We start from the raw sequence: 71510 nt of genomic DNA on the forward strand, positions 1-71510 counted from the left end.
AGGACAGGACCTTGGTGGACAAATCTCTGGATGTCTGAATATGTCAGCACAAGCAGACAAGGTGGGGAAGACACCTGAACTGAGAGCAGGAGGGGACCCATATCCTGGTGGGGAGAGTTGCTGGAGCTGCTCGAGAGGATTTAAACTCATCTGGCAGGGGTGTGGGACCCCAAACAATCGTAAGGCCAGAAAGAAATTTGAGGTTGGTACAGATGTTCAAGAGAGCAATATAAATAGACAAGGCAGGCAATAACATAGCAGGCAATGAGGGAAAATTTATGAATTAAACTGCATTTATTTCAATGCGAAGGGCCGGACAGATAAGGCAGATGAACCCAGAGCATGGATGGGAACATGGGACTGGGATGTTGTAGGTATTACAGAAATACAGCTGAGGGAGTGACAGGACCAGCAGCTCAATGCTCCAGGGGCAGATGCTGCAGGAAGGATAGAACAGGAGGCAAAACAGGGGGAGAGCTGGTGGTTTTGATTGGGGGGAAAATCCCCGCAGTACCTAGAGGGAGTATTCATGCAGGATCGCCCAGTTAAGCAATATTGGTGGGACTGAGAAATAGAAATTGGTCATCAGTTTGCTACGGTCGGACTACAGCGATAGGCAATGGGAGATGGAGGAGCAAATATGTCAGGAGATCTCAGATATTAGAATAATAGGGTTGTAACGGTAGGGATCTTAACCTTTCCAAACCTGGACTGGGATTGCTACTGCATTAAGCATTTGGATGGAAGGAATTTGTTCAGTGTGTTCCAGAAACTCCCAGTCATTATGTAAATGGCCCAACTGGAGAATGGGGCTAAACCTGACCTCCCCTTGGGAAACAAGGTCGGGAACGGGACTGAGGTGTTAGTTGGGGAGCACTTTGGAAAGTCACCACAATTGTATTAGTTGAAAATAGCGATGGAAAAGGACAGGCCTGTTCCACAAGTTCAAGTTATACAATGGAGCAAGATAGGATTAGACAGGAATATTTAAAGTAGATCTGGGGAGGCCATTTGCAGGTAAAGGGAAGTCTGGCAAGGAGGAATATCTTAAAAACGAGATAAAAGGAGGGTTCACCGACAGCATGTTCCTGTTAGTGTGCAGCTCGATGCTGACAGAATTAGGAAACACTGGCTGAGTTTCGAGGCTCTGGTCAAGAAAAAAAGGGGACACATGTCAGATATAACTGGCTGACTCAAGGGAATCCCCTCAGGAGCATCGGGGATGTAGAAATACACTTAAGATGGAAATCAGGAATGCAAAAAGGGAACATGAGAAAACTTTTTCTGCCAAAGTTAAGGAGAATTGAAAGAGATTCTACAAGTGTATTAAGAGCGAAAAAAGAGCAAGGGACAAAACCAGTATCCTCAATGATTAATGAAGCCAACGATGTGTGAAATTATAAGATTCTAAACAAATATTTCACTTTGGAACTTACTTTGGATAAAGACTTGGGAGCTCAGGGAACTAAACAGTGTTTGGTCCGATTACTATTGGAACACTGTCTGCAATTCTGGTCTCAATGCCACAGGAAGGATGTTGTGGAACATGAGAGGGATCAGAAAAAATGACCAAGGATGTTGCCAGGGTTGGAGGGTTTGCGCTACAGGGAAAAGCCTGAATAAGCTGGGGCTGAACTCACTTGAAGATGGGAAGCTGAGAAGTTAACTGATAAAGGTGTTTAAAATCATGATGATCATTGATAGGGTCAATATCAAGAACTTTTCCCCAGGCTGAGGGATTCCCAACTGACAGGAGATAGCTTTAAAATGCGAGAGGAACTTTTTAAAGGGACCTAAAGGACAATTGGTTCCTGCAGAGTGTATGGAATAAGCTGCCCGAGGAAATAGTGGAGGATGATAGAAATACATTTAAAAGGCATGTGGATGGGTGTATGAGTAGGAAGGGTTTAGAGGGATATTGGCGAAATTGTGGCAAATGTGACTAGATACGTCATGCAGGAGTTGGTCCGAAGGATCTGTTTCCATGCTGTACATCTCTATGAGCCAATGTCTTGAAATGAGTCCACATTATCGAAAAGGAGGTGCTGGAAGTTTTAAAACACCAAGGTAGATAAATCCCCAGGACCTGATCAAATGTAGCTCAGGACATTGTGGGAAGCTGGTGAAGACATTGTAGGGCCCCTAGCAGAGATATTTGTACCATGTGTGACAGGCAGGTAGACTGGAAGGTGGAATTGTGGACAGTGAAGAAGGTTTTCTGAGATTACAAAGGGATCCTGATGATATGTGTGAATGGCTGAAAAACTGTAGATGGAGTTCAATCTGAATAAATGTGAGGGAATACATTCGGTACAACAAACACGGGCAGGGCTTATACAATTAATGGTAGGTCCTTCGGGAGTGTTGTAGAACTCAGGGTTCAGGTACATAATTCTTTGAAGTTTGCAACATGGAGAGACAGGGTGGTTAATAAAAAACTTGCTTACCACACTTGCTTTCATTGCTCAATCCTTTGGTCCTCTTCTGGAATACTGTGCCCAGTTCGGGTCACGCAGTTATAGGAAGGATGTTATTAAGCTGGAGAGGGTTCAGAGGAGATTTATTGGGATGTGGATGGTTATGGAGGGTATCAGTTATAAAGAAAGGTTGGTATTATTTCATTGAAACCTGAATGTTGACAGATGACCTCACATGAGTTTATAAAATAATGAGGGGAATAGATAGAGTTAATGGGAGTTGTCTTTTCCCATGGTCAGGGGAGTTTCAAGACAAGGCACATTTTAAAAAAAAGTACATGGGGTCACATTGTCACACAGAGGATGGGATGCGTGTGGAATGAACTTCCCAAGGAAGGGATGAATGTGGGGACAATTACAATGTTAAAAGATATTTGGATTAGTACAGGAATAGGAAAGGTTTGAAGGAATATGATCCAGGAACAGGCAGGTAGGACAAGATCAGTTTTAGAGTATGGTTAGCATTAACCAAACAATGCGGTCTGACTCTCTGACTATGATTATAATGTTGTGTCATTAATTAAGAAAGGCTGCAAGAGGAAGCCAGGGAACTACAGACTGATGACCAGACATCAGGGTGGGTCAGTTGTTGGAGGTTATTCTGAGAGGTAGGACTTACATGCATTTGGAAATACAAGGACTGATTACGAACAGCCAGCATGGCTTTGTGCGTGGGATAACATGTCTCACAAACTTGACTGGAGTTTGTTCAAGATGTGACGAAGAAGATAGATGAAGGCAGAGCAACAGACATTGTTTCTGGCTTCAGCAAACCATTGGTCAGGGTGTAGCATGATACATTGGTTCGTAAAGGTAGATCACAAGGGATCAGGGAGAGCTAGCCAGCAATGGGATATACAATGGGATGACAGTGGGAGACAGAGGGTGGTGGTAGAGGGTTGTTGTTTAGACTGGAGGCCTCTGACCAGCAATGTGCTGTGAGGATTGGTGCTGGGACCACTGTTGTTCATCATTTATATCAACATTTTGAGTTAAAATAAAAGAGTCCCTGTTATAATGTTTGTGGATACAAAGATAAGTAGAAGAGTGGGCAGGGAATATAGTTCTTGAAGGGGACGGTAATCAACTGGGCCAGAGGGTTAAGGAATGAAAGATGGAGTTTAATTCAGGTGTTGAATTTAGTTCAGTCAAACCAAGAGGACTAATGCAGTTAATGGTAGGGACTTGGGCAGTGTTATCGAACAGAGAGAGACCAAGGGGTGAAATTACATTGTTCCTTGGAAGTGACATCACAGGGGGACAGGGTGGGAAAAGCAGCATTTGGCACACTTGTCTTCATTGGTCAGAGCATTGAACACGAGTTGGAGATATTGGTAACATTGTCGTCAATATTTCTCCTGAGCAGAGGCGGCCACGGGGTGACCTTATAAAACAATGTTTATGAAACAATGTAGGGCCTAAGTACGGTGAATAGCCAAGGGTAGGTGAGTCCAAAGCTAGAGGCATAAACGTGGGGTGAGAGAGCAAGGATTTAAAGAGGGAGCTGAGGGGCAACATTTTCCACAGAAGATGGTGCATAGACGGAATGGACTGCCAGAGGAAATGGTAGAAACAAGTACAATTACAACATGGAAAAGACACTTGGGCAGGTACGTGGAGAGGGGAAGGTTTGAAGGGATTTGGAGAGAAAGTGAGGTCTGCAGATGCTAGAGATCAGAGCTGAAAATGTGTTGCTGGAAAAGCGCAGCAGGTCAGGCAGCATCCAAGGAACAGGAAATTCGACGTTTTGAGCATAAGCCCTTCATTCCTGATGAAGGACTTATGCCCGAACCGTTGAATTTCCTGTTCCTTGGATGCTGCCTGACTTGAAGGGATTTGAGCCAAACACAGGCAAACGCGACTCATTCCATTTCGGAAACCTCAGCCGAAAGGTCATGCCGCACAGAAACAGACCCGATGTTTCTAGTTATTGGAGGAGGAGACTACCGAGACAAGGCATGTTGTAGAGACTGAAGCAAGTTACAGCGATATGGATGGTCATCTGGACTGGAGGTTTCAAATATGTGAAGTAATTGATGAGAGGGGAGGAGGTGACAGAGATAGGAACTGTTATTGGTGTTAGAATGATTGAAGACACTGGTCCACAAGACAAGCCATCGATACAGTGTTGGAGAGGGAATAGGGAACAGAAAGACCCAGGAAACATTACTACCCTCTCATGGGAGGCCTGCTTTCCCTTCTGTTGTCCTGATGTTCACCAAGACAGCACAGGCCTGGATTGAAAAACTGGGAACTCCCGATGCTGTCCCAATACAACAAAACTTAAAGTAAAGGTGGTACTTGAGCCTGGGGTGTGTCAGTACTGTGCTCCTTTCCAGCATTATATCTATCTCATGTCCTGTTAGCTGATGTATAGAGCCCTCTCACTGCTCTCTGCGCTGAGTGATCTTATCTGGCGGCAGAATTTATTCAAGGCTCCCGACCTTTGTCTCTCTGGCTGACCAACCATCTTCCCAACCAGCAGTTGTCAAGTCTATTGAGTCAGGAACTCCCTGGGTACCTGTAGAAGACACAGAAATAGGCAGAATGGGAAATTAGACTGATGCTGTGAGGGTTACACATGTAGAATGGCACTGAGCCCACAGAGATCTGGAAAATCCCAGTCTCCAATCCTGGCCTGTGCTGCTTCATCTCTCTAGAGTGGAGAATTCTGTTGGCTCAGGATTTGGAGTAGCTACAAGAGTGAGAGATGGTGACAGGGGCAGCAATTAGAACCACACAATGAGGGAAACCACATAGAGTCATAGAGATGTACAGCATGGAAACTGACCCTTCGGTCCAACCCGTCCATACCGACTAGATATTCCTACTCAATCTAGTGCCACCTGCCAGCACCCGCCCCATATCCCTCCAATACCTTCCTATTCATATATCCATCCAAATGCCTCTTAAATGTTGCAATTGTACCAGCCTCCACCACATCATCTGGCAGCTTATTCCATACACATACCACTCTCTGTGTGAAAATGTTGCCCCTTGGGTCTCTTTTATACCTTTCCCCTCTCACCCTAAACCTATGCCCTCTAGTTCTGGACTCCCCAGCGCCAGGGAAAAGACTTTGCCTATTTATCCTATCCATGCCCATGGAGCGACACTGAGTGATATTACCAGAGTACAGGATCAAACACTTGTGCTGGGATGCCCAACCTGTGAGAAGGTGAAGTGATGGCCTAGTGGCATTATTGTGAGACAATTTATCCAGAAACTCAGCAAATGTTCTCTGGACACAGGTTCAAATCCCACCATTGTAAATGATTGAATGTGAATTAAATGTTTCATGTCTTTAGTGAAGTAATCTAAGATGGGACTGGGATATCACAGGGATTACAGAACAACAGCTGAGGGAGGGACAGGACAGGCAGCTCAATGCCCCAGGGGACAGATGCTGCAGGAAGGACAGAAGGGGAGCTGAGAGAGGAGGAGAGCTGCTGGTTGTGATTGGGGTGAAACATCACAGCAGGGACTGAGAGAGGAGATTCCTGCGGGACCGCCCAGTGACGCTGTGTTCATGGAATTCATCAGTAACAATGGGGCTTCCCTTTCCTCTGATTGTTCTACAGACCCCGAGAGCCCCGCCCTCCTGCACCTTGACCTTCTCAAAATGGCGGCCTAGAGCTCTCCCTCTTCCCTCAAACAAATGGCGGCCGTGACCCTGGGCCGCTTCCCCGATCAGAGACCGCCACCTCCTTCCCCGGGCCTGGAGGGGCTTTTTCGGTTTTATTTTACCTCTATCCGGGACTTGTGAATTCTCTCCGCTCCTTTCTCCCAGCGAGGCTCCCACACACCGGCTCTGAGCGCCGCTCTCTGAAGCCGATCGCAGCCGCTGCCGGAGAAAGCAGCTCCATGTCTCTCTCTGTCCTGATCAGTGTGACACTGCGCACGCGCTACATAGGCACCAAACTGCGCATGTGTCTGAGATTATCGGTGAGTTTATAGAGAATATTCATATCTGCACAGAATCATGGGTGAAATATTTGTCATTAACAAATTTATTGTCGAGATAGAGACATAGAAATGTCTAGCATGCAAGCAGATTGTTTGGTCTAACTTAACCATACTGGCCAGGTTTGTAAATTATCAATTGTTCTGGGAGTGTGAAAATAAGTTTCTTACTCTAGTTGTGTGAATCGATTGGAAATATGTACGTTATCAGATTTAAATTTCAACTACATCTTAAAATCTCACATTGATTTTTGAGAGAGGTTTAATGCCCCACCATAGAGTGAGAATGATCACAATCATGCAAAACAGGTTGCTTCCTGACCAATTATTCCCCGAGAATGCATTGGCCCCGCTCCTCACTCACTCTGGTTGGCGGACGGGCCTCTGTTCGGTTCTTCAGTTCCGCCCCTTCCTCCCAATTGCAGAGTTGATTCATTCGGAACTCAGCAAGCTGAAGGACAGGGGAAGTGAGAACTGATGTTTTGTGTTGTGGTGAAAATATCCCGAATCTTGGACGGAGAGACCTGAGTTCAATTTGCAGCTGGTGCAAGTGTGTGTAATAACAACTTTGAACAGGTTCATAGGGAAAAACAAGGGAAGTCAGGAACAGATTAAAAACAATAGAAAATGCATACAATGTCGTAGGGCTCTCAATGCGAGATGATTTTAATCTTTACCAAGTATTTCAGGACCCCAGTGGGTCCCAGTACAGACTGTTCCACTCCTTAGTGCACAGCCAGATACCACGATCGTGGGGTAAAGTGTTGTGGTGGGATATGGAGGTGCTTTTCTGCAACACACTCAGTTTTGGAGGTGAAAATAGATGAGAAGGAGCAGGGTTTTGTATGGAGTTACCTGTTCCCCTCCTGTTGCAGCATCTTATTATTGCCCTAGCTCTACCTTGTACATGTTTGGTAGAGAACAGTGACATTTCGTAAGCCCACAATACAAGATCCGTCACTCTGTTTAGGACAGCAGAAATCTCTTGTAGCACAATAGTCATAGAACAATACAGCACAGAACAGGCCCTTCGGTCCGTGATGTTGCGCCAACCTGGGAACTATTCTCAGCTCGTGCCCGTATACTATTCTAAAATCACCCATGTGCTTATCTAAGGATTGTTTAAATCTTCCTGATGTGGCTGAGTTGTCTACATTAGCAGGTAGTACATTCCACGCCCTTACCACTGTCTGAGTAAAGAACCTGCCTCTGACATCTGTCTTAAATCTATCACTCCTCATTTGCTCTTATGCCCCCTCATGCACACTGACATCATCATCCTAGAAAAAGACTTCCACTGTCTACCCTATCTAAGCCTCTGATCATCTTGTATTTCTCTATCAAATCCCCTCTGAGCCTTCTTCTTGCCAAGGAGAATAGGTTCAAGTCTCTCAGCCTTTCCTCATAAGACCTTCCCTCCAGACTAGGCACCATCCTGGTTAATTTCCTCTGCACCTTTTCCAATTCCTCCACGTCCTTCCCGAAAAATGGGCACTAGAACTGCACACAATATTCCAAGTATGGCCGCACCAGCATTTTGTATATTTGCAGCATGATATTGCGGCTCTGGAACTCAATTACTCTATGAATAAAACTTAACACACCGCATGCCATCTTAACAGTACTATCCACCTGGGTGGCAACTTTCAGAGATCCATGTACATGGACTCCAACATCCCTCTGCACATCCACACTACAAAGAATCTTTCCATTGACCCAGTACTCTGCCTTCCGGTTATTCTTCTCAAAGTGCATCACCTCATATTTAGCTGCATTGAACTCCATTTGCCACCTCTCAGCCCAAGTCTGCAGTTTTTCCATTTCCCCCTGCAACCTGTAACACTCTTCTGCACTGTCCACTACTCCACCGACTTTAGTGTCATCAGCAAATTTACTAATCCATCCACCTATGCCTGCATCTAAGTCATTTCTAAAAAATGACAAACAGCTGTGGTCCCAAAACAGATCTTTGTGGCACACCACTAGTAACTGGACTCCAGTTGAATATTTTCCATCAACCACTACTCGCTGCCTTCCTTTAGAAAGCCAGGTTCTAATCCACACTGCTAAACCACCCTCAATTCCATGCCTCTGCATTTTCTCCAACAGCCTACCATGTGGAACCTTATCAAAGACTTTACTGAAGTCCATGTATACCACGTCAATTGCCCTACCCTCATCTACATGCTTGGTTACCTCCTCAAAAAACTCTGAGGTTCACAAGACACGAACTGCCCTTGATGAAACCATGTTGATTATCTGAAACTAAATTGTTGTTTGCAAGATGATTATAAATCTTATCTCTTATAATCCTTTCCAAAACCCTTCCTACAACAGAAGTCAGACTCACTGGTGTATAATTATCTGAGTAATCTCTACTGCCCTTCTTGAACAAAGGCACAACACTTGGAATTCTCCAGTCCTGTGGTACCAAATCTGTAGACAATGACGACTCAAATATCAAAGCCAAATGCTCTGATCTATCTTCCCAGTGAATCCTCGAATAAGTCCCATCCGGCCTAGGGGACTTGTCTACTTTCACTCCTCCTAGGATTGATAACACCTGTTTCTAACTAATCTCGATCCTTTCTAGTCTTAAATATCGTACCACATTCTTCTCCTCTACAATATTCTCCTTTTCCTGAGTGAAAACCAATGAGAAATGTTCGTTAGCACCTCTCCAATCTCCACAGGGTACACACTCAACTTCCCACTTCTGTCTTTGATTGGACCGATTCCTACCCTAATCATCATTTTATTCCTCACATACCTATAGAAAGCTTTAGGGTTCTACTTTATTCTATTTGCTAAAGACTGCTCGTGTCCTCTCTTTGCTCTTCATAACTCTCTCTTTAAATCCTTCCTAGCTGATCTGTAACTCTCCATCTCCTCATCTGAATCATCTTGCCTCATCAACACATAAGCCTTCTTCTTCTTCACAAGAGATGCAATTTCTGTAGTAAACTACGGTTCCCTTATCTTATCACTTCCTCCCTGCCTGACAGGGACATACCTGTCAAGGACATGCAATATCTGTTCCTTAAACCAGCTCCACATTTTCATTGTCTGCATCCCCTGCATTTTGCTACCCCATTCTATGCATCCTAATTCTTGCCTAATTGCTTTAATTGTCCTTGCCCCATTGATAACTCTTGCCTGTGGCATGCACCTGTCCCTTTCCATCGCTAAACTAAACGTATCTGAATTGTGGTCACTCGCTCCAAAGTGCTCACCTAAAACTAAATCAAACATCTGGTCTGGTTCATTACCAAGCACCAGATCCAATATGGCCTCCCCTGTTGTTGGCCCTTCGACATACTGTGTCAGGAAACCCTCCTGTACACACTGGACAAAAATTGATCATCCAACGTACTAGAGTTATAGCATTCCCAGTCAATGTTGGGGAAGCTGAAGTCCCCCATAATGCCCACCCTGGTACTTTTGCTCTTACCCAGAATAATTTTGCTAATCCTCTCTTCCACTTCCCTGGAACTCTGTGGAGGCCTATAAAAAACTCCAAGCAGTGTGTCCTCTCCTCTCCTGATTCTAACCTCAGCCCACACTACCTCAGGAGGCGAGTCCTCATCAAAAGTACTCTCAGCCACCGTTATACTATCCTTGACTAATATGACTTGCATGAACCCATTGCAGTGCTTCAAACTCCATGAGGCAGCTATACTCTCTATGACAGACAGACTCAGTCTGGAACCTCCTCTGTCCTTAAGACCTTATACACTGCCTGCACTCCTCCATTTCCCCTTTGCATGTTCCCTTTCCAACCCACCCCACCTGCATCACTCCAATTGGAGCTGTCAAGAGCAGCAATCTGTCAAATAGCCTCCCTAATCTTTTCTATCCTCCTTTAAGATTTTTTTTTAATCATTCTCTTTAATCAATGTTTTGATCATCCATGAAGCACCTTAGGAGATTTGCCATTGTGAAAGATTCCATACAATGCAAGTAGTTGTTGTTTTTTGCCGTACATTAGGAGAAACAGGAATGATGCATTCAAAATTCTACCAAGATAGTCACTGATAGGTGTAGTGTGCAGGCCACCAAATAATAACATCACATTGGGATGGGCAATAAACAAAGAAATAACTAATGCCTGTAAAAATTGTACGGTTATTATCATGGGTGATTTTAATCTACATGTAAATTGGTCAAACCAGCTCAGTCAGGATAGCTTTGAGGAGTTCATTAAATGTATCTGTGATATTTTACTTGAAGAGTATGAAATGGATCTACAAGGGAGCAAGCTATCCAAGATCTGGCCCTCTGCAATGAGACAGAAATAATTAGTGATCTCAGAGTTAGGGATCCTCTCGGAAGAAGTGATCACTGTATAGTTGAATTTAATACATATGGAGAGTGTGAAGATAAAATCTAATACCTGGGTCCTGTGCTTGGACATGGGGAACTACAATAGAATGAGGGAGAACCTGGATAATGTAGACTGGAAACAAAGATTTTATGGTGGGACAGTTGATGAGCAGTGGAGGATTTTCAAAGACATTTTACAAAGTCCTCAGCAAAGGTATATTCCAGAGAAGGACTGTAAGAAAAGGTGTTCTCTGCGATGGGTATCTAAGGAAAGTGATCAAATTGAAAGGCATACAAAGTGGCCAAAACCAGCATGAAACTAGAACTGGGAAAACTTTAAAGGTCAACAGAAAGCCACAGAAGAGCTACAAAGAAATATAAGATAGAACATGAGAAAAATAAACTAGCACAGACTACAAAGACAGATAGCAAACGTTTCTATAAACATACATAATGAGAAAAGAGTGGCTAAAGTAAATGTTGGTCCTTCGGAAAAAGAGAAGGAGCATTTAGTTATGGGATGTCACAGTGGAAGACATAATATCTTTCCAGTAAATAACAAAGAGACAAAGGTAGGTGAGGATTTGGAAGCTATAATTATTACAGAACAGCTAGTTTTGGACTGTTGGAGGTAATTGAGCTAATAATAGAAAATTCTCTTGGCCGTGACAGAATGTATCCCAGGAGAAATAGCAAATGCACTGACAGTAATTTTCCAAAATTCACTGGACTTTGTGGCAGTCCCAGCAGATTGGAAAGCAGCAAAAGTGACACCACTATTTTTAATAGGAGGTGGACAAAAGATGGGTAATTATACCCTAGATAGCTTCTTCTCTGTAGTGGGAAAGATGTTTTGATCTATTATCAAGGAAGAAATAGCAGGGACTCGATAGAAATTATCCCATTGGTCATGCTTAACAAATCTTTTGGAATTCTATGAAGACATTTCGAGCAAGGTGGACAACGGGAAACCAGTGGATACTGTGTACCTGGATTTCCAAAAGACCTTCAACAAGGTGCTGTTCAAGAGGCTGTTGCATAATATAAGGGGGCATGGCATTAGGGGTATAGTATTAGCATGGATAGAAGATTGGTTGACTAACAGGAAGCAAAGTCTGGGGATAAATGCATATTATCCTGGCTGGCAATCAGTGACTAGTGGTGTGCCTCAGGGATCAGTGTTGGGACTGCGAATCTTTAGAATTGATACAGATGATTTGGAGTTGGGGACCACATGTAGGGTGTCAAAGTTTGCATATGACACTAAGATGAGTAGCAGGACAAAGTGTGTGGAGGACTGTGAAACTTTGCAGAGGAACATAGATACATTGATTGAGTGGGCAATGGTCGGTCATATGGAATATAATGTTCATAAATATAATGTCATACTGTTTGGTTGGAGTAAATTAAAAACAGATTATTACTTGAATTTTAAAAAGTTGCATTATTTGCTAAGCAGAGGTACCTGAGTATCCTTCTGCATGAAGGTTGGTCACCAGGTATAACAATCAATTCAGAAAGCAAATGCAATTTTGTCCTTCTTTGCTGAAGGGATTGTGTTTAAAAGCAGAAGTTATGTTCCAGCTGTATTGGGTGCTGGTGAGACCACACCTGGAGTACTCCATGTAGTTTTTATCTCCTTCGTTGAGAAAGGATGTACTGGTACTAGAGTGGGTGTAGAGGAGGTTAACAAGGTTGATTTCAGAGTTGAGGGGGTTGGTTTAACAGAAACTGAGTAGATTGGGATTATACTCATTGGAATTCAGAAGAATGGAAACATATAAAATAATGAATGAAATGGATAAAATAGAAGTAGAGAGGATGTTTCCACTGGCAGGTGAATCTAGGACAAGATGGCATCACCTCAAGATTAGAGGCAGCAAATTTAGGACTGAATTGAGAAGGAACTTCTTAACCTCAATGGAATTCATTGCCCAGGGAAGTAGTTGATGCTAGTTCAGTAAACGTTTTTAAAGCTAAGGTAGCTTTTTTCAAAAAAGAAATAATTAATTAAAGAATACGGTGAGAACATGGGTAAATGGTTCTGCGTCCACGAAATGATCAGCCATGATCGTATTGAATGGCAGAGCAAGCTCAAAGGGCAGGATGGCTTTCTCCTGTTCCTAGTTCTTATGTTATACATTCCTCCCTCACTCGAGGCTTGGAGGTGCTGGTGTTGGATTAGGATGGACAAAATTAAAATTCACAGAACAACAGGTTTATTTGGAAGCACTAGCGCTGCTGCTGCTTCATCAGGTGGTTGTGTGTTTTTAACTTTGTCCCTCACTGTTGTAACTTATGAACAACAAAAGCCACGAAGCAGTGCGCATGCTCCAGCCAACAACGGTTCCAGGATAATTGATGTCAGCGGCGGACCAATGGAAGAACAGGGGCGGGGCTGGAGGACCTGCGGGGCTGTTGGCCCTCCGACCAATCAGAGTGAATGAGAGGCGGGACTTGATTATACCACGTGATCATCCTCGCGGACAGCGCGGCTGTGCGGGCGGAGAGCAGTCGGTAAGGAAAGAAATAAACAGCAGGAAGCGGGAGGGAAATGGTGTTGGTCTGGGCTGAGAGGTTTTGCGAACATTTGGTGCACATCGGAAAATACTAATTTGAAACTTACAGTCTCGTTTTGGCAGTAAACGGGAAAATGCCTCATTTCGCGATTGACTCGAGTCAGTGCCGCCATCTTTATTCGGGGCAACGATTCACTGGACACGTGCAGCCGCCATCTTTGTAGGGGGCAAAGTTCAGAGGGGTGTATGTGCAGCTCTCCCTGATAGAGAGTCATAGGGCAGGATTTACACAGAGCACATTCACACCCAGGGAAATGGATTTTTGTTTTTCTGTGGAATTGTTCTGTCATTCATTTAAATGATTTGGATATGAATAGAGGCGATACAGTTAGTAAGTTTGCAGGTGACACCAAAATTGTTGGTATGGTGGTCAGTGATAAAGGTTGTTTCAGAATACAATGGGATATTGATCAGATGGGCCAATGGGCTGGGGAATGGCAGATAGGGTTTAATTTAGATAAATGTGAGTTGCAGCATTTTAGAAAAGCAAATCCGAGCAGGACTCACACACTGAATTGTAAGGTCTTGGAGAGTCTTGCTGAACAAAGAGACCTTGGAATGCAGGTTCACAGTTCCTTGAAAGTAGAGTCACAGGTCGATAGGATAGTGAAGAAGACATTTGGTATGCTTTCCTTTGTTGGTCAGAGCGTTGAGTACAGGAGCTGGACAGGACATTGGTTAGGCCACTTTTGGAATATTGTGTGCAATTCTGGTCTCCCTATTATCAGAAGGAGGCACTTAAACTTGAAAGGTTTGAGAATTGATTTTCAAGGATGTTGCCAGGGTTGGAGGATTTGAGTTGCAGGGAGAGGCATAATAGCGGGGGCGATTTTCCCTGGAGTGTCATAGGCTGAGGTGTAATTTTGAAGAGATTTATATAATCGTGAGGGGCATGGATAGCGTAAATAGACAAGGTGTTTACCCTGGGGTGGTGGAGCCCAGAACTAGAGGATATAGGTTAAGGGTGAGAGGGGAAAATTCAACAGGGACCTAAAGGGCAACAAAAATTGTAACATTTCAAAGGCAGTTGAATAGGAAGGGTTCAGAGGGATGCCGGCCAAGTGCTGGCAAATGGGAATAGATTAGGTTCGAATATTTGGTTGGCATAGATGGGTTGTACTGAAGAGTCTGTTTCGGTGCTAGACATCTCTGACTGTGGGATCATAAAACTGCTCCGATTCGCCTCTGAGCACCTTGATGTCCACTTGTTCACTATCTAGCTTCCTCAGTCTCTGAGTGTATTTTTGCTCTGTTTAGTATTTTACTATTATGTTCACAGACCTTTCAGTAAATGAATTGTCCACTGCTGCCTGGCTCCTGACCATATTACAGACGAGGTAGTACTGGATGTGTTGAATCATATCGAGGTGGATAAATCCCTGGGACCTGTTAAGGTGTATCCCAGACATTTGTGGAAAGCTAGGAATGTGATAGCAGTGCCCCTCCCTGAGATGTTTATATTGTCATTGGTGACAGGTGAGGTGCTGGAAGGCATGTGCCATTATTTAAAAAGGTGGTAAGGAAAGGCCAGGGAACAAGAGAACAGTGAGCCTGAAGTCAGTGGCAGGCAAGTTGTTGGAAGGGATTCTGAGGGACAGGATTTACATGTATTTGGAAAGACGAGGAATGATTAGGGATAGATAGCATGGCTTTGTGTGTGGGAAATTCTCTCTCTAACTTGATTGAGTTTTTTTTTGAAGATGTGACAAAGATGATTGATGAAGGCAGATTGTGGACGTTGTCTATATGGACACTGAACGATGTTCCACAAAGCAGACTGGTTAGCAAGGTAAGATAACATGAAATGTTGAGAGAACTAGCCATTTGGATACAAAACTGGCTTGAAGGTAGGAGGCAGAGGGTGGTGCAGAGGGTTGATTTGTGGACTGGAGGCCTGTGAGCAGCAGCGTGTTGCAGGAATGGATATTGGGTCCTTAAATAATTGACTTGGATGTGAATATGAGATATGGTCAGTAGGTTTACAGAAGACACCAAAATTGGAGGTGTAGTGGACAATGAAGAAGGTTAGTTCAGAATACAACAGGATCTTGACCAGATGGGCCATTGGGGCGAGGAATGGCAGACTGGGTTCAATTTAGACAAATGTAAGCTGTTGGATTTTGGAAAGGCAAATCAGGGCAGGACTTATACACTTAATGGTAAAGTCCTTGGGAATGTTGCTGAACATAGAGACCATGGAATGCAGGTTCATTGTTTCTTGAAAGTAGAGTCATAGATAGGCAGACTAGTGAAGGTGGGGTTTGGTATGCTTATATTTATTGGTCAATGCATTGAGTACAGAAGCTGGGATGTCAAATTGTGGCTGGACAGGACATTGATTAAGCCATTTCAGGAATTATGTTTTAAGTTCGAAATCCCCTGTTCTGGGAAGGATGTTGTGAATCTTGAAAGAGTTCAGACAAGACTTACAAAGACTTTGCTAGGATTGGAGGATTTGGGCTACAGGGAGAGGCTGAATAGGCCAGGGTTAATTTCCCTGGAGAGTCAAAGACTGAGAGGTGACTTCATGGGGATTTATAAAATCATGAGGGGCATGGATACGGTGAACAGCCAGGGTCTTTTCCCCCCAGTTAGGTGGGTTCAAAACAATCGCATGGGCTTAAGTTGAGAGGGCAAAGATTTAAAACGGATCTAAGGGGCAAAGTTTTCAAGCTGTGTGTGGTGTGTGTGTGGAATGAGCTGCCAGATGAAGTAGTGGAGGCTGATACAATTACAACATTTGAAAGGCATCTGATTGGGTACATGGACAGGAAGGGTTTCAAGTGATACGGACCAATCGCTGGCAAATGGGGCTCCAGTTGTTGAGGATTCCTAGTTGGCATGGACAAATTGGACCAAAGGTCTGTTTCTGTGCTGTACATCTCTATGACACTAATAAATGAAAATAAGATGTGTTCCTCTTTTGTGGAGAGCTAGCAGAAGCACAGATAATTGTTCTTGGAGCTGAGAAGGTTAAGCAGTGATTTTGATCAGCGGCAAATTTGTTTCTAAGATATTTAATTTGCAGAGAGAGGGGAATTGTTAACAATGTCACAATTTTAGTAACTATTTTCAGGTAATTGGCAAATAATAAGTGAATATGTGAACATTATGTTCTTCAGTAAGTTCTGAGCATCTGGAATAGTCTGAATGGCAGCTGGACAGACTCAGCAATTATTCATAAACAGATTTGGAATTTTACCTTTTAAGGGAAGATTTGGGGTGCTATGGGCAAATGGGAAGGGAATTGGGACAGATTTGCAGCATTTCTAGAGGGAGAGAGTACAGCCCCAATGGGCTGAATAGCCCCCAGCCCCTGTGCTCTGTGATACTGTCCCATTCACTGTGAATGATGAAGCTCATCCCAGGCAGAGAGAGGGAGGAGCCCACCAATCATCCGGGGCCCATTGTGAGGTGAGTGATGTCAGCGCAGGCCAATAGGGCAGAGGGCAGTACTGGAGGACCAGGTCGTACGAGTTTGTCCTCCAACCAATCGGAGTGAATGAGGGCATCCTCAAGGTTGGAACTAAAGAAAGGCACATATCGCAGAGATTTGAGAAACTGGAGGACGTGTGATAGGGAGCGTTCTGTGGCTAGTGAGGAATTATATAAATAAGGAAGAGTTGTGAGGATGGTTTAGGTGACATTGATCAGGCGAGTTGAGGATGGAGGAATTTAGGGATCGTGAGGATTAGAGTCATAATGTTATACAGCAAGGAAACAGGCCCTGTGGTCCAACCAGTCCATGCCGACCATAATTCCAAACTGAACTAATTGTACCTGCCTCCGCTTGGACCACATCCATCCAAATATTTCCTATTTATGTACTTATCTGAATGTCTTTTCAATATTGTAATTGTACTCACAGCTACCACTTCCTCTGGAAGTTCATTCCACACGTGTATCTTTTTTATTAAAACCTTCATGTATTTTCTCAAATCTTTCTCATTTCTTCTCAAAATGAATGCACCCGAGTTTTGAATCCCCTCTCCCCCGGCTATTCACCCTGTCTACACTCTTTCTAATTTTATAAACCTCGAATAAGCTCACGCCTCAACCTCGTGCACGCCAGTGAAAAAATTCCCAGCCTATCCAGCCTCTCCTTAGAACACAATCCCTCCATTCATGGCAACATGCTGGTAAATCTCTTCTGAACCTGCTCCAATTTAATAATCTCCTTCCTATAACACCACAACCAGAACTGGACAGAGTATTCCAGAAGAGGCCTCCCCAACATCTTGTACATCCCCAACATAACGTCCCAACTCCTGTACTCCAAGGTCTGAACAATAAAGGTAAGTGTGCTTAGCACCTTATTAACCACCCTGTCTACATGTAACACAAACTTCAAAGACGTGAAGCCCTCGGTCTCTCTGTTCCCATATCACTACTCAGGGCCCTACCTTTATTGAGAGTAAGTCCTGCCCTCGTCTGTTTTGTCAGGTTGTTATATTTTGCATTTATTCCAATCCAAAAAAATTGCGTATAAAGGCAGTAGGGGTATAATTAAGAGGGAAATCAGGAAGCAAAAAAGGGACGTGAGATAGCTTTGGCGAATAGGTTTAAGAATAATCCGAAGGGCTTCTATAAATACATGAAGAAAAAAAGGCTAACTAGGGAGAAAATAGAGACCCTCCAAGATCAGCAAGACAGCCATTGTGTGGAGCTGCAGGCGATGGGCGAGATAGGAAACCAGTGTTTTGCATCAGTGTTTACTGTGAAGAATTACATGGGAGATATAGAATGTGGGGAAATAAATGGTGACATCTTGAAAAATGTCCATATTACAGAGGAGGAGGAGATGCTGGATGAGTGGCTAAGGAGCTGGTGCAGGGGAAAAGGATTCACATTTTTTTTGGATCATTGTGATCTCCTCTGGAGTAGAGTTGACCTGCATAAGAAGGATGGATTGTACCTGAATTGGAAGGTGTTAACATCCAGACAGGGAGATATTAGTGATACTCGGGAGGCATTAAACCAGTGAGGGAGTGGGTGTAAACCCAATAAGATAGTGAGGAAAGAGTATGTCTGAGACTGGTACAGTTCAGAAGTCAAATAGTCAAGGCAGGCAAGGGCAAGGCACAGAATGAAGTCGGACTGAGCAGTTGCACTGCATTTACTTCAATAGAAGAGGCCTGACAGGGAAGGCAGATGAGCTCAGGGTATGGTTTTGAACATGGCACTGGGATATTATAGCAACTACAGAGGTATCACTCAGGGATGGATAGGACTGGCAGCTTAATGTTCCAGGGTATAGATGCTATAGGAAGAATAGAAAGGGGGACAAGAGAGGAGGGGGAGTAGCATTTTTGATTCAGGATAGCATTATGTTTTTGCTTAGGGAAGATATTGCTGGGAGTACGCCCATTGAAGTTAGTTCGTTGGAACTGGGAAATAAGAAAGGGATGACCACCTTATTGGGGTATTCTGCATGGATTTTGTCTGAGTTCTCTGGTTTCCTCCCACAGTCCAAAGATGTGCAGGATAGGTTGGATTATCCAGGCTGAATTGTCCACAGTGTTCAGGGATGTGCAGGTTGGGTGGATTGTCCAGGCTGAATTGTCCGTAATGTTCAGGCATGTGTAGGTTGTGTGGCCCTCGGAAATGCAATGTTACTGGGGGAGGTGAGGAGGCTCTCAGGGTCAGTATCAGTGTGATGGGCTGAATGACCTGCTTCCACACTGTTGGGATTCTCTGATAATTCTACTAGTTTTAAAATAGTTACAGAAAATAATAGACCAGATATACATGTTAAGGTTCTGAATTGGACAAAGGCTGATTTTGATGGCACGAGGCAAGAACTTTCACCTGGCCCCTCCAGCCTGCTCTACCATTCAATAAGATCAGGGCTGATCTTTTCATGGCCTCAGCTCCACGTTCCCGATCTCCCACCATAACCCTTAATTCCTTTCCTGTTCACAAATCTACATTTTGCCTGAAAGGCATTCAAATGCTGCAGTCAGCAGGGAACGCCACAGATTCACAACCCTTTAGCTGAAGAAGCTCCTCCTGATCTCAGTCCTAAATCTGCTCCCCCTTATTTTGAGGCTCTGGAGTTGGACCCGTCCCCATTGGAAATAGCCTCCCTGCTTCTGTCTTATCTCCTCCCCTCATAATTTTATTTGTTTCCTATCCAACGTCCCATTCTTCTAAATTACAATGAGTATAGAACATGTTTTCTCAATCTCTCCACATACACCAACCCTCTCAACTCCCAACTCAAACTAGTGACCCTCCTCTGCACTCCCTCTAGTGCCAGTACATCCTTGCTAATGTAAGGGGATCAAACCTGTACACAGTACTCCAGGTGTGGCCTCCCCAGCCCCCTGTACAGCTGCAGCATAACCATCCCTCTGGCAATGAAGGACAATATTCCCTTCACTGCCTTAATTACCTGCTGTACCTGCAAACCAGCTTCCTGTGATTCATGCACAAGGACACCCAGCTCCCTCTGCACAGCAGCCTGCTGCAATATTTCACCATTTCATCATCCAGTTTGCTGTTAGTCCGACCCAAATGGATGACCTCACGTTTCCCAACATTGAACTCCATCTGCCAGATCCTTACCCACTCACTTAATTGATCTGTATCCCTGTGCAGACTTACAATGGACTCTGCAGACATTGCTTTACTCGTCTTTGTATCAAATGTGAACTCTGACACCGTACACTTGGTCCTCAATTCCAAAACATTTGTGTAAATTGCAAACAGTTGTAGTGTCAACACTAATCCAAACACCCGTTTATCCCCATTATTTATTATGTTGGTGAACCGATCCTGTATCAATGATAATTACCCATAATGCTGTGCATCTTTACCTTATACAGCAGCCTTTTGTGTGGCAACGTATCGAATACCTTCTGGAAATCCAGGTACACCACATCCACCGGTTCCCCCTTGTCCAACGCGCTCAAATAATTCCAGTAAATCCATTAAAAGTGACCTGCCTTTCATGAATCCATGCTGTGTCTGCGAAATGAGACAATTTCTACCCAGATATCTCACCACTACTTCCTTGAGAGATTCAAGCATTTTCTCCACTGCAGAAGTTAAGCTAACAGGTCCTTTTTGAAAAATAGTGGCACCAATTTGCAGCTTCCAGTCTGTCAAAACCATCCCAGAATCCAACAAATTTTAGTGAATTATCACGAGTTTGTTATTCTTCCCCCCCATCTACTTTAGTCCCTCGAATGCATTCCATCAGGGCCAGGAGACCCAGCTACCTTGAGGCTGTTATCTTTCCCAACATTGCCTCTTTACTGGGAATGATTGTTTCTCTGTCCTCATCTGCTATTGCCTCCACAGGCCTGCAACAATGAGAGTATATAGACAGTATGTTCCTGTTAAGGCCAAGGCTGGTAGGTGTAGGGAATGCTGCCTGTCGAAAGAAATTGAGGGCCTGGTCAGGAAAATGAAGGAGGCATTTGGCAGGTACAGAGAGCTGTGTTTGTGAGAATCCCTAGAGGAGTATAGGGGCAGTAGGAGTATACTCGAGGTAAACCAGGAGGGCAAAAAGGGGATATGAGATAGCTTTCGGAAATAGGTTTAAGGAGAATCCAAAGTGATTGTACAAACACACTAAGGACAAACGAGTAACCAGGCAGAGAATAGGTACCCGCAAAAATCAAGGCTGTCTGTGGAACCGCAGGAGGTGAGAGAGGTTCTGTATGAGTGGAGAGGTTTTACAAACACAATGTGCGCATCGGAAAACACATATTTTGTAACATCCCAGTCTCGTGTTTTCAGTAAATGGGGAATTGCCTCAGTGTGGCTGCAGGTATGTGTACGCGTCACCATCTTTATTCGGGGCAAGAATTCACTGGATACATGCGGAACTGCCAGCTTTGTAGGGGGCAAGGTGCAGCCAGGCGCATGTGCAGCCTTTCTGTGGTACAGAGTCATTGGGCAGGATTTACAGAGCACATTCAAACTCAGAGAAATGGATGTTTATTTCTGGATTTGTTTTGTCATTCATTTAAATGATTTGGTATCGTAAATGAGTTTGCAGGTCATACAAAATTGGAGATATTGTGGATAATGAAGAAGGTTACCTCAGATTACAATGAGATATTGATCAGATGGGGTTTAATTTAGATAAATGTGAGGTGCTGCATTTTGGAAAAGCAAATCAGTGCAGGACTTATACACTGAATGGCCAGGCCCTGGAGACGTTTGCGGAACAAAGAGACCTTGGACTGCAGGTTCATAGTTTCTTGCAAGTCAAGTTGCAGGCAGATAGGATGGTGAAGAAGGTGTTCAGTTTATATTCCTTTATTGGTTCGAGCATTGAGTACAGGATGTGGGAGGTCATGTTGCTGTACAGGGCATTCGTTAGGCCACGTTTGGAATATTGTGTGCAGTTCTGGCCTGCCTCCTATCAGAAGGGTGCTGTGAAACTTGAAAGGTTTCAAAAAAGACTTCCAAGAATGTTGTTAGTGTTGGAGGATTTGAGGTTGGAGGGTGGGGCTGTTTTCCCTGGAGTGCCATAGGCTGAGCTGTGATGTTATGGAGGTTTATACAATCATGAGGGGCATGAATAGAGTAAATGAACAAGGTGTTTTCCTTGGAGTGATGGTGTCCAGAAGTAGAGGGCATTGCTTTAGGGTGAACAAATAAAATTTCAAAGGGGCCTCGAGGACAACTCTTTCATGCAGTGGGTGGAATGAGCTGCCAGAGGAAGTGGTGGAGGCTAGTACAAATAAACATGTTAAAGGCATCTAAATAGACACATGATATGATTAGGAAGCGTTTATAGGGATGTGGGCCAAGTGCTGGCAAATGGGAATGGATTAGGTTCGGATACCTGGTTGGCATGGATGAGTTACACCGAAGGGTCTGTGTCGGTGCTATACATCTCTGACTGTGGGATCATAACAGCTTATACTGCTCTGCTCCATCTCTGGGCTCCCTCATGACCACTTTGTCAATATCTAGCTTCCTCAGTCTCGAACAATGGGTGTATTTTTGGTCTGTTTAGTATTTTCCTATTACTTTTACAGACATTTCTGTAAGTTAATTTTTCACTGCCGCCCAGCCCCTGACCGTGTGCTGCTTATTATTTTTTTTCTGGAAAATCTTTGACAGTCAAGAATTCTTTTTTCCAATGAGCAAGTGTATTTTCCTTACATTTCTGACTATAAATTCTGCACTATTTTCATTCCCTGTAATCCGTTTTGCACTCCCTGAAACATCAACTGTGTTTCTCCTTCCACAGATCCCAGTGATTAATGCCAAAGCCCTGTTGCCTGGGGAGAGGGTGATGTTTGACTTTCTTGTACAGCTGCAGTTTGTGTGGTGAAGGTGTTCCCACAATGTGGTTGGGTAAGAGACATTACAGATTATTCATTACAGCAACAGTGATGATTTGAAGATAATGTCCAAATCAAGAACAGTTTGTAGTTTCATTATCATGCTTATAATTTGACAAAAATGTTATTGGGAACTTTAGACATAAGGCCAGAGAAGGATGATATTAGGTCAGCTGACCAAAAGCATTGCCAAAAAGCAGGTTTTGAGGAATGTCTTAAAGGGAGAAAGCAGACCTGTGGCTGCGGATTTCAGACCTTGTTGCTTTGGCAACTGTAAAAGCAGCCACACAGGTGAGGTAATGAATTAACAGATCATTGTGAATCTCTCGAACAGAATGGGTTGTCGAGGTCTCAAAGGGTGTGAGATACAGCGAGCTAGGGATGGTCACAACCAAAAATTACATCAAGGGTGGGAATTTTAAATTGAGGGATGTGGGCCGGATGCTGGCAGGTGAGACTAGATCAGGTTGGGATATCTGGTCGGCGTGGACGGGTTGGATTGAAGGGTCTGTTTCCATGCTGTACATCTCTGTGGCTCTCTGTTGTTGGTTATGAATAGGAGCCTTTTGATGGATCAACAAGCTTTGGTATGAGGGAGTACTTGGGCAGCAGAGATTTAGGTTTTCTTGAGATTACAGGGAGGTTGAATGTGGGAAGCTGGTCAGGAGTGTGTTTGGATAATGGAGTCTGGAGATAACACAAGGGGGATGAGAGTATATGAGCTGAGACAAGAGTAGAATCAGCTAGAAATAGTGGTGTTGGAGTGGGACTGGGCTGTCCCCCTCACCTCACCTCTGGGATTCAGCTGGTTGTCAGGTTGTGAATCAGGCGGTAACACAATCGGGAGCTGAGTGGCCCTGGTGGAGCCTAAAATGAGTGTCACTCAGCTGGCTGTTGCTGAGCAGCTGCTGCTTGGTAGCCCTGTTGATGACATCTTCCATCACTTGACTGCTGATCGAGTGTGGACTGAGGGGTGGAAATTGGCTGGGTTGGATTGCCCTGTGTTTTTGTGTTGAACATGCCAGGGCAATGTTCCACATTGTCGGGTAGATGCCAGTGCTGGAGCGGTACGTGGCTTGGTGGGTGGCAAGTTCTGGAGCACAAGCCATCAGTATTATTGCCAGGATATTGGCAGGGCCCGTAGCCTTTGCACTACTTAACCATTTCTATTCAGTTTGAATAACATCAAGAATTGGCTTAAAACTCACATCTGTGATGTTAGAAACCACTGGAGAAGGCTGAGATGGTTCATCCCACTTTGCACTTCTGGCTGCAGATTGCTGCAAATGCTGTTATCTTATCTGGTCCTTGTACTGCTGGAGGAGCCTCACATATAAGGGTGGGGATATCAGTGATGCTTCCTCCAATGAGTTGTGAACGGTGATGGACAATTAAACAACTGGGTGTGGCAGAACTGCAGAGTTCTGATCTGATCTATTGGTTGTGGGATCACTTAGCTCTGTTGCTTGGTGCTGATGCTGTTTGAAATGCAGATGGTCCTGTTTAGTAGCTTCACCAGGTTGGCCCGTCATTTTTAGGTATGCCTGGTGCTGCTCATGGCATGCCCTCCTTTCCTGTTCATTGTGATGGGTGAGTGCGGGATGTACAAACCCATGAGATTACAGATTGTGCTGGAGTACAGTTCTGCTGCTGTTGATGTCCCACAGTACCTCAGAGAGATCCAATTTGAGATCCTACATCTCTTCAAACTCTGTCCCATTTAGAACGGTGATAGTGTCACTCAACACAATGGAAGTTTTTCTTAACTTTAAGCCAAGACTTGTGTCTCCAAAAGGAATGTGTGATGGTCGCTCTTACATCTGTCCATGACAGTATCGGTATCTGCAGCTGGTCAATTCATAACAATGAGATAAAGTATGTTTTTCCCTCTTGGTTCCCTCACCACCCACTGCAGACTCAGTTGAACAGCTGTGTCCTTTAGGACCTGACCAGCTCAGTCAGTAATTCTGTTGCAGAGCTAGTCTCGATTGTGGACATTGAAATCCTGTACCCAGAGTACGTTTGACACCATTTTACTTCCTCAGTGCTGCCTCCAAATGTTGTTCAATATGAAGGAGAAGTGATTCATCAGCCAAGGGAGGATGGTACGTGGTAATCAGCAGGAGCCATGAGATTTCCTGGTGTCCGGAGTCAATGCTGAGTACTCCCAGGGCAAATCCTCCCTGTCTGTGCCACCACCTCTGCCTGGTCTGTCCTGCTGGTGGGACAGGACATATCCAGAGATTTCAGGAGAAAGTGAAGACTGCAGATGCTGGAGATCAGAGTCGAGAGTGTGGTGCTGGAAAAGCACAGCAGGTCAGACTGATGAAGGGCTTAGGCTCAAAACATCAATTCTCCTTCTCCTCGGATGCTGCCTGACCTGTTGTGCTTTCCATCACAACACTCTCAATATCTTGGGATGGTGATGGTGGTATCTGGTCATTGTCTGTAAGGGTTGATTTCACGAGTATGAGTATGTCAGGCTGTTCCTTGATTGGTCTGTGAGACAGCTCTGCACATTTTGGCACCAAACTCCATATGTTAGTCTGGAGGACATTGCACCATCGAGACGGCTGATTCTGTGGTTGTATTTTCTGGTGCCCTGTTAGATGCCGAGTGGTCCATCTAGTTTCATTCCTTTGTTGAGACTTTGCAGTGATTAATACAGTGAGTAGCTTGCTGGGCCACTGTCGGGTTGGCAGGATTTTTTTCGCCATTGACAATCGTTCCATGGAGATTAGGAGATTCCTAATTCCGGTTATTTTTTTCTTGAATTCAGATTCCGCCATCTGCCAAGTTGGGATTCGAACTAGGACTTCAGTCGTTTGTTTTAATATTTTGAATAAAAGTTAAATACATTAGGTTTGTTCACTCACTTTAAACATCACTTACCCAGGTTTTGTTTCTTTGTGAAACACTGTCCATCATCCTGTCTCCTCCATCCTTCCCTCCAACAAGAGTTTGGAGCACATGGAGTTTGTCTGTCAGTAAGACTGAGATAATCTGATCTGCAGCCCCTCACCCTAATCTCATTAAACCAAAGACTTTCCAACTCTTTTTTTTCCTCCTCCTCCTCATCAGTCCCCCTCACCGATTCACAGATATTGTTCCTTGTTCAGTCTTTTCTGATTATGTCCTTCTCTCCCAAAATCCTGCTCCATTTCCACTCTCCCTTTCCTTTTTGAATTCCTTGCATTTGGTGTCCCTCCTGGATCTATCCTTGGTCCCTTCTGTATCTCACGTACACACAGCCAGGAGGTGACATTGTGCAAAAGCACCATGTTGGGTTTCACATGTACACTGACGATGCGCTGCTCTCCCTCCCCGTCATCCCTCTCCATTACTCCACTGTTACTCAGTTATCAAACTGCTTACCACATTCCCACTACTCGATTAGGTGCAGTTTCCTCCAATGAAGCATTGTAATGGTTAAACCTGTTGCGTGACAAATTTCTTTCCCTGACTGCTGAGCCTCTCCCTCTCGCTGGGAACTACACTCTTTACAGCATTGCAGTTATATCTGACGCGAAGCTGACCTTCTGATCAGACATCTACACAATCCCAAACACCAGGAATTCCAATCTCTTGAACGTTGCTTGTCTACTCCTCACCCCAGCTCCATTGCTACTGAAGCCCCTTACCCGTGTCTGTGTTGCCTTAAACTTGATGAATCCGAAACAGAACCCTTGATTCTGTGACTGACTCAGAATCTGGTTTCAGACTCCCCTCTCAGTACTTACCCTCAGACACATCAGTATTTATTCTGTCAAACCCCTTAAGAATCTGGTGGTGTGGTCTGATTGTAGCTGGTGGAAATGGCAGGGGATGATGTGTTGTATCTGGGTGGAAGGTAAGGACTTTGGGGGGGGGGGGCAGTGGTTCTATCCTTGTTGCAGTTGGAGGTGTGGGTTTCAAAGGCAGAGGTGCGTGAAGTGGAGGAGATAAAGTGGATGGTATTGACCACATGGGAGGGGAAATTGCAGTCCTTGAAATATGGGCCATTTGGTATGTTCTGGCCTCGCTGGAACACTGCAGTAAACATGAGAACTTATGTGTTAAAGTGGCAGGCAGCTGGAAGCTCAGGGTCTGTTTTTGCAGCAGAACGTCGATCATCAGTCGCCATTTCCACCACCTCCACTGAGATGCTGCCACACACAGGTTCCTGTCCCCTCCATTAACAGCTATGCACCCTCCCAGTCAGATTGTAATCCACTCCTTTTGTCTTTCCAAATGTTCCAGTCTCTCTCTGGGTTCTGTCCCTGCCTATTATTTAGTCTCTAACCCCTATCTCCTGCCGTACAAAGATCTGCAGGTTAGTTGAATTGGCCAAGCTAAATTTCCCATAATGCTCAGGGATGTGTAGGTGAGGTGCATTAGTCAGTAGAAATATACAGTAATAGGGTAGGGGAATGGGTCTGGGTGGGATACCATTCGGAGGGTAGACTTTTGGGGCCGAATGGCCTGTTTCCACACTGCCAGGATTCTAATGTTCCCAGCTCCCATCGGTTCTGAGGAAGGGCCACTGGACAGATTCCTGTTCCCAGATGCTGCCAGACCTGCTGAGCTTTCCCAGCACCTCCTGCTTGTTGTTCCTGATTGACACCATCCATCCACCTTCCGGGTTTGATTCAGGCAGGGGGAGGATCCCACCACTGACCTCACAATGGGGTCCAGCTGATTGATGGCAGCTTCGGACCAATAGGAAAAGGGGGTGGGACTGGTGGACCAAGTGATAAAGATGGTCATCCAAACAATGGGAGTGAATGAGGGGCGTGGCCAGTGGGATGACACGTCACCAGTAACTCCGCCTGTGCAGTGTCACGTGACTCGGCCGTTGGTGAATGTGGGGAACGCAAATAGGGAAGGGGAGAGTGGCCTCAGAGACAGAGGTAATGAGTCACTTCAGACTGGGAAGTTTTAATTACACTCTGTGCAGGTCGTTAGTCTGAATTAGAAACTCTTTCCCGCGTTTGCAGCAGATGGGAAAATGGCTGCGGCCCTCAGGCGGTGAGAGGTCCTGGGATATGGCCGCCATCTTTATTGGGGGCAAGGTACAGTGAGGGGCATGGACATGTCCCCTTCCAAGGATGGGGGAGGGGGAGGGGGAAGGTTTGAAGAGAGGCATTTACACATCAAGCACATACCAAGAAAAAAATATGTATTTATATTCTTCCTGCACTGACTGTGAGTTTTGTTTTGTGAATTCATTTCATAGGATATTAAATCAGAATAATTGAAGTTCGGATCTCAAAGCAAGTTTTTACAGTCAATGGAGTCATCAGGATCTGAATATCATTGGCATTTAACTGTGGAAGGAGAAAGGTTTGTCAGTTCTGTTTGTGGGAAAATATCTCCAATATTTTTGTTAAGCAGAAAGATGTACAAATTCGTGGTTGGAACACCCTTTGGGTGTGTGCTCTGTTCTGGGCCCTGCAGCTGAGGAAGGAGATATTGGCCTGAGATGGAGCACAGATTTATCCAAATTACACCTCGTCTCTTTGTAAGAACTCTCAGATTTAGACCCAATCACCCACTTCATGATGTTAACCTGTAAACTTGATATTTTCAATTACCTGCAAACTTCCCATTAAAACTCCTTTTAGACTCAAATTCCAGTACCTTTTCAGGTGGGATGTTCCAGCTTCTGACAACTGTCTGTTCATTCAGAAACTGCTGAGGTCCATGTTGACTCTGGGGTTACAAAGGGCTGAAATGAAAGATGAGATGCTGTCCCTGAGCTCCCATTGAGATGCATTGGAACAGTACAGGAGGCTGAGGGCAGTGTAGATGTGAGCAGGCAATGACAATGACAGGGCTGCACTGTGAGGGCTGCTTGGCTCAATGAGAGTGTTCTGGAGTTGGGTGTAAACAGAGTGAGGGGAGATGGGGAGAAGGTGAAGCTGAAACTCCGTTTTAGTTCAGGCCGTTCAGAAATTCACATGGTCCCATTGGGAACAGCCAGTTTTTAAGTGATACCTGCGGGGTATTTGTTAACAGTTTTTAATGTATTTTTCCTGAGGGCAGTTGAGAGTTAACCACATTGCTGTGGGTCTGGAGTCACATGTAGGCCAGACCAGGTGAGGATGACAGTTTCCTTCCCGACAGGACATGAGTGAACCAGTTGGGTTTTCTAACAATTGACAATAGTTTCATGGTCATCATTCGCCTTTTCATTCTCGATTGTATTGGATTCCGATGCTGCCATCAGCCATGTTGGGATTCTAACCCTAATCCTCGGAACACTGTACATTTCAATCATCTGGCAGGAATACCATTAAGCCATTGCCTTCCTTTTTTAGCAATATTTAAAAGCAAGTTCCATCATTCTACGTGTACAATGTGAGATAAAATACTGCGGTGTCCATGTGTCGGCCTCTCCAAAAGGTCAATCAACAGAAATTTGTTTGGGGGTGAAATATGTCACTTTTTTGTGGAGGGGGGAGGTGGTTTATTAAACAAAAACGAATCCAAATAAAAATCTTATGCCACGGACATGTAATTTCTGAAGCCAGAGGGGGATTACAGAGACAGGGAGAGTTGTGGGGCTGGAGGGGGATTACAGAGACAGGGAGGGTGGTGAAGCCGGAGGGGGATTACAGAGACAGGGAGGGTGGTGAAGCCGGAGGGGGATTACAGAGACAGGGAGGGTGGTGAAGCCAGAGGGGGATTACAGAGACAGGGAGGGTGGTGAAGCCGGAGGGGGATTACAGAGACAGGGAGGGTGGTGAAGCCGGAGGGGGATTGTTGTCCAAACATCACTGTGGTGTACATGGACTGCAGCATTTCAGGGAGGCGGTTAACCACCACTTTCTCCAAGACAAGTAAAGGTGGCCAATAAATACTGGTCTGGGCAGCAAAGGCACCCTCCAGTGAATAAAACCAAGCAGTGACCTCTCTGAGCTGACTTGCTGTGAAGTTAAAAACCTCTCTGGAAATGGAGTGGGCAGAGAAGAGAAACAGTGACATTTCACAGCTGCCCTCAGAGAGACCTCACCCTTGGAAGTACTCAGAGCCGGGATCAGCTCAGTGAGTTTCAGTCTCTTCAAACATCAATCTTAGTCAGTTTTATTTTATTAAATCTACAATCATGAGTCAGGTGAGGATTTCTTTTTAATGTCTTACGGTCTCTTGATTAAATGTTTAAGATATAAAACGTAAGCAATAAGTTATTCTCGGGCAGTATTTTTCGAGCAGTAAGACTGTGCCTTTGTCTTGGTCTGTAGATTAAGGCGGAGAGATGGCCTGTTGTAGAGTGGCGTGCTGTTCCTGTCGGATGTGGGAGATTAGGGAGAGTTTCAATGATCCTGATGATTTGTCTGCAAGAAGTGTGATTGCAAATCCTATTGGATCACATGGATTGGTGGAGGAGTGATTAAAGGCAGTGAGGAATTGACAGGAGCCGGGGAGTGTGATAGGCGGCAGTCTCCGGATACTGCAGATACAGTCAGGTAGGTGGGTTACCTCCAGAAAAGCTAGGAGGGGTAGGTAGGTACTGCAGGAGTCTCCTGTGGCTATCCCCATCTCAGACAAGTGTACTGTTTTGGAAAATGTAGGTGGTAATAGACTTTCAGGGGAAAGTAGCACTGACAGCCAAGTTACTGGTACTGAGACTGGCTTCTAACATAATGTGAGGTGTATCCAGTTCCACACGATCGATGGTGATAGGGGACTCTCTCGTCAGGGGCACAGTCTGCCGTTTCTGCAGCTGACAGTGAGAGATCAGAATGGGGTGGTGCTGCCCTGGTGCCAGTGTCAAGGATGTCTCTCAGAGGGAGCAGAACATTCTCAAAGGGGAAAATAACCAGTGGGAGGACATTGTACATTGGTACCAATGACATAGGAAGGGGAAAGCATGGGGTCCTGAGGAGCAGGGAGATTTGCTAGGGCCACTCGGGAGGCATTAAACCAGTGAGGGAGTCGGGGTAATCCTAAAGAGATAGTGAGAAAAGAGGTGAGTCTGAGGCTGGTACTGTTCACCAGATCAGACTGTCAAGGCAGGCAAGAGCAAGCTACAGAATGAGGTGGGACGGACCAGTTACACTGCATTTATTTCAGTGCAAGAGACCTGACAGGTCAGGCAGGTGGGCTCAGGGTATGGTTTTGAACATGGCACTGGGATATTACAGCAATTACAGAGGCAGCACTCAGGGATGGATAGGACTAGCAGCTTAATGTTCCAGGGTATAGATGCTATTGCAAGGGGACAACAGAGCAGGGGGAGAGGTGTTTTTGATTAGGGATAACATTATGGCTGGGCTTCGGGAGGATATTCCTGGGAGTACATCCAGGCAAGTTATTTGGTTGGTACTGAGAAATAAGAAAGGGATGACCATCTTACTGGGATTGTATTATAGACTCTCTACCAATAGTCAGCGGGGAATTGAGACACAATTTTACCGGCAGACCTCAGTTATCTGTAAAAATATAGTTGCAATGATAAGGGGTTTTAACTTTACCAACATGGCCTCGGAGTGCTGTAGTGTTAAGGGCTTGGATGGAAATGTATTTGTTCAGTGTGTACGAGAACATTTCTGATTGAGTTTGTAGGATGTACCTACTAGAGAAGGAACAAAACCTGACCTGTTTCCTTTATTCATTCACAGGATGAGGCTATCACTGGCTCGGCCAGCATTTATTGCTGCGTTTACCCAGAGGGCAGTTAAGAATCAACCACGTTGCTATAGTTCTGGAGTCCCATGCAGACCAGACCAGGTAAGGATGGCATTTTCCTTCCCTAAAGGTCATGAGTGAACCACATGGGTTTTTTCAACAATTGACAATGGATTCCTTGTCGTCACTAGATTATTTTTTCCAGATATTTATTGAATTCACTTTCCAAAATCTGCCGTGATGGGATTCAAACCCAGGTCCCCAGAACGTTATCTGGGTCTCTGGATTAACTGTCTAGTGATAATTTCACTCCATCATCACTGCCTCTTAGGAAATGAGGCAGGGTGAGTGACTGAGGTATCAGTGGGGCAGCACATCAGCACCAAAGATCCCACAGTATTGTGGCTCAGTGGTTAGCGCTGCTTCCTCAGCAACAGAGACCTGGGTTTGATACCAGCCTCAGGCAACTGTCTGTGTTGGAGTTGGCACATTCTCCCCAGTGTTTGTGAGGGTTTCCTTCGGATATTCAAATTTACTCCTGCAGTCCAAAGATGTGTAGGTTAGTTGGATGAACCATGTTAAATTTCCCATAGTGTCCAGATGCAGTATATGAGGTTTTGGGATGTGCAGGCAAATCTCTGCCTGATGTGAAAAGATCGTTTTGAGGTCCTGGACAGAGCTCAGTGACGTGTGGCTGAACGCTTTACATTTCCCGTGGCGGTAAGGGAAGGTCAAAGGTGTGGAGCATGTGTTGGTGGGAGGGTGTGGACCTAACAAGGGAGGTGCAGAGGGAATGGTCTCTGTGGAACGCAGATAGCGGTGGGGAGGGAAATATGTCTATGGTGGGGTCTGACTTTAGGTAGCAGAAATAAGAGGTTAATGCGCTGTATCTGGAGATTAGTGGGGTGGAAGATGAAGACCGCAGGGCTGTAATCTTTATTGTGGCTGGAGGGGTGGGGTAAAGGTGGAGGTGCGGGAAGTGGAGGGTATGTGTTGGAGGGCATTGTTGATCAAGTCGGAGGAAAGTTACGGTCCTTGAAGTAGGCCTTTCTGGGATGTCCTGGAATAGAATCCAAAGAGATTAAACAAATATATCACAGACAAAAGATTAACTGGACCAGAGAATAGGACCGCTTAAAGGTCAACAAGGCTGTCTATGGAATCACAGAGGGTGTGAAATATATGCAAATATTTCACGTCATTTTTACTGGAGAAGTATATGGAAGCTCGAGAGTTTGGAGAAATAAACAATGATAACTTGAAAAGTGTCCATGTTACAGAGGAGGTGGGACTGGATGTCTTAAATCACATCAAGGTGGATAAAGCCCTGGAACCTGATCAGGTGTATCCTGGAACTTTCTGGAAATCTAGGGAAGTGATTGTTGGGCCTCTCCTGTGATATTTGTATCGTTGATAGTGACAGGTGAGGTGCCATTATTTTAAAAAAGGTGGTAAGGAGGGGCCATGGAACAAGAGAACAGTGAGCCTGAAGTCAGGCAGGCAAGTTGTTCGAATGGACAGGATATCCATCTATTTGGAAAGGTAAGGAATGATCAGGGAGAGTCACTGTGGCTTTGTACATGCACAATTGTGTTTCACTAACTTGAGTGAGTGTTTTGAAGTGACAAAGAAAATTGATTAAGCCAGGCGGTGAATGTTGTTTATATGGACATTCAACAAGGTTCCACAAAGCAGACTGGGTAGCAGGGTTAGATCACATGGAATGCAGGGAGAGCAAGCCATTACAAAACTACCTTGAATGTAGGAGACAGAGGATGATGATTGAGGGTTGCTTTGCGGACTGGAGGCCTGTGAGCAGCAGTGTGCTGCAGGGATGGATATTGGGCCCTTAAATAAATGACTTGGATGTGAATATATGAGATATGGTCAGTAGGTTTACAGAAGACACCAAAATTGGAGGTGTAGTGGACAGTGAAGAAGGTTAGTTCAGAATACAACAGGATCTTGATCAGATGGGCCATTGGAGCAAGGAATTGCAGACTGAGTTCAAATTAGATAAATGTGAGCTGTTATATTTTGGAAAGGCAAATCAGGGCAGGACTTATGCACTTAATGGTAAAGTCCTGGGGAACATTGCTGAACAATGGGATCTTGGAGTGCAGGTTCATAGTTCCCTGAAAGTAGAGTCACAGGTAGGCAGGGGAGTGAATGCAGCATTTGGTCCGCTCCCCGTTATTGGTCAATGCATTGAATGCAGCTGTTGTGATGTCATATTGTGGCTGGACAGGGCACTGATGAAGGCCCTTCTGGAATTCTGTTTTCAGTTCCAATCTCCCTGTTCTTGGAATAATGTTGAGAAACTTGAAAGGGTTCAGAAAACATTTGCAAGGACTTTCCTGGGGTTGGACGATTTGAGCTATTGGGAAAGGCTGAATAGGCTGGGACTATTTTCCCTGGAGATTTGGAGGCTGAGAGGTGATCTTATAAAGTCATGAAGGGCATGGATAAGGTGAGCAGTCAGGGACTTTTTCCCAAGTTCGGTGGCTCCAGAACGAGAGGGTACAGGCTTAAGGTGAGAGGGAAAAGATTTAAAGGGGATTTAAGGGGCATCGTGTTCATGTTGAGGGCATTGCAAGTATGGAATGAGCTGCCAGAGGAAGGGGTGGAGGCTAGTACAATTGCAGCATTTAAAAGGTGTCTGACTGGGTACTTGAAGAGGGAGGTTTTAGAGGGATAAGGGTGAACCGCTGGCAAATGGGACTCCATTAACGCTCTCCGTTAATGGTCAATGCATTGAATACAGAAGCTGGGACGTCATATTGTGGCTGGACAGGACGTTGATTAAGCCACTTCTGGAATTCTGTTTTCAGTTTGAATTTCCCTGTTCTGGGAAGGATGTTGTGAAATTTGAAAAGGTTTGGACAAGATTTACAAAAACGTTACCAGGATTGGAGGATTTGGGCTACAGGGAGGGGCTGAATAGGCTGGGGCTATTTTCTCTGGAGAGTCAAAGACTGAGAGGTGACTTCATTGAGATTTATAAAATCACGAGGGGCGTGGATAAGGTAAGCAGCTGGCATCCTTTTTCCTCAGGTTAGGTGGGTACAAAACTAGAGCACATGGGTTTAAGTTGAGAGGGCAAAGATTTAAAAGGGATCGAACTGGCAACATTTTCAAGCTGAGTGTGGTGTGTGTGTGGGAGGGGCTACCAGATGAAGTAGTGGAGGCTGATAAAATCACAACATTTAAAAGGCTTCCAATTGGGTACATGAATAGGAAGGGTTTTGATGGATACAGGCCAATAGATGGTAAATGGGAATTCATTAGTTTAGGATTCCTTGTTGGCACAGACGAATTGGACCGGAGGTCTGTTTCTTTGATCTTAATAAATTAAGATGCATTCCTCTCTTTTGTTTCGAGCTAGCTGAAGCACAGATAATTATCCTTGGAGCTGAGAAGGTGAAGCAGTGATTTTGACCTGGTGCCGATTTTGTTCCAAGGTCTTGAATTTGCAAAGAGAGAGAGGAATTGTTAACCCTGTCACAATTTTTAGTAACTACGTTCAAGTAATTGGCAAATAATACAAGGTGAAAATGTGAACACTATTTTACTCAGTAAGTTCTGAGCATCTGGAACAGTCTGAACGACACAGATTCAGCAGGTATTTTGAAACAGACTTGGAATTTTACTTTTTAAGGAAAGATTTGGGGGTATGGGCACATGGGAGGGGACTTGGGACAGATTTGCAGCATCTCCAGAGGGAGAGAGTACAGCCCCAATGGGCTGAATAGCCCCCAGCCCCTGTGCTCTGTGATACTGCCCCATTCACTGTGAATGATGAAGCTCATCCCAGAGCAGAGAGAGGGAGGAGCTCACCTCTCAATCGGCGCCGGCTTGATTAACGGCAGCTCCAGACCAATGAGAGGAGAGTCTGTGTGGTCCTGCAGCCAATGGGAGTGAATGAGGGGTGTGGCCAGCAAGACAACACCTGTCCATGAGCTGTGCAGGTGCAGTGTCACTGGGTGGGGGTGGGAGAGACAGCAGGGACTGGGACAGAGGCTGTTGGACCTGAATTACAAACTCCCGGTAAATTAAAACCAAAAGAACTGCGGATGCTGTAAATCAGAAACAACAACCAGGAGGGTCTGGAGAAGCTCAGCAGGTCTGGCAGCATCTGTGACGAGAAATCAGAGTTAACGTTTCAGATCCGGTGTCCCTTCCACAGAACAATGTTACTGAGAGAAAAAAAGTCCGTTTATGTGCAGAAGATAGTGTGGGGGGATGGGGGCAAGATAAAAGGAGTAAAGGTAGGGATAGAGTGAGAAGAGCGGTTGGATAAAGGAGTGGATAACGATCTGACTGGGGGAGGGTGATTAGCTGTTAATGGAGACTGTTAGTGGCTAACCATAGGTAGTGTGTAATGACAGGCTGTGACATGAGGTGGCTACGACATGAGGTTGTTAACCTGTGGTTAGCCACTAACTGTCTCCATTGTAAGCTGTTGCCCACCTATATCACTCCACGATTGGAGCTGCTGAGGACACAAACCTTTGGAATATCCTCCCTAACCCCCTCTGTCCGCCTTAAAGATGTATCTAAAAATCGTTCTCTTTAATCAACGTTTCCATCATCCGTGAAGCATTTTAGGAGATTTGTCAATGTGAAAGGCTCCATACAATGCAGGTAGTTGCTGTTATTGTCTGACATCAGGAGAAACAGGGATGAGCCCTCTCTCTCTCTCACCTGATGAACAACAGCCAAAGCAGGAAGCACTGAGCATGCTCCAGCCCACAATGGGCCTCGGATTATTGATGTCAGCGCAGGACCAATAAGAGTCAGGGGAACGGGGCTGGAGGACCAGGATGTGCCAGTTGGTCCTTCAACCAATCGGAGTGAATGAGGGGCGGGACAATACTCAACCACGTGATAAACTTCACTGGCAGCACAGTGTTGTTGTGGCCAAGGCATTGGAAATGTGTGAAGGTGCAGGGCAGGGGAAAGGAAAGACATATTGACCAGAAAGAGAAGGACATTTTCATGGTATGGGATGAGAGGTTTTACAGAACTTAGTGCACATTGTGAATCACAAATTTGAAAATCCCAAATTCTGCACCATTTTCCCTCCTTATAATGCATTTTGCACTCCCTGAAATAGCAACTGTGTTTCTCCCTCCACAGATCCCAGTGATCAGTGCCAAAGCCCCATTGCCTGTGGAGAGGGTGATGTTTGATTTCCCTGTCCAGCTGCAGTTCATGTGGTGAAGGTGCTCCCACAATGTGGTTGGGTAAGTGCTGTTATAGATTATTCACTCAGCAATATTGAAGAGTTGACAATGTATGTGCAAATCAGCAACAGTTTGTTTTTTTAATCATGGTTATAATTTCACAGAAATACTATTGAAAAATTCTGGCATAAGGCCACAGATTGAGATACTAGGTCAAGTGATCAAAAGCATTGCCAAATGACCAGGTTTTCGAGAACACCTTAAAAGAGGAAAGCAGGTCTGAGAGGGTTCAGGTGGGAATTCCAGACAGTGTTGCCTTGGCAACAGTAGAAACAGCCAGACAGGTGAAGCAATGAATAAATACAAATGAGTTGTCAAGGTCTTGCAGGGTGTGTGGTGCAGGGAGACAGGGATGTTCACAGGGTGAGAATTTTAAATTGTTGCCTGTAAATAGGAGCCTTTCGATGGATCAACTAGTTTTGGTACAAGTGAGCACTTGGGCAGGAGGGTTTAAGATACTCTTGAGATTACATGTAAGTTGAATGTGGGAGGCTGGCCAAGAGTGTTTGGATAATTAAGTCTGGAGATAAATACTCGTCCATCCCTGCATTCAGTAAATGAGCTGAGACTAGGGTGGAGTTGGGTGATGTCACCAATGAAGAAAGTGTGTTTTTGGAGTTGGGCTCTTCCTCCACATCACCCCCACCTCCCTCCCCTCACCAAATCACAGGTATTGTTCCTTGTTCTGTCTGTCTGTCTTTTCTGGTTATGTCCTTCTCTCCCATTCTGCTACGAAGTAATATTTTGACCTCACCGTTGTTGGAAAAACCTACTTCATCCCCACTCTCCCATTCCTTTCTAAATTCCTTGTATGTGGTGTCCCTCAAGGATCGATTCTTGGTCCCTCCTGTTTCTCACCCACATACTGTCAGGAGGTGACATCGTCCAAAAGCACCGTCTGAGGGTTCACATGTACACTGACAATGCCTAGCTCTCCCTCCCCATCATCCCTCTCCATTACTCAGTTATCAAACTGCTCATCACACTCCCACTACGCGATTGGCTGCAATTTCCTGCAATGGAACATTGAAATGGTTAAACCCATTGCCTTCAGTTGCTATTACAAATTCCTTTCCCTTACTGCTGAGCCCCCCCTCTCCCTGGGAACTGTCTGAGGCAGAACTACACTCTTCACAATATTGCTCTCATATCTGTAACCCCAAGGTGACCTTCTGATCAGGTATCTACACAATCACAAACACCAGGAATTCCAATCTCTAAAACGTTGCTTCCCCCCCCCCCTTCACCCCAGCTCCATTGCTACTGAAACCCCTGACCCGTGTTGATGTTGCCTTAAACTTGACGAATCTAAAACAGAACCCTTGATTCCGTGACTATCCGAGTATCTGATTCCAGATCCCTCATGATGGGAAACATCCTCTCAGTATTTACCCTGTCAAACTCCTTAAGAATCCTGCATGTTACAATGAGATCACCTCTCATTCTTCCCAAATCCAGTGAGTAGAGTCCCAACATTTTCAGCCTTTTCTTAAAAGATAATCCCTACAAGCCAGGGATCATCCCAGTTAATCTTTTCTGAAATGCCTCAGATGAAATTATGTATTCCCTTAAATAAAGGGACCAAAACTTCTGTCATTACTCCAGATGTGGTCTCACTCGCACTTTGTAAAGTTACTCTCAGGTATATACTCCAAACACTTACACTGAAAACTCCTTGTAATAAGAAACAACGTTCCATTCCCCATCCTGTTTCCCTGTTATAACTGTATTTCCTACGCAATTACCCCTGGTCCCTTTTGTGGTGCAGCTTTCGACAGTTTCCACCATTTACATAGCACTCTGTTCTTTTATTATCTCCTCCAAAATGAGCAACTTCACAATTTCCCAAATTATGCTCCATTTGCTAACTTGTTGCCCACTTCTCCAATGAATCCCTCTCTGTAAACTGTTTATAATCCTTTTGGAACTTTACCGTTCTGCATTTTCTCAGAGATTTCCCCGCTCATTCTTCTAAACATTTCCTGGGAGCACTGGGCAGTGGGAAGCAGTTGTTACCTTTTCAGAGAGACTCTTTGGAATGACTTGGAGGAGCTTGCTGCTCATGGGTCAGAATGGAGACAACTTGCCCATCGAGCTGCATGAGCCTTTCACCCCCCCTGTCTAATTGATGAGGCACAGCGGTAGCACGGAAGGAAAGAAAAGGAAGCACATCCTGCTCTCCACATCGCACTGACTCTTGAAACATTGTGTCCCATGTGTCAAAGATCTGCCCTGTTCAGTCACATGAAGACCCAGTGTGGAAACTCACAGAAACCCATACAGATTTCCCCCTGAACTAACTGCTGACCCCCACAAGGGGTAATGTGTCCAGTCATCCTGGGCCAGGAGGAGGGGGTGGTGAGAGTTTCTTAAATGAACTGACAGTGACAGTTTTATAAACGTGTATTACAGGTGGACATTCAGATGGTAATCTCAGTAATTGTAACGCCAAACTGTGACAAAATTACTCAATACATCAGGAGCTGGATATTCACATTGTGTGTGAGTATTGTATTCCAGCTCATTCCCATTTGCTGCATAAATGTCCTCTTCTGAATCACCCCACACTCTCAGTAGATCTCCCCCAAGTCTTCAATATGTGTCCTGTAATCCTTTTCTGATGAACTCATGAGTGTAAGGTGGATTATTCTAAATCTGTAAACCCCTCTGTCACAGGGCACCCGCAATTTCCTCTGCTACAAGGAGAACAATCTGTTTCCCCAAACCCCTGATTCCCCAATGTCTGTTTGCTCCCTATAAGGCCCACATCAGGATTGTGTTGGAACATTCTCCACTTGCCTGCATCAGTGCAGACCCCAACAATATTAAAGTGAACATCCTCCAGGACAAAGCACTGTGCCTGAGTGGTGTCCCATCCCCCACCTTCAGCATTCCCTCTCCCCATCCCCAGGGTACAGTGGCATCACTGTGTAAAAGGGAAAGGCAGCATTGTCCTCCCAGACCATAGGGCTGCTGTCTCATTAGGGAGAAATGTCTGGTGGTGGGTTTAACCTGAAGGTTACCACAGCCCAGGCAAGGGGAGAGGTTGAGAACAAGAGTCCATCTATTGTAGATGGATATTCTTGATATGTATTAACAACACCCATGTCTCTGCAACTAAAATCCCCCATTCCTTGAACCATCCTGGTAAATCTCCTGTGCCCCCTCTCAGGGACCCTGCCATCCTTCCCAATGTGTGGGTGATCTCTGGTTTGCACAGACCCAGCTGCTCTGTGTTCCTGTGGGTGATGTCATCATCGAGCAACAGTTGCATTGAACCTCACTGTCTGTAAGGGTGGGAGACACAGAAATCCCGGTAGCATTTGAGATGTATTTAGTGTGCACTTGCAATGCCATGATAGATGAGACTTTTCCACAATTATTGGAAAATAGATGAGGACAGTTAGGTGGTAGTTTTCTTTGTCACAGACCCGATGTACTACCAGAGCCTTTTTCTGTTCTGTAGACCGCTAAGATGTTTATTATAGGAATATGACAAGCTCCATTGCACTTCAGGTCAGAAAGGGTGATACTAGAGTAGATGACAGATGATTGGCCGATGTTTTGGGAGGAAAAGGAGATTGAGAGGTTTAAGGAAGAATTCAGAAGCTCAGCACAGAATCGGAAAGGGCCGTCATCAAGTGAGAAATAAACATTGGGAATCCTGAAGGCTGGAAATAAAAAAGGCACATATAGCAGAGCTTTGAGAGACTGGAGGGGATCAGAGATAGGGAGAGTAATGAAGCTGGAGGAGATGAAAGTTGGAGAGGATTCTGAGGATTGAGGATGTTACAGAGATAGAGATATTTCTGATAGACTTTTTTGAGTTTTGAGGCTGGAGAGGAATTATCGAGATAAGGAAGAGTTGTAAGACTGGATGAGGTGGCATTGACGGAGAGTTCCGAGCATAGAGGAATTTACAGAGATAACGAGCGATAGAGTCAGAACGTTATACAGCACTGACACACACCCTGTGTTCCAACCAGTCCGTGTCAACCATAAATTCGAACTGAACTAATCGCATCTACCTCCACTTAGTCCAAATCCATCCAAGCATTCCCTATCGATATACAGGTCCAAATGCTTTTTCCTCTTAGAATCCCATTCCCCTACCGTTTTACTCTACATTTACCCCTTACTAATTCACTAAACCCAATCATCCCTGAACACTATGGGCAATTGAGGACTGCCAGTTCACCTACCCTGTACATCTGTGGCTTGTGGGAAGAAACGGGAGCACCTGGAGGAACTCACGCTGACACGGGGAAGCATATCCAAACTCCGCATGGACAGCCACCCAATGCAGGAATTGAACCTGTGTCTCTGGCAGCAGTGCTAACCATTGAGCCACTGTGCCACCCTTAAATTGTAATTGTATTCACAGCTACCACGTCCTCTGCTAGTTTATTCCACATGTGAATCACTCTCTGTACAAAAACAAAAAGTAAAATCCGGAACGTCTTTTTAGGGTCTTCCTTTTCTCACCCACTCTTGAATCGCGCCCCCTCCTGGAAAGGGCACCTGCTGTTCACATTACCTATACTCTTCAGGATTTTATAAACCTCCAATAAGGTCACCCCTCAGCCTCCTACACCCCAGTGAAAGAGGTCCCAGCCTACCTAGCCTCTCCTTATAACCGAAAGCATCCATTCCCATCAACATCCTGGTAAATCTCTTCTGAACCCGCTCCGACTTAATAACATCTGTCCTATAACAGCACAACCTGAACTGAGCACAGTATTCCAGAAGAGGCCTCACCAACATCCTGTACAACCTCAATGTAATGTCCCAACTCCTATACTCAAAGGTGTGAGCAATGAAGGCAAGTGTGCTATACATCTTCTGAACAACCCTGTCTACATGTGACATAAACTGCAAAGATCTGAACCCCGAGGTCTCTTTGTTCTATATCACTATGCAAGGCCCGACTTTTAATCAGTGTAAGTCCTGCCCTTTTATCAAGATGAAATATTTGGCATTTATTCCAATCCAGAACATCCTTCTAGTATAAAGGCAATAGAAGTATACTTAAGAGGAAAATCAGTAAGGCAAAAAGGGGACAGGACACAGTTTTGGCGAATAGGGTAAGGACAATCCAAAGGGTTTTTATAAATACATTAAGAGCAAATGGGTTACTAGAGACAGAATAGGGCTCCTCAAGGATCAGCAAGGCAGCCTGTGTGTGGATCTGCAGGCGATGGGGTGGGGAGGGGATACTAAACAAGTATTTTGCATCAGCATTTACTGTGGAGAAGGATATGGAAGATATAGAATGTTGGAAATCGATGGTGACACCTTGAAAAATGTCCATATTACAGCGAAGGTGGTACTGGATGTCTTGGAACGCAGAAAGGTGGATAAATGCCCAGGATTTCATCAGGTGTGTCCTAAAATTCTGTAGGAAGCTAGGGAAGTGATTGCTGGGCGCCTTGCTGAGATTTTTGTATCAGCGATAGTCACAGCTGAGGTGCCAGAAGACTGGGGGTTGGTTAATATGATGATACTGTTTAATGAAGGCGGTTTGGACAAGCCCGGGAACTACAGACCTGTGAGCCTGATGTTGGTGCCAGACAAGTTGTTGGAGGGAACCCTGAGGGACTGGATTTGCATGTATTTGGAAAAGCAAGGACTGATTAGGGATAGTCAGCATGGCTTTGTGTGCGGGAAATCATGTCACTTACTTGACTGAGCTGTTTTATGAAGAAGTAAGAAAGTGGATTTTTGAGGGCAGAGCGGTAGATGGGATCTATATGGACTTCAGTAAGGCGTTCGACAAGGTTCGCCATGGAAGACTAGTTAGCAAGATGAGATCTCACCATACCAGGAGAACTAGCCATTTGGAATATAGAACTGCCTCAAAGGTAGAAGACAGAGGGTGGTGGTAGAAGGTTGTTTTTCGGACTGGAGGACTGTGACCACTGGAGTGCCACAAGGGTCGGTGCTGGGTCCACTACTTCTCATCATTTACATAAATGATTTGGATGTGAACATAGGAGGGATTGTTAGTAAGTTTCCAGGTGACACCAAAATTGGAGGTGTCGTGGGCAGTGAAGAAGGGTACCTCAGGATTCAATGGGATCTTGATCAGATGGGGAAATGGGCTGAGGAGTGGCAGATGGAGTTTAATTTAGATAAATGTGAGGTGCTGCTTTTTGGAAAAGCAAAGCCTAGCAGGACTGATAGACTTAATGGTCAGGTCCGAGGGAGTGTTACTGAGCAAAGTTTCCTTACAGTGCAGGTTCATAATTCCTTGAAAGTAGAGTCGCAGGTGGATAGGATAGTGAAGGTGATTGGTATGATTTACATTATTGGTCAGAGCAGTGAGTACAGGAGTTGGGCAGTCATGTTGTGGCTGTACAGGACATTGGTTTGGCCACTCTTACAATATTGAGTGCAATTCTGTTCTCCACCTATCAGAAGGATGTTGTGGAACTTGAAAGGTTCAGAAAAGATTGGTGGCAGAATATTCTTTAAAGGGTAGAATAACCAGTGGGAGGTCATTGGACATTGGTACCAATGACACAGGAAGAGAAAAAGATAGGTCCTGATGAGAGAATATAGCAAATTAGCCTGGAATATAAAAAAGTAGATACTCGGTCGTAATATCTGAATTACTCCCAATGCTACATGCTAGTGAGAGTAGGAATAGCAGGATGGAGGAGATGAATGATTGGCTAAAGATCTGGTGTAGGGCAGAAGGATTCACATCTTTTGGTCATTGAATTCTCCTCTGGAGTAGAAGTGACTTGAATAAGAAGGATGGATTGTCCCTGAATTGGAAGGTGACTAATATCCAGGCAGGGAGATTTGCTAGTACTACTCGGGAGGCATTAAACCAGTGAGGGAGTGGGGGTAAACCTAAAGAGATAGTGAGAAAGGAGGTAAGTCTGAGGCTGGTACAGTTCAGAAATCAAACAGTCAAGGCAGAACGCGGTAGAACCGAGCAGTTACACTGCATTTACTTCAATGCAAGAGGCCTGACAGGGAAGGCAGATGAGCTCAGGTTATGGTTTGAACATGGGACTTGGGATATCATCGGTATTATAGAAATATGACTCAGGGATGGATGTGACTGGCAGCTGTATGTTCCAGGGTATAGATGCTATAGGAAGGATAGAAAGGGGGACAAGAGAGGAGGACGAGTGGTGTTTTTGGTTAGGGATAGCATTAGAGTTGTGCTTGGGGACGATATTCATGGGAGTAAGTTCAGTGAAATTATTTGGATGGAACTGGGAAATAAGAAAGGATTGATCACCTTATTGTTAATATCTGCGTGTGTTTCATCTGATTGCTCTGGTTTCCTCCCACTATGTAAAGATGTGCAGGTTAGGTGGATTATCCAGGCTGAATTACCCACAGTGTTCAGGGATGTGCAGGTTAGGTGGATTATCCAGGCTGAATTACCCACAGTGTTCAGGGATGTGCAGGTTGGGTGGCTTATCCAGGCTGAATTACCCACAGTGTTCAGGGATGTGCAGGTTAGGTGGATTATCCAGGCTGAATTACCCACAGTGTTCAGGGATGTGCAGGTTAGGTGGATTATCCAGGCTGAATTACCCACAGTGTTCAGGGATGTGCAGGTTGGGTGGATTATCCATGGGAAAGGCAACATTACATGGGTAGGGTGGGAGTCTCTGAGGGTCAGTGCGGATGTGATGGGCTGAATGACCTGCTTCCCCACTGTCTGGATTCTCTGATAATTATAATAGTTTTAAAATAGTTCCAAAAAAGAATAGACCAGATCTAAAAGTTGCTGTTCTAAATTGGATAAAGGTGCATTGTGATTGAACAAGATAAAATCTTTCAATACTTCTTTGCTATTCCCAGGTAAAGGGACGGCTGAAAAGTGGGAACGTAACATAAGGAATATGAGCAGGAGGAGGCCATCTGGCCCCTCCAGCCTGCTCTGCCATTCAATAAGATCAGGGCTGATCTCAGCTCCACTTTACTGCTCTCTCCCATAACCTTTAATTCCTTTCCTGTTCGTAAATCTACATTTTGACCTAAAGACATTCAAGATGAAAGTCTCAACTGTTTCAATCAGCTGGGAATTCCACAGATTCACAACCCTTTAGCTGAAGAAGTTTCTCCTGAACTCAGTCCTAAATCTGATACCCCCTTATTTTGTCGCTATGCACCATAGTTTGTCCAGTCCACAGTGGAAATGACCTCCCTGCTTCTATCTTATCTACTCCTTTCATAATTTTATATTTTTCCTATACAATCTCCCATTATTCTAAATTCCAATGAGGATCATGCCAGTTTTGTCAATCTCTGCTCAGAAGGCAACCCTTTCAACTCCAGACTCAAACTAGTGACCCTGCTCTGCACCCCCTCCAGCGCCATTACATCCTTCCTGAAGTAGGGGACGAAAACCTGTACACAGTACTCCAGGTGTGGCCTCACTAGCCCCCTGTATAGCTGCAGCATAACCATCCCTCTAGCAATGAAGGACAATATTCCCTTCACTGCCTTAATTACCTGCTGTACCTGCAAACCAACTTCCTGTGATTCATGCACAAGGACACCCAGCTCCCTCTGCACAGCAGCCTGCTGCATGTTTTCACCATTTCATCATCCAGTTTGTTGTTAGTCCGACCAAAATGGATGACCTCACATATCCCAACATTGTCCTCCATCTGCCAGACCCTTAACCACTCAATTAACCTCTCTGTATCCCTGTGCAGACTGACAGTGGCCTCTGCACACATTGCTCTACCACTCATCTTAGTGTCGTCCACTTTTCATGAATCCATGCTGTGTCTGCTCGATGAGACAATTTCTATCCACATAGCTCACTATTTTAGATTAGATTAGATTACTTACAGTGTGGAAACAGGCCCTTCGGCCCAACAAGTCCACACCGACCCGCCGAAGCGCAATCCACCCCTCTTACCTAACACTACGGGCAATTCATGGCCAATTCACCTGACCCGCACATCTTTGGACTGTGGGAGGGAACCGGAGCACCCGGAGGAAAACCACGCAGACACAGGGAGAACGTGCAAACTCCACACAGTCATGAGGCGGGAATTGAACCCAGGTCCCTGGTGCTGTGAGGCAGCAGTACTAACCACTGTGCTACCGTTTCTTTCGTGAGAGATCAGACATTTCCCCCACTACAGAAGTTATGCTAATACGTCCATTTTAAAATATTGGCATCACATTTGCAGCTTTCCAATCTGTTAGAACCGTCCCAGAGTCAGCAAATTTTAGTGAATTATCACGAGTGTATTTGCTATTTACCCACTGCCATTCCTTACAGTCCCCGGGGATGCATTCCATCACGGCCAGGAGACCCATCTACCTTTCGGCTGGTATCTTTCCCAGCACTGCCTCTTTACCGAGAATGATTGATTGTTTCTCTGTCTTCATCTGCTGTTGCCCCCATAGGCCTGAGACAATGAGTATATAGACTGTATGTTCCTGTTAAGGCCGAGGCTGGGAGGTGTAAGGAATGCTGCTGTCAAGAGGAATTGTGGCTCTGGTCAAGAAAATGAAGGAGGGATATGGCAGGTACAGACAGCTGGGTTTGGGTGAATACCTGGAGGAGTATAGGGGCGGTAGGAGTATACTCGAGGGAAACTAAGAGGGCAAAAAAGGGAACGAGAACTTTGTGAAATGAGTTTGGGGAAAATCCAAAGAGATTCTAGAAATACACTAAGGACAAAAGAGTAACCAGGCAGAGAATAGGGACCCTGAAAGATCAACAAGGCGGTCTATGGATCTGCAGGAGGCAGGAGAGATACTATCTGCGTATTTCATGTCCGCTTTTACTGAAGGAGGATATGGAAGTGAGAGAGTTTGGAGAAATAAATAGGGATAACTTGACAAGTGTCCATATTCGTTCAGAGTCTCTGGAACTTGTATAATGCATCAAGATTGATAAATCCCTGATACATGATCAGGTGAATCCCCGAACTTTGTGGGAAGCTAGGGAAGTGATAGTTGGGTCCCTCGCTGAGATATTTGTATCACCGAGGTGCTGGAAGACAGGTGCCATTATTTGAGAAAGGTGATGAGGAAAGGCCAGGGAACAATACACTGGTGAGCCTGGAGTCAGGCAAGTTGTTGGAAGGGCTTCTCGGGATAGGATTTAGATGTAATTGGAAAGGTAAGAAATGATTAGGGACAGTCAGCATGGCTTTGTGCATGGAAATCACTAACTTGGACTTCAGAAAGACATTCAAGGTGGAAGGACTAGCTATTTGGATATAAAATTGGCTGTAAGGTTGGAGACAGAGGATAGTGGTGAAGGGTTGCCTTCGGACTGGAGGCCTGTGATGAGCAATATGGTGTAAGGATCGGTGCAGGGTTCACTGCTTTTCATCATTTATATCAATGATGACTATGTGAAAATAGGAGCTATGGTCAGTGACTTTACACAGGCACCAAATTGGATCGGGAAGAAGGTTACCTCAGAGTACAATGGGACTTCAATCAAATGGGCTGGGGAGTGGCAGGTGGAGTGAATTCAGATAAATGTGAGGTGCTGCATTTTGGAAAAACAAATCAGGGCAGGACTTATACATTTAATGGGAAGGTCCTGGGGAGTGTTGTTGAACAAAGAGACTTGAGGTACAGGTTCATAGTTCTTTGAAAGTGGAATCTTGGATAGGCAGGATAGTGAAGGAGGCGTTTGGTGTACTTGGTCAGTGCATTGAGTATTGGAGTTGGGACATTGTTTTGCAGCTCTACAGGACATTGATTCAGCCCCATTCACTGTGAGTGATGAAGCTCATCCCAGGGCAGAGCCACAGACATACACAGCACGGAAACAGACCCTTCAGTCAAACTCCTCTGTGCCGACCAGATATCCTATCCTCATCTATCTATTTATCCCATCAATGCCTCCCATGATTTTATAAACCTCAGAGGTTACCCCTCAGCCTCCCACACTCCTGGGAGGGTCCCACCACTCATGTCACAATGGGGCCTGGCTGATTGACGGCAGCTTCAGACCATTAGGAGACTAGGTGTAATCCTCCAGCCAATGGGAGTGAATGAGGGGTGTCGCCAACAGGCCAGCATGTGACCATGAGCTGTGCAGGTGCAGTGTCACTGGGCAGGGGTTGGGAAGAGACCCAGTGAGTGTGAAGGGAGTGGGAGAGAAATGGAGTGAGTGTGAACTGGGAGGGTTTATAAACTCATGATGTAGGCTGCTAGACCTGAATTAGAAACTCCCAGTAAACGAAAACCAAAAGAACTGTGGATGCTTAAATCAGAAACAACAGCTAGAAGATACTGGAATAGCTCAGCAGGTCTGGCAGCATCTGTGAAGAGAAATCAGAGTTAATATTTTGGATCCGCTGACCCTTCCTCAGAACTGATGTGACTGAGAAAAAATGTCAGTTTATATGCAGAAGGTAGGGGTTAAGGAGTAAATGTGATAGGTGGTGATATAGTCCAAAATGAGATACAGGAGCAATTGGACAAAGGAATGGATAATGATCTGGCTGGGGGAGGGTGAATAGATGTTAATGGAGATTGTTAGTGACTAACCATAGGTAATGTGTAATGGCAGGCGATGTAATAACAAGGCCTGGTGTGTGGGGTGGGGGACTATGGTGCGAGGACATGGGAGACTTAGGACCTAAAATTAATGAGTTCCATTTTAAGGTCAGAGGCCTGAAGGGTCCCCAAGTACAAAATGAGGTGTTGTTCTTCCAGCTTATGTTAAAGTTTGGCGCAGGAGAAGCACAGCAGGTCAGACAGTATCCAAGGAGCAGGAGAATTGACATATTGGGCCTAAGCCCTTCAGCAGGGATGTGAGAGTGGGGAAGAGGACTGACAGATAATAGCATTTGTGTGGGGCTGGCGGGAAGGTAGCTGGGAAGGCGATAGGAAGATGCTGGTGGAGGGTAATGTTGAGAGGGTGGAGTGGATAATTGCGAAAGAAGATGGACAGGTGGGACTGTTCAAGAGGGTGGTGCTGAGTTGGAGGGCTGGATCTGGGATAAGGTGGGGGAGAGGAAATGACGAAACATTGATTCAGTGGTTAAAGGGTCCCAAGATAGAAGATGAGGTTTTCTTCCTCCAGGAGTCATGTAGCTAGGATTTTGTGGTGGAGGTGGCCCAGGACATGCATGTTCTTGGCAGAGTGGGAGGGGGAGTTGAAATGGTTAGCCACAGGACAGTGGGGTTGGTTGGTGTATGTCTCCCAGAAAAGTTCCCTGAAACATTCTGCAAGTTAGCGTCCTGTCTCCCCGTTGTAGAAAGCAATGAAAACAATAGATGAGGTTATTCAATGTACAGGACAATCTCTGCTGGATGTGGAAGGGACCTCTGGTGTCTTGGATGGAGGTGAGGGGAAGGTGTGGGCACAGGTTTTACACCTCTTGCAATGGCAGGCAAAGGTGTTGGAAGTGGAGGGTGGGTTGGTGGGGAGCATGGATCTAATGTGGAAGTCACGGGAATGGTCTCGAGGAATGCTGAAAGGGGTGTGGAGGGAAAGATATCTGTTGGTGGGATCTGATTGTCGGTGGTGGAAATGGCAGAGGATGATGTGTTGTATCTGATTGAAAATTGAGGACTTGGGGGTTCTATCCTTGCTGCGGTTGGAGAGGTGGGGTTCAAGGGCAGAGGTGCAGGAAGTGGTGGAGATACACTGAAGGGTATTGTTGACCACATGGGAGGGGAAATTGCCGTCCTTGAAATACAGGGCCATTTGGTGTGTTCTGGAGTGTTCGGCATCAAGCTTCCCTGGAACACTGCATTAAGAATGAGACAGATGTTGGCCAGGGAACAGGCTCGTGTGTTAAAGTGGCAGGCAACTGGAAGCTCAGGGTCTGCTTTGGTCTGAGAGGGAGCACAGATTTGTCCAGATTGCACTTTGTCTCTTTGTAGGGACTGTCAGATTTAGTCCCAATCACCCACTTCATGATGCTCACCTGTAAACTCCTTATTTTCAATTCCCTGCAACTCTTTATGAAGTCAAATTCCAGTACCTTTTTAGGTGGAATGTTCCAGACTCAAACTGTCTGTTCACCCAGAAACTGCTGAGGTCCATGTTGACTCTGGGGTTACAAAGGATTGAATTGAAAGATGAGGTGCTGTCCCTGAGCTCCCATTGAGATGTATTGGAACAGTACAGGAGGCTGAGGGCAGTGTAGGGGTGAGCAGACAATGACAATGACAGGGCTGCACTGTGAGGGCTGCTTGGCTCAATGAGAGTGTTTTGGAGTTGGGTGTAAACAGAGCGAGGTGGGACAGGGAGAAGGTGAAGCTGAAACTCCGTTTTGTTTCAGCCCATTCAGAAATTCACATGGTCCCAAAGGGAACAGCCAGTTTGTAAGCGATACCTGTGGAGATTTTGTAACCATTTTTAAGGTATAACATATCAGCTTAAGTAAAGAATACAGGATTTTTATTACAATGTTTGAAGGGGAGGAAGATTGCTTGGTCATATAAATTCTCTAAATGGGAGTAACTAGCTGAATCTAGAGAGCCTGTGTGACAGGAGACCTCAGACCCATGGTGTGCTCCTCTTGTACAATGTGGGAAAATTAGGGATGTTTCCAGTGTCCCTGACGGCTGTGTGTGCAAGAAATGTGCCCATCAGCAGCTACTGGGAAACTGCTTTTCAGACCTGGAGCTGTGCGTGGACTCGCTGTGGAGCATCTGCAATACTGAGAATGTTATGGACAGCATGTTCAGTGAGTTAGTCACACTGCAGGTGAGGGTTACACAGGCAGAAAGGGAATGGGGGACCATCAGATCAAGTAAAAGGCTCAGGAAGGAAGTGCAGGAGTTCCCAGTGGTTATTCCCTTCCCAAACAGATAATGTATACTGCTTGGGATTCGTGTGTGTGTGTGTGTGTGTGTCGGTCTCAGGGGAAATCAGCAACAACCAGGTTCATGACACTGTCGATAGCTCTGCTGCCCAGAACGGGAAGAAAGAGAGTGACAGGGGATTCAACAGTCAGGGTTACAGACAGGCACTTCTATGGCCACAGCCATGAATCCAGGATGGTATGTTATCTCCCTGGTGATAGGATCCGCGATATCATGGTGCAGCTACAGGATATTCTGGAGCTGGAGGGTAAACAGCCTGTGGTTGTACAACACCCTGATACCAATGACATAATGAAATAAAGGGATGAGTGGTTGAAAGCTGGATATTGGGAGAGCAGGGACACATTATAATGCAGCTCCTGAAATGTAATGATGTCAGACTTGCTCCCAGTGCCATATGCTAGTGAGAGCAGGAATAAGAGGGTAGATCAGCTGGATGTGTGGCTGGAGAAATGGTGTACCATGGAAGGGCTTAGATTCTTAAGGAATTGGGACCTGTACCAGCCTGACTGGTTACCCCTGTGCAGAGCTGGGTCAAATCTCCTGGAGGGTGGGGATGGGGGGAGCGCTATTGCCAGTTCCATTGGTGAGGTATTAACTAGTCTGGCAGGGGGATGGGATCTGAAGTGTCGGGTTAGATGGGTCAGATTCAGGTCAGGGAGTGGGACGTAGAATATTAGTGATGTAGTCAGCGACTCCGAAAACCAAAGGAAAGGAGGATTAAACGAGGATTGAGTCCCTCGTCATCCATCAGTCCTGCAGAGTCAACAAAATCTGGAGCTGTACAGCTCTCTGTCTCCATGTGCTTCAGCAAAATGCTGGAAATCTGCAACAAAACCAAGAAGTGCTGGAGATCCCCAGCAGGACGGGCAGCATCTGAAATGGTGACACCTGCAGGAAACATTGCAGCCTTGGTCATCTTTTTCACTGTCCACTAAACCTCCAGTTTTGGCGTCATCTGCAGAATTACTAATACCTCCTATGTTTACATCCAAATCATTGATATAAATGATGAAAAATAGTGGATACAGAACCAATCCTTGAGACACTCCACAGGCCTCCAGTCGGAAAAGCATCCCTCCGCCACCACTCTCTATCTTCTACTTTTGAGCCTGGTCTGTACTCAAATAGCTGGTTTCCGCTTTATTCCATGAGATCTAACCTTGCTAACCAGTCTCCCATGAGAAAGCTTGCTGAACGCCTTACTAAAGTCCACGTTGATCATGTCGACCAGGCTGCTCTCATCAATCATTTTTGTTACTTCTTCAAAAACCATTCTATCCCCTGGAAAACATAACAGTTACAGCACCAGAGTAATCAGCCCACCGTGTCTGCGTAGATCATGATGCCATTCCAAACTAATTCCATCTGCCTGTAACATGATCCATATCCCTGACAACCTATGCCTGCTTATGTGTCTGTCCAAATGCCTCTTAAACTGTGATTGTTTCTGCTTTTCCCATCTCCCAGGAGAATACATTATAGTCATTTATCGACATCTGCACAAGACACTTGTCAGACACAACTCCCTTTAAACTTGCTCAGATGTTGTTGGAAACGCTTAGCAGGTCATACAGCATCTGTGAAGAAAAATCAGTTAAAGTTTCCGGTCTGGGCACCCTTCCTCAGAAATGTTAACTCTAATTTCTTTTCACAGATGCTGCTAGACCTGCTGAGCTTTTCTAGAAACTTCTGATTCTCTTCCTGGTTTACAGCATCTGCAGTTGTTTTGGTTTTCATATCCTTTAAACTTTGCCCCTCTCCTCTAGAATTTGTCATTTCCACCTTGGGGAAAAAAACTTCACATTATTCGTTTGGACTCCCCTGCCCTGGGAAAAAATAAACCATGACTATTCACCCGATCACTGCTCCTCATAATTTTATAAAGTTCGATAAAGCCACCTAAAGTGTCCAGTGATTCAGGGAAATAGCCTCAGCCTATTCAGCCTCTCCCTATGGTTCAAATGTTCCAATACTGGCAACATCCTGGTAAAACCTTACTGAACTCTTGCCAATTTCCCAACATCTTTCCTATAGCAGGGAGACTGGAATTCAAAGCAGTGGACATTCCAAAAGTGGCCGAGCCAATAAACTGTGCAACCGAAACATAATCTCCCAACTCCTATACTCAATGCACTGCCCAATAACAGCTAGCATACCGCACACCACCTTCACCGACCTGTCTACCTTCAACCACACCTTTTAAGAAACTATCAACCTACACTGCACGGTCTGTTTGTTTGTTAACACTTCCCAAGAACTTGCCATTAAGAGGTTGAGTCCTATTCTGGTAACATCTTTCTGAAATCAGGGAGACTGCAATTGAATGCAGTATTCTAACAGTGGCCTGACCAGTGCCCTACTCAGCCACAACGTGACCTCCTAACCCCTATACTCAGTGACAGAATCCCTACAGTGTGGTAGCAGGCCTTTCGGCCCATACCAACCATCGGAACAGCATTCCACCCTAACTCTGTAACCTACCATTACCCAAAGCTAATCCAGCTAACCTGCACGTCTTTGGATTTGTGGGAGGAAATTAAGAGCACCCAGAGGAAGCCCACGCAGACACACAGGGAGAATGTGCAAACACCACACAGACAGTGGAGTCGAACCAGAGTCCATTTATTGATCAGCATGTTACAAATGCCATGTTCAGCACCTGATCTCCCTGAAACTCTACAGAAACTATGCAGTTGTTCTGTGACCTTCAGATGGAATTAAGCTGAGGAGGAGAAAACAGGAAAAGGGTTGAGTTGTAGATCTAAAAAATAACTCTCCATCTTCCCCCTCTGTGTTCCTCCGTCTCCTCCCACTCTGTCTGTTCCCCCCTCTCTATTGGTCAGCCCTTTGTTGGTCACCGCCATCCCTGTCGCCCCTCTCTCCCCACCCCCGATCATTCTGTCCCCCTATCTGTCAGTCTGTCGCGCCCTCAGTCTTTCCCCCTCTCTGTCAGTCGCTCCCCCGTCGGTTGCACACCCATCTTTTCCCTCCCCTCCCTCCGTCGGTTGCACCCCGCTTGGTCTGTTCCCCCTCTCTGTTGGTCGCCCCCCCAACCGTCAGTCACCCCCTCTGTTCCCCCCATCTGTTCCCCTCCCCTCTCAGCCCACTTTCTGTCCTCACCCATTTCTGTCCCACCACTCTCGATCCACCCACCCTCTCTGTCCCTCCGCCCACCCCCTCCCAGTCCCCTAGTTTCGTACTCCCCCACTGCAGGGAAAATATCTTCTCTATTTATCCTATCCATGCCCGGCCTGATTTTAAAAATCTCTTTCAGGTCACCGTTCAGCCTCTGATGCTCCAAGGAAAGCAGCCTATCCAAACCTGGCAACATCCTATAATTATTTTCTGACCCCTTTCAAGTTTGAGAACATCCATCTGATCGGAAGGAGACCAGAATTGCATGGAATATTACAAAAGTTGCCGAATCAATGTCCTGTACAGCCTCAGTATGACCTCTCAATGCTGTGACCAATAAAGGCAAGCAGACAAACTGCCGCCCTTCACTATTCTATCTACTTGCTACTCTACTTTCAAGGAACTATGAACCTGCACTCCAAGGACTCTTTGTTTAGCAGCACTCCCTAGGAACTTACTATTAACTGTATAAGTCCTGCTAAAGTATGTTTCGTGATGTTTAACTTCTCAAATTGGACTGGAGTTTAATATTCTGGAGAAATGTCAAATAAATCGCATTTATCCCATTCTGCAGAACTTAGTCCATCGCCCTGCACGTTCCAACATTTCAGTTCCATCCACGTACTTTTATTCAAATGTAATGCTGGTAACTGCCTCTGTCACCCCATCAGTGAGATCCTGCTCTCCACCATTTCTGTGGGAAATACATTCTCCTTTCCCTTTTTTTCTGAGAATTATCTTCAATCTAAAACTTCTAGTTCCTGGTGGCTCTGTTAATGAATAGCTGCTTCCTATCCATTCTACCTGGATTCCTCAGCATTTTATCACATCAATTTAATCTCAGTTCATCTTCCTTGGAAACCCCCAACCTATCCAATCTTTCCTCAGAGCAGAAATTCTCCAATCAGAGAAACATTCTGATCAATCTTCTCTGTCCCCTCTCTGGTGTGATCACATCAATCCTGGAATGTGGGGACAATGAGTGAGTGCAGTACTTTCGCCTTGGTCAAACTAGTGTTCCAGTGTCACTTCTGTGTTCTTGTGGTTGTTGCTGATACAAGAAGTGTCCTGGTTTTCCCACATGGAACTGGATGTGCACTCCATGGGACTGGGATTCCCTACCGTGTGTGTATTTGTTAACTAATCCTAAATTAACTTCACATTAAAACAGAATTATCAGATACCCACCAATAAATTTCTTCCATTATACTCAAATCACCTTACTTTTAATATCTCTTTAAAATTATTACTAACACAACAGGCTTTAATTTGCTGAATAAGTATTCAGGTATCTTCACTGTTACAATCACTTGAAGATTATCTTTACCTTCAGCTACACGTGGTGAATTGAACACTGATTGTAAACATATTAATATCAAATGGACTTCAGTTTTATGATGATTAATCCAGTCTGACATTCTTGTTGATTAATATCTTGGAGAGAACTGTCTTCAGGACTCCAGCTGTCCTTTGTCTTCAATCACAACTGGTTGTGGCTGGACTACAGATCTTAGATCTGTTCCGTTGTTTACTGGATTGCTTCGCTCTGTCTATCACTTGCTGCTTATGCTGTTTGGTAACTTCATCAGGTGAACACCCCATTTTTAGGTATTCATGCTGCTGTTACTGACATGCCCTCCTGAATTCTCTCAGTTGAATGAGGGCTGATCCTCTGGTTTGATGGAAGGAGGGAAGTTGGGGAATATGCTGGGCCGTGATTCTGTAAGCTTTGTTGGAGTACGACTCTACTGTTGTTGGAAGGCAAGAGCTAAACTCTTGCACTGTAAACCCGATGTACAAGAAGCTACATGCAGTATCATGAACACTGACAGTCCAAGACATGAAATACGAGCAACACTGTACAATGATGCAGGATCACAACTGCAGCAAGGGGAGTTTAAGATCCAACTTGACATAGGAGTAGGGAAAGAAGCAGCTGATCAGATTGTCTCATTCATAGTCACAAAGAAACTCTGTGAGATTATTGTACTGTTGGGTGTGAGGATGGAGGAGGTTGGGGAGATGAGGAGCTCTTCAAAGGAAACTAATCTGCCTGAGAGTTAGGGATCGACTTTATTGCTAGGTATTTAACAGAAAGCTAATTGAAACTGTTTTTATCCCCAAAAGATAACAAGACCGATGCTGTTTCCAATCATGATCAGAAACAAACCTCAGAATACACATGGTTCATAGATGGATGTCAATAGCCCATCAACATCCAACTCCTGCAATTATTCAGCAAATGTATGTGTGATTAACCAGTCCTGATGTCAGTCCTGATGTACCAGAAAATCGCTGTTTACTCTGTGCAGATGGGCAGTGATGTGGGGAAGTATTGGCCGAGTGATATTGTCGCTGGACAGTTAGTCCAAAGCCCCAGATAAACTTCTGGAGACCTGAGTTCAAAGCCTACTGCTGCAGATGGGTGAATTTGAATTAAATTTTTAAAAACTCGGGAATTTAAGAGTCTCATGATGACCATTAATCGATTTTCCGAAAAACCCATCTGGATCACTAATGCCCTTTCAGGAAGGAAGCTGCCATCCTTACCTGGTCTGGCCTACATTGTGACTTCAGACCCACAACAATGTGGTCGACTCTTACCTGCCCCCTGGGCAATTAGGGATGGGCAGGAAATGCTGCCGGGCCAGCGACACCCTCATCTTGTGAATGAATAAAGGAAAATAAAAGTCTCTACCCAGTGTGAATCTGCATGTTCAATGATGTTGTGAACATTTCCAAAGCTAAGTTCTCGATATGCAAAACTTTATGAACTGCCAAAACCGTTGTTCATTACTTGGTGTGAAAAAGAGAAAAAAAATCAACCAATATATTTAGCTTGTTTACTTCAAAGAAAATAGCAATTTCTTCAAATCAATTCAGTGACTGCATTTTCTTCATCAGTGAACCATTCCAGTAAGTCTGTACTCCACACTCTGAAGATCACTCATATCCTTCATTGTTGATGCCTATTTTGTTCCACAAATCCTAAAGACACAAGTAGCTTTATTATTGGGCAGCAGGCGAGAGTTTCAAAGCGTTTCTAAGGTGCCCCAGTGTCGACTTTAGATTAGATTACTTACAGTGTGGAAACAGGCCCTCCGGCCCAACACGTCCACACCGACCCGCCAAAGTGCAACCCACCCATACCCCTACATTTACCCCTTACCTAGCACTACGGGCAATTTAGCACAGCCAATTCACCTGACCCGCACATCTTTGGACTGTGGGAGGAGACCGGAGCAAACCCACACAGACACGGGGAGAACATGCAAACTCCACGCAGTCAGTCGCCTGATTCGGGATTGAACCTGGGTCTCAGGCGCTGTGAGGCAGCAGTGCTAACCACTGTGCCACCGTGCCGCCCACAAGGGGAGAGCGCGAACGCAGACCCCCACTACCACAAATTTTGCTGTTGAGTATCCCGCATTTGGTGACATCGCAGGCGTCAGCACACCCGAAGTGCAATGGGATAGCCTCGTCCTGGGAGCGCCACCGCAATGATCATGGTATCTCCCCTGCCAGGTTAGTATAGAGACTTGTAGAGACTCTTCTTCATGAATCTCTGCCTTACCCACAGAGACAGTATATTTAATAGGAATTAGACAAAGACATATCAGTCACATGGGCGATTGTCATTACATAGTTTAAAGCTGGTAATTATGACCTTACAAAGCTTGATGAATGGCGATGTCCTGCGTTAACGTATGAATGGATGACAGAAACTGATTATCGTATTGTTCATGATTATGTGTTGATGGGAAGAGATTAAGGCTGGAGGGTTCTTCCTTCAGTAAATGGGGGATTCACTTACCTATGCTAATATGGAGGGGAGGTAAGACAATGGGAGCGGGAGGCAGTTTAACAGGGTTGTGCCCAGGGCTCTCAGTCTTGTCTGGAAAGGGCAAATTCCTCTGTCTGGGGTTACGGGGGAATCCACATGTGTGGCTGCAAGAGGTTCTATTTTGAGATATTGTCAGCCTCCCCCCGTCTGAGGTGTTCTGTCTGTATTGAAAGAGTACAGGCATTCAGTTAATGAAATATGGCCTTTGGCAAGGGAATGTTTAACCCTTGAGACCCCACAGTGTCCTGAAAGAGAAACAAAAGGTATGGAACAGGCCCCTCTATGGTATTTTAACTTCCTCGTTCTGACCAGGAATCTGTTGACCAGAATTGGATGCAATGATTGACTGTGACCTAACTAGAGCTTTGTCAATGGTCAGCATCTTTTCCATGAGTTTGTTATCATTCCCCCATTAATGAAGCCCAGCATCCCATTTGTTTTACTCAAAACACTTTATGTTTTCTCTCCTTTAATAAGTGGTGCACATTGTCCCCCATTCCTGCTGTCCTGCACGTTGTGTCTGTGCCATTCAAATATATATTGACTTTCTACATTGCTTCTCTCAAAATGAATGAACTTATTGTGTGTTCTCATGAAGAGACATATTCCACTCAAATTATTAACTCTCCTCCACACATTCTACCGCCTGGAAAACAGAAGAGTGTAGCACCGGAATAATCGGCCCACCATGTCTGTGTGGATCATGAAGCTATTCCAAACTAATTCCATCTGCCTGTACATGATCCATATCTCTGCCAACCCATGTCTGCTTATGTGTCTGCCCAAATGCCTCTTAAACGTTGTGATTGTTTCTGCTTTTCCCAACTCTCAGGCAAGTACATTCCAGTCACTGACCACCTTCTGCACAAGAAAATTGCCAACACAACTGCCTTTAAACTTGCACATGTTATTGGAAATGCTCAGCAGATCATGCAGCATCTGTGAAGAAAAATCAGTTCATGTTTCGGGTCTGGTCACCCTTCCTCAGAAACGTTAACTTTAATTTATCTTCATAGAAGCTGCTCGACCTGCTGAACATTTCCCGAAAATGTTTTTGTTTCTGGTTTACAGCATCTGCAGTTGTTTCAGTTTTCATTTCCTTTAAACTTGCCCCTACTCCCCTTAAATCTATGGCCTCTAGAATTTGCCATTTTCACCGTGGAAAAGGATTCAGATTATTCACTCTGAGCCTTTCAGATCACCCGCAGCCACTGACTTTCACAAGACAAAAATCCAAGTCTTTCCAACCTCTCCCAATCCAGGCAACATCCTTGTAAACCTTTTCTCTCACTGCACTAAGCCTCCACATCCTCCTTTTTATATGGTGATCAAAACAGCACACAATACCCCAAAGGTGGCCTAATGACAGTTTTATAATCACTCCCCTGACAGAAGAAGGCAAGCCTGCCATCCACCTCCTTCACCACTTTCAGGGAGCTGTGAACTTGCCCCTGAAGATCCCTGTGTACATCAATGCTGCTGAGAGGCCTTCGGTTTAGTGAATACATTCCTCTTGCAATGAGCCTCCCAAAATACATCACCTCACACTTGTCTGGATTAAAATCTATCTCCGTATGGGTTTACCAACGGATCTCTTTCTTGCTGTATCCATTGACACCATTTTTCACGATTCACAACTTCATCAATTTGTACCATCTAGAAACTTGCTAATTAAATCATTTACATTTCCATGCTAATCATTGGTATATGTTACAGACAATAGATTATCCAATTCTGATCCTTGTGTAATAACACTGACCACAGAACTCCAGCCAGCAACATGCTGTGGAAGGAACATATTTCATTTAGTCAGTCAGTTAGAAAGCATTCCAGGCATTGGTGTGGCATTAGATGTTCCAAGATATTCACAGTCCTGGTTAAAACACCCTAGAGCAGATTTTCAGTTCTGTGTACACTACCTAGGGACTCCTCCAGAACCCAGTATAAAACAGTAAACATTATCTCCTGCTGTGGAAGGACAACCTGTGTTGGTCTGAGCATGAACACAGAGTAGATTTACCTTGATGATAATCTAACCCCTGAAGACAAACAACCGGAACAAGTTAAGCAAGTACAAAAAAAAACATGTTATGGCACAGAAAGGGGCCCATCAAATCCAAGCTGGCTCTCTGTAGCAGAATCCATTATTCTCATTCTCCAGCTGTTCCCAAAACCCTGAAAGTTTATTTCTCTCATATCTGATATAATTGTATTCATTAATCATGGATCACCTCTACTTGCACCACCATAATAGGCAGCATGTTCTGCATATTTCCAGCCAGTGGAACACTTGCTCATCTCCCACTTTCTCAAAACGTTATACCTAATCTTAAATTTTGAGCCATCACCTATCAAGTGCAATTTATTTTATTGTCTGCTCTATCTAGATGTGTTATAATCATATCCATTTTATTCTATCATGATTTTTTCAACTTGATTTCTTCAAAGAAAATAGCATTTTTTCCAAATCAATCCAGTGACTGCATTTTCTTCATCAGTGCACCACACCAATATGTCTGTACTCCACACCCTGAAGATCAGGAATCTGTTGACCTGAATTGGACACAATGATTGACTGTGACCTAACTAGTCAATGAAATTGTTTAATGAAACCCAGGATCCCATATGTTTTGATCAAAACACTTTGATTATGTCCTCTCTCCTTTAAAGAATTGTACACCTTGCCCCCCTTCCCTCAGTCTCTACTCTTTGTGTCTGTGCCATGCAAATATATATTTCTTTTCTACATTGCTTCTCTCAAAATGTATCAACTCACTGTATGTTCTAAAAAAAACATTAACTCTCGCTCCACACATTGTGCCCCTTGGAAAACAGAACATTACAGCACCGGAATAATTGGCCCATCATGTCTGTGCAGACCATGATGCCGTTCCAAACTAATTCCACCTGCCTGCACATGATCCATATCCCTGCCTACCCCTTGCCTGCTTATGTGCCTGCCCAAATGCCTCTTAAGCATTGTGATTGTTTCTGCTTTTATCACCTCCCAGGAGAGTACATTCTACTCAACTATCACCTTTTGTATTAAAACTTGCCTGACATAACTCTCTTGAAACTTTCACATGCTGTTGGAAATGCTCAGCAGGTCTTGCAGCATCTGAGAAAATAAAAATCCATTAATGTTTCGGGTCCTTCATCAGAAACGTGAACTCTGATTTCTCTTCACAGGTGCTTCCAGACTTGTCGAACATTTCCAGAAACTTTTGTTTTTGTTTCTGATCAACCGCATCTTCCGTTCTTTCGGTTTTTATTTTCTTTAAATTTCCCCATCCCCTGAAATCTATGTCCTCTAGAATTTGTCATTTCTACCGTGGAAAAAGATTCAGATTATAGAACATAGAACAATAAAGCGCAGAACAGGCCCTTCAGCCCTCAAAGTTGCATCGACCTGTGGAATTTTCTCAACTCGTCCCCCTACACTATCCCAAAATCATCTGTGAGCTTATCTAAGGATTAATTAAAACTCCCTAATGGAGCTGAGTTGACCACCTGAGCTGGTAGGGCATTCCACACACTTACCACTCTCTCTGTAAAGAATTTGCCTCTGACATCTGTCTTAAATCTATCACCCCTCAATTTATAGTTGTTCTCTCTCGTACAAGCTGTCGTCCTCATCCTAGGAAAAAGGCTTTCCCTGTCTACCCTATCTAATCCTCTGACTATCTTGTATGTCTCTATCAAATCCTCCCTTAGCCGCCTTCTTTCCAATGAGAAAAGACCCAGGTTTCTCAGCTTTTCTCATAAGACCTTCCCTCCAGACCAGGCACCATCCTGATAAATCTCCTCTGCACCTTTTCCAATGCTTCCACATCGTATTTGTAACGGGGCGACCACAGCTGTAAACAATATTTCAACTGTGGCCGCACCATCATTTTGTATGGTTGCAGTATGATATTGTGGTTCCAGAACTCAATCCCTCTCCCAATGAAACCTAACACACCGTATGCCCCCTTAACAGCACTATCCACCTGGGTGGCAACTTTCAAGGATCTATGGACATGGACTCCAAGATCCCTCTGCACATCCACACTACCAAAATCTTTCCATTGACCCAGTATTCTGCCTTCCTGTTATTCTTCCCAAAGTGCATCACCTCACATTTAGGTGCATTGAACTCCACTTGCACCTCTCGCCAGAAGTGAGAGAAATCAGACATGATATAAAGATCCAACAGAGTCACTAAATACATTTGGCCATAAAGGGAACATGATTATCTTGTATGTCAGTGAGCAAAGGTTTCAAACAACATTGTGTGTGGTCAAGCACCAACACACACACATATACACACACACACACACATACACACACACACACACACACACACACATACACACACACACACATACACACACACACATACACACACACACATACACACACACACACACACACATACACACACACACACACATACACACACACACACATAAGTGTATGAGTGTTCCAGTGAACTGACTGCAGAAATTATTTAACATTATCCAGTTCACAATCTAAAAACACTCACAGACAGAGAAGCCATAAATATGTTGTGTTTATGGGAAAGGATTCACCAGATCATCCAACTTGGAGATATGCGAGGAGATCAGCACCATGGAAATATCTGGATTGTCAGAAGGATTGAAAATTCACAGACCTACTGGAGACTCATTGACACAGACATTCTGTGCGAAGAGATTTATTTTGTCATCCAGCTTCATGTCACACCAGTGGCTTTACACTGACAAGAGAGCTTTCCCCTGACTGTGGGGGAAAAAAACTTTAAGATCTGTAAATGTCTTAAATTCAATGGTCTTTATTTAACATCACCCTATTCACATGGGGGAGAAGTCGTTCAGCTGTTCCATGTGTGGGAAGGTATTCACTTGGGGATCCAGCAGTGCCTTGCTCTTTCTTCCTTGATAAGAGACTCAAGCATTTTCCCCACGGCAGATGTTGCACTAACTGATCTATACTACCCCATCTTTTGTCTACCTTCCTTTTTAAACAGCGGCGCCAATGTTTTCCAATCTGCTGGAACTGCCCCAGAGTCCAGCAAATTGGGAAAATTACTGACGGTGCAACTGTTCTATCCCCCGCTGTCTCTTTTAGCACGCTGGGATGCATTCCACCAGGACAGAAGACTTGTCTATCATTAGCTCCATGGGCTTGCCCAACACTAGCGTTCCGTAATAATATTTGTTTCCAGGTCCTCACCAACTCCATCTCTTTGTCAATCTCTGGCATGTTATTAGCGCCCTCCACTGTGAAGACCGATACAAAATACCTGTTCAGTGCCTCCGCCATTTCATCACACCCCATAACTAAATGTCCCTCCTCATCCCCTGAAGGACCAACATTTACCTTAGCCACTCTTTTTCATTTAAAGTTTTCATAGAAACTTCTGCTATCTGTCTTTAAATTATGTGGTACATCTTTTCTCTCCTGTTCTTTCCTACGGTTCTTTCTCACTCTTTTGTGACTTTCTTCTGATCTTTAACGCTTTCCCAAACTTCCAGTTTCATGCTGTTTTTGACCACTTTGTGTGCCTCATCTTTCAATGTGAGAGATGGGAAGGGAGAGTGGGGAGGGGACGGGAGGGAGAGGTGAGGAGGGAGGGGGAGAAGAGAGGGTGGAGGAAGGGGAGGTGCGGGGATAATTGGATTGGGGAAAGAGGCATGGCAGAGGAAAGAAGGGGTGGAGAGAGGGCTGTAGGAGAGAGGGGGTAGGAGAGAGCTGGGAACGGTGGGCGAGAGTAGGAGGAGAGATGGGAGGAGAGGGAACAGGAGGACAGGGGGTGAGGAGCAAGGAGTGGATGGCGTAAGGGGGAGTAGAGTGGTGGAGGGTGTATGGGAAGGGGGTTGTAGGAGAGAAGGAGAGGAATGAAGGAGAGGAGTAGAGGTGGGGAGAACGTGGAAGGTGGAGGACGGGAGGAGACAGCGAATGAAGTGGGGGGACGAGTGATGGGGAAGAAGGGAAGGAGAGGGGTTAGGAGAGAGGAGGAAGTGAGGACGTAGGGGGCGTTTGGGGTGTGAGGCGAGGGGGAGTTTGGGGTGGAGTAGGAGATAGGTGGTGGGAGGTAGACGAGAGAGGGACATGAGGATTGGGGAGGAAAGAGGTGAAGATGAGGAGGAGGGGAGGACAGTGGGAGGTGAAGGGGAGGAGAGGCGGAAGTGGGGGAAGGAGGTGGAAGGTGAACAGGGAAATGGAGCAGAGCCAGGGAGGAGAGCCAGGGAGGAGGGGGCAGGAGAGATGGGAGAGTAGAAGGGAGGACAGGTGGGAGGAGAGGATACAAGGGGGTAGGGAAGGAGTTCAGGAGAAGGGGTGAAGAAGAGGGGGGTGGGAGAGGGGAAGAAGTGAGTGTGGAGAAGAGGGGAACGAGAGGGCAGGGAAGCGGGAGAGGAGGGGAGGTGAAGAAAGGAGAGGTGGAAGAAGAGAAGGGGTGAGGAGAGGGAATGAGGAGAGAGGGGAGAGTGGAGAGGTGAGGGGGAGAGGGGGAGAAAGAGGAGAAGGGGAGGTGAAGGGGAGGAGAGAGAAGAGAGGGGGACAGGAGAAAGGAGAGACGGGAGGGGGAGATGAGACAGCGGTGAGGAGAGAGGGGAAAGGGGAAGAAGAAAGGGGAGAGGAGACAGTGATGAGGAGTGAGAGGAGAGAGTAGTGAGGAATGAGAGGAGAGGGGAGAGGAGAGAGGGAAGAGGAGAAAGAAGAGAAGGAGGAGGAGGAGAGTGGGATAAGAGAGGGGAGTGGGAGAGGGGAGATGGGAGAGGGAGAGCATGGGGAGGAGAGGGGGGATGAGGAAGATGGGGAGGAGAGAGAGGAGAGAGGAGAGAGGAGAGAGAGGGAGAGGAGAGAGAATGGGAGGAGAGGTGTATGGAGCGGGGAAGGAGAGAGGGGGGAGGTTAGGGGGTGTACGAAGAGGGGGAGGAGAGAGAGATGTAGGAGAGTGAGGGGCGAGGAGAGAGGGGAATGAGAGGGGAAGAGGGGGGGAGAGAGTGGGAGGAGAGAGGGGAAGGACAGAGAGGGGGAGGAGAGAGAGGGGAGGAGAGAGGGCGCAGAAAAGAGGGGTGAAAGAGAGAGAGGGAGAGGAGAGAGAGGTGGAGGAAAGAGGGGCAGGGAGAATGAGGCAGACAGCAGCAGGGGCAAAGGAGGGTTTCAGAGGGGGGAGGAGGAGAGTGGGTGAGGTGTGGGGGCGAGGAGGAGGAGAGCGGGGGATGTTAGCGGGGAGAGAAGAGGTGAGGGGGAGTAGGTGGTGGCATGGAAAGAGGGAATAGACAGCAGGAGGCGTGGGAACAGAAGGAGGTGGCGAGAAGAATTCGGGAGGACAGAGTGGTTGAAGGTGGGGAGGAGGAGATTGGGTGAAAGACAGAAGTGCAGATGGGTAGGACAGTGAAAGTGGGGGCGGAAAACGAGGAGGGAATCGTGAAGACAGGTGAGGGCAGGGTGGCAGAGGAGAGGGGAGTAGGATACTGGGGAAAGAGAGGGGTGGAAAGATGGTTAGGAGAGTAACCCACATAGACCTTGCTCTGTCTGAACAGTTCACCTTACCCTTTGGGCAACTCCACTATGGCCAGTCCACCCAGACCTGCACACCATTGGACCGAGTGAGGAAACCCATGCAGACACTGGGGAGAATGTACACACTCTACACAGACGGTTGCCTTGGGCAGGATTTGAACTGGGTCCCTGGCAGTGTGAGGCAGCAGTGGTAACCACTGAGCCACCGTGCGACCGTAATGAGAGAGAGAGAGAGATGAAGTGAGAGTGGGGGAAGAGAGAGTTGAGAGGGGGAGAGAAGAGTGAGGCAAGAGAGAGGGGAGAGCGAAAAGAGATGGGAGAGAGAAGAGAGAGTGGAGGAGAGAGAGGGAGAAGAGGGTAGGAGGAGAAGAGGGGTGAAGAAGAGGTGGAGAAGAGAGCAGAAGAATGAGAGTGTGAAAGAGAAAACGAGAGAGGAGAGAGAAGTGAAAGAGAGAGCGACAGTGAGAGAGATAGAAAAGGCAAAAAGGGAACAAGTGACCCCCAGCCCACACTCTGTCACACTCAGACAGAGCTGAAAATGTGTTGCTGGAAAATCGCAGCAGGTCAGGCAACATCCAAGGAACAGTAGATTCGACATTTCAGGCATAAGGCCCTTCTTCAGGAATGAGGAAAGTGTGTCCAGCAGGCTAAGATAAAAGGTAGGGAGGAAGGACTTGGAGAAGGGGCGTTGTAGATGCGCTAGGTAGAAGGAGGTCAAGGTGAGTGTGATGGGCCGGAGTGGGGTGGGGGTGGAGAGGTCAGGAAGAAGATTACAGGTTAGGAAGGCAGTGCTGAGTTCGAGGTCGGTTCCGTCGACAGGTGCTGAGGAAGGAGATGTGGCTGTGGTAGCAAGTCTGTTTGAGAATGTGGCTGAAGAGCTTCTGTGCAGAGGAGATGACCTGGGGGTGTGCAGTGAGCGAGGGAGGGACTCCCTCTGCAATCTTCTTCGTGACCTCTCTGCCCTCACCCCACTCTGGCCTATTACCCTCACCTTGACCTCCTTCCATCTATCGCATCACCAATGCCCCTCCCACAAGTTCCTCCTCCCTACCTTTTATCTTAGCCTGCTGGACACACTTTCCTCATTCCTGAAGAAGGGCTTTATGCCTGAAATGTCGAATCTCCTGTTTCTTGGATGCTGCCTGACCTGCTGCGCTTTTCCAACAACACATTTTCAGCTCTGATCTCCAGCATCTGCAGTCCTCACTTTCTCCTCACAGACAGACAGAGACAGTAACAGGTCAATACTCCCCCTGTCAGCCCGCATGGCTTGAGGATAATGGCTGACTGAGCAATGTTCAAATACTCCCAGAATCTATTACCCAAGCCCCATCTACTCCCCAACCTAGTTCATCCTGTCAGCTCCCAACTACCTCCAACTGGAACACACCTCCCCCAGGTATGGGATACACCAACAATCACCTAAGACTTTGGTACAGATCGTCAGGGAGGAAATGATGGAGAAATTGTATGCAGTGATTGGTAATGACTGAGGATGCAACACTCAAATGCCAATTATTTCCAGTTTGTGATGAATCGATTGATCAAGTCAGATCTAGAGTAAATGTTTCTTTGGCGTTTCCTGTCTATGAATCTTCTTCAAATATTCAAAGAAGTTTAATAAAGGCAGTGTCAGTCCAGGTGAGAAATCAGAGAGACAAATAATTCCCTTTGTTTGATACTTTTGTGTATATATCCTTCCTTGAAATCCTTGGAGAAAGAAGCTTCAAAGATCCATCACTATTAGGGCAGAGAGAAAAGAATAATCAAAATAAAGTAAGAAATTGTCTCTAAACATTAACATTATTTCTCTCTCCCAAAAGGTGCCAGTCCTATTGGGTTCCTCCTGCACCCTCTCGATAATTTCAGAAACTCGCATTATCGCTCCTCCAGGTCGAGGGTGATCAGTTTACTCACAACAGAGATCATCATACATTGTGAAGGATGGGAGGGTCCAGAGAGGGGATAGACTCATTCATTTACCAGTAAGATTAAGGAGTGATTTAGGATGCAATGGAGCAACTGGAGTTGAAGCGAGATGCAATAGAGCTTATTGGCTTATAATTGGTATAGATAAGGAAGATGAAAACAAGATGTTCACATTAGCTGGGGGAAATGGACAAAGAAATACAAAAATTAAGATTGTGGATAGATTGACAGGGAGGATTTGATGAAGTCGCTATATGGAAGAGATTCAATGTCCACTGTATCTTAATGGATCTCATTTGGACTGAACAGCCTGAAGTTCTGTATTTAATTTTCAGATTCTGTCAAGCCATGTGCTTGAATTATCCCAGTACCAGAGTCATAGTGATGTAGCTCAGGCAGTCATTTTGAACGATCTGGGTATCTTCTAATTCCCAGTTCCTTTCCCTCTGGGTGTTTGCAGACCCCTCAAGCTCTCTGACACTTTTGGTAATGAAAGCAGGAAAATTGGTGACAGACTCTGAAAACAGTTAGAGCTCCAGTTGTTCCACCGCCCTTCAGATCCCCGCTAACCTTCCTGCTTTAGGGAAATCGGCACGCCTGGTTGGTGACAGGCTGTATGACTCCAATGGTCAGCAGCGGCTGAAAGATAAAGGTTGGTAGTTTGACACCATCCAGGTATGGAGCTTTGGTTGTTCCAGATCAGACTATGGGAATACTACCCTAGCTCCATTTAAACCGGAAAATCCATGGCAAGGTTGAATTGCAGCCCAAACCATTGATGATTCTGTGTTCCCTGGCTCCACATGGAGTAAGATAGGGACAAACACTGCTCTCTCCAGACCCCTGCTGTCAACAGACAGTGGCCACTGCAGCTCCTGCACAGCCCTGGGACACAGCTTACAGAAACTCCCCCATCCCCACTCCCACCTCATGAATGGCGCTTCCCGTGTGAAAATCTTTACATTTAATACGGGAACGGTTGCAATCCAACCCCTGTCCCCAAGATGAGAAGCTGCAGGATTTTGTGATGAGAACAGTGTTATGAAGTTGAAGACGTGCCCTCCACCTTCAAATGAGAGTGAATGCTGTTCGGAACTGAGCGCTGACAAATACCTGTGATGACCAGCTCGCAGTCTCAGCCTGTACTGGAAAATTGGAAAGATGTAACGGTTGGCTGTGAACAAGTCAGTTTTGTTTGGTAATTAAGAAACAATTCCAATTTTACCAATCAATTTAAATTATGCCTCAGAATACTAAAATCCAATCGCTCTTGAATTTAGTGTTTAGAAACACTGCAGAACCGGGTGCTTCCACAATGTTACTCCCACTGACCATTCCCCATGAAACATGCCCAGGTTCTCAGTTGAGGATTTTGCTGGGAACCTTTGCCCCTTGGCTTTGAACCAGGCCGCCTGCCCAAGGAAAGCAAATGTGGTACTGTTTTTAGTGGAAGGATCAGAGTCCAGGAACTCCACTGTGACACAGAATGGCCATCAGTGCTGTACACATCTGTGCATATTCAAAACCAGTTTGGCGAACACTGTGAAAATGTTTCACACAGAAATGAAATGGGATTGTATTCCGTTTCATCACGCGACATGTATGAGCGAGCAAATTCAAAGCCAGGTTTGCTGACGTGAACAGCAAGTTACAAATCTCTGCTCATGTCAGTCTGAAAGGCTGCCATCGGGAATAAGGCTATTCTTGCCCGATTTTGAAGCGGGGAGTTTTCGTGTATGAGGTGACTCTAACAGTCACTACACTACAGGCAATATCCCCGCGAGCAGCTGGTGTTCAGAGTCGGCCAGCACTAAAATTTACAGCGCTCAACGCTTCATCTTTCTGTTTCCAGGAGCTGGTTATTCTCCAGCGTAATTGGCATCATTAAAAAATAAAATCACGTGAAATTGCTCACAAAATATAAACAAAGATGGTGTCAGGGATGCACAGTTTGGAATGTCGGGCGAGCCTGAACATACTGGGACGTCTTACCCTTCATCGTCAGGCATGACCTTAAGGAAGGTTTGTCAACAGAAAAATTTGAGTTATTGATCTCTGCAATATGGGGCGAGTTAAAAAATGGAGAGCATAGGTTTAAGGTGAGACGGGTAAAATATAAAACGGAATGAGGCACCTATCCCACACAGAAGGTTGTGCGTGTATGGAATCAGCGACCAGAGGAAGTGGAGGAGGCTCGTACACTCAGAAGATTTCAAAGGCAACCGGCTGAGCTTCTGGATAGGAAAGGTTTAGTGGGATAGGGGCCAGATGCTGGGAAATGGGAGTTTGTTTAAAATGCATTTTAAGAGACATTGAAGCATGAATGCTGTTCTGGGGACAGTGCGAGGGCAATCAGCCATAAACAGCTCCCAGATCCTTCAGAGCAATTCCAAACTGCACTCCCAAAATGTATTGGAAACTTGGTGCACCGCCACCTCCCGAAAGCTCCGAAATGAGGGAAAAGAAAGAACTGAACATGAACGGACCATGAAAAGTTAAGAGATTCCCAAACACAGTCTCGTTTAGATTAATTTGCCCATCCGATCAACAATGCGGCAGTGCCTGCTTCCTCCATCTCCAGGGCAGAAGGGAAGGAAATAAAAGAAATTTAAGACCATATGACATCACAATATAGTGGAATTATTTTCCCATTCGCCAGAACACCAAATAATGGAAGTAAAGTCACTGCAGGATTTTGTTTCACAACAGCGATGCAATACCAATCTCCGTTCTGTTTCAGTGAAAACAGTGAATAACACAACTTGGCCGGAACATGATGCAGCAGTAGAACCGCTTGAGACCGGGGACATTTCATGTGGGACGCAAACGTGATCATAACAGCATGGACATTGACAGGATAGAGAGTGTGCACTCTCCCAAATCAGAGGTACATTTCCAAAAGCAAAACCACATGGTTGTGTTGGAATTTAAACACAGCAGCATTTAACAGGCTACAGTAAAACAGACAGCACACCCACAAAGGGCAGCGGTTGGATCTGAACTCGAGCCACCTAAGAGTTTGTAGTGAGAAAGCGGTTCTTCGGTCACTTGGCCACGAAACCAGCCACAGCTGCAGTATATTGTCTTACACCTTCCATGGTGCTCCTGTGAAACATTAGAAGCAAAGTCACGGGAAACAGTTCTGTGATCCCTATCCTGCTGGCACAGCTGCAGGGATATGCCCAACTACAATATCAATCTCGCAACAAACTTTCAATCCAGCCAAAAATCATTTGATAGCTGGAATCAAGCTTATGAGATTTGCTAAAGCCACAAATGTAATGTCTGTATGAGAGAATGTATATTCGGTTATGATTGGGCAAAGTAACCATGAGCTGCATGAATTGCTGGTATTTGGATTGTTGCTTTGGTAAATGATTTCGTCCTCTGCTCGAAACAGGACAACTTTCAGTTTTTGAGGATATTAACAGAAGTCAAAAGGTGATTACCACACCCACACCAGAAGATGTTAAAGAGGTGCTAACTGTACCTGAGTGCTCTTTGTTCTCGATGTGAAGAGCGCTCTGCCTGAGTCACCTTCATGTCTCTGGTTGCTGAGTGAACACAAAGAAGGAGCCCCTCAATGCAGACAAAAAGCAATGGTAAGCTGAGTCTACCTACTCAGACTCTTTTCAGCTACAAATGTTTCGGTGACTGCGTGAGAATATATGTTCGGTTATGATTTGGTCAAATAACCATGAGCTGCTTGACATTACTTGCAATTTCGATTCTTGCTTTGCTAAATGATTTCACCCATTGCTCGAAACAGGACAAACTTTCACGTTTACACGGAACACAAAACCCCGGCTACAGGGAAAATGCACAAAGCTGAGCAGGCCGTGTTCACATCATACGGTGCAGCATAGTTTCAGTCAATGTGTCTGTTCGAGATGCCACTTCCTTGCCTTTTACCTTAACCGTGCAATTGGCTGAAGGGATATTCACACCGGGACATGAGCCACATCGATACCGACTGACTTGGAAACCTGTGTGGGAATCGACGAGAAGCGACTCAATAAATTTTGCTAAATTCCATGGTGCTTATTAGAAATGCAGTTTCTGTTCACCTCAATTTAAAAGGCAGTTTGTGAACATAGTAACTGAAGTCAAAAGGTAATTATCTCACCACCCCAACTCCGGGAGAGGTGCTAACTGCCTTGAGTGCTTTTTGTTCTCGATGTGAAGAGCTCTCACGCCTGAGTCACCTTCACGTCTCTTGTTGCTGAGTGACTCACAAAAGAAGGATTTCACCAGAGCTGCAACTGCCTCACTTTCCCACTCGCCATGCCCGTTTACATTTTCCTGCTCGTCAGTGATTTAAAGAAAACCAAAGGTTGCGATGTTATTCTGCAGCCTCTCTGTCAATTCCTCCGTTTCAGTTCCAACATGGCTTAGATCTCGGGGCTCACCTTAATACTAGCGACGCTATGAATCACAGTCCAGAGGTTCCTCTGAGGAGTGCAATTTCTTTCATTGCTGTTCTGTTGCTGATTGAATGAGTCACTAACGTGCGAACTGATCCAAACATGATTCAGCACCTCTGCTGCCAATTCTCGCACGTTGAATAACGACAGAGAGCTTCCAAATGAGGCCTTGCAGAGACGACTTTGGTTGTACATTTGACAGACAGACTAGTTCAGGAATCGTGGGTACTGTGACACCAGCGCATCAGCCTCTTCCCTGTCTTTGAACGGGCCGGCCTGCGCAAGGAATGCAAATGCGGGACAGTTTTTCGTGGAAGGGATCAGAACGCGGTAACTACACTCTCAAACAGAATGACTTATGAT

The 71510-nt window shown here is 45.4% G+C and overlaps 1 long non-coding RNA gene and 1 other non-coding gene across 7 annotated transcripts; one reads left to right on the forward strand and one right to left on the reverse strand.

The window, feature by feature from the left end:
* The first annotated feature begins 13215 nt into the window (after window positions 1-13215).
* On the forward strand, window positions 13216-56146 carry LOC132813177 (uncharacterized). 6 transcript variants are annotated; one of them, XR_009643975.1, is made up of 7 exons: window positions 13220-13280; window positions 15043-15131; window positions 22557-22663; window positions 27866-27972; window positions 31254-31362; window positions 36400-36506; window positions 55566-56146. It is a non-coding gene; the product is annotated as an uncharacterized LOC132813177 (long non-coding RNA). The 6 variants fall into 6 exon arrangements; XR_009643976.1 differs by lacking the exon at window positions 55566-56146 and adding an exon at window positions 53578-54004; XR_009643977.1 differs by lacking the exon at window positions 15043-15131 and having other exon boundaries at window positions 13216-13280.
* A 661-nt stretch (window positions 56147-56807) lies between these two features.
* Window positions 56808-56971, reverse strand: LOC132813181 (U1 spliceosomal RNA). Its single transcript, XR_009643984.1, has one exon. It is a non-coding gene; the product is annotated as a U1 spliceosomal RNA (small nuclear RNA).
* Window positions 56972-71510: the final 14539 nt, after the last annotated feature.

This window comes from Hemiscyllium ocellatum, unplaced genomic scaffold (assembly GCF_020745735.1).
Source record: "Hemiscyllium ocellatum isolate sHemOce1 unplaced genomic scaffold, sHemOce1.pat.X.cur. scaffold_342_pat_ctg1, whole genome shotgun sequence".
NCBI lineage: Eukaryota > Metazoa > Chordata > Chondrichthyes > Orectolobiformes > Hemiscylliidae > Hemiscyllium > Hemiscyllium ocellatum.